Source organism: Gossypium arboreum, chromosome 1 (genome assembly GCF_025698485.1).
Source record: "Gossypium arboreum isolate Shixiya-1 chromosome 1, ASM2569848v2, whole genome shotgun sequence".
In the NCBI taxonomy this organism is placed as follows: domain Eukaryota; kingdom Viridiplantae; phylum Streptophyta; class Magnoliopsida; order Malvales; family Malvaceae; genus Gossypium; species Gossypium arboreum.
The window spans coordinates 30,735,610-30,807,698 of record NC_069070.1 but is presented as its reverse complement, the minus strand read 5'-3'; the positions used below and the strand labels follow the sequence as shown (position 1 = coordinate 30,807,698).

General features: G+C 33.4%; 3 protein-coding genes and 1 non-coding gene across 4 annotated transcripts in view; 3 read left to right on the top strand and 1 right to left on the bottom strand.

Moving 5' to 3' along the window:
* The first annotated feature begins 25,888 nt into the window (after positions 1-25,888).
* Positions 25,889-25,995, top strand: LOC128281739 (small nucleolar RNA R71). Its single transcript, XR_008272001.1, has one exon. It is a non-coding gene; the product is annotated as a small nucleolar RNA R71 (small nucleolar RNA).
* A 3,126-nt stretch (positions 25,996-29,121) lies between these two features.
* On the top strand, positions 29,122-29,499 carry LOC108472027 (uncharacterized). Its single transcript, XM_017773554.1, has one exon. It carries the CDS (start codon positions 29,122-29,124, stop codon positions 29,497-29,499), a length of 378 nt encoding a protein of 125 aa, XP_017629043.1.
* Positions 29,500-40,852: 11,353 nt separating this feature from the next.
* LOC108470872 (cytochrome P450 78A9-like) lies at positions 40,853-43,517 on the top strand. The gene is made up of 2 exons (XM_017772370.1): positions 40,853-42,000; positions 42,649-43,517. Exons 1-2 carry the CDS (start codon positions 41,035-41,037, stop codon positions 43,273-43,275), a joined length of 1,593 nt encoding a protein of 530 aa, XP_017627859.1. The 5' UTR covers positions 40,853-41,034; the 3' UTR covers positions 43,276-43,517.
* Positions 43,518-69,107: 25,590 nt separating this feature from the next.
* Positions 69,108-72,089, bottom strand: part of LOC108471135 (embryogenesis-associated protein EMB8-like) — a 4,033-nt gene continuing 1,051 nt past the window's right edge. The window contains exons 4-8 of the mRNA XM_017772727.2: positions 71,531-71,673; positions 71,345-71,442; positions 71,136-71,230; positions 70,423-70,476; positions 69,108-69,544 (exon numbers count right to left, since the gene is read on the bottom strand). Of these exons, the coding sequence (XP_017628216.1) occupies positions 69,329-69,544; positions 70,423-70,476; positions 71,136-71,230; positions 71,345-71,442; positions 71,531-71,673 (606 nt within the window). The 3' untranslated portion in view covers positions 69,108-69,328. The remainder of the gene's footprint in view (positions 69,545-70,422; positions 70,477-71,135; positions 71,231-71,344; positions 71,443-71,530; positions 71,674-72,089) is intronic.

The window sequence follows — 72,089 nt, the reverse complement described above, 5'->3', positions numbered from 1 at the left end:
TGCTAATTTGTAAAATGACCTAAATGTGTGTTTTTGGATTGATTTGAATGATTTGGTAAATAAAAGAGTTAAATTTGAATTTATATAGATCAAAAATTAAAGAAAACGGAATTAGATCGGGAAAAGTCGAAAGTTGCGAGTAGCCGATTCCGTCTATTCGAATCCGTACGAGGTAAGTCTATAAACAAATAAATGTATTTGATATGGTTTATTTATGCTTATACATTATTGAACAATAATGAATGGCTTTATGCTTTGAATATGAGACATCCGAGAAAGTATTGACAAAGTTCTGACGTCCAAAAAGCGCCGTACGAACCTTAGGAATAGTTAGGATACATATGTCATGACATAGGATCCAATATGTATTATCGTGTAAGACCACGTCTGGGACGTTGGCATCGTACTTGATTTCGTGTAAGACCCTATCTGGGACAGTGGCATCGATATTTGATTACATGTAAGACCACGTCTGGGGCGTTGGCATTGTATGAGCTTTTCGAGTTATCCACATATCCTTATGATTCTAAACGGTTCAACGGGCATTCCTAGATACGAATGATTATATGAAATGCGTATTTGAGTCAGGTATGTTTGACTTGTACACATGTTGAGAATAAAAGGTAAGTACATGTATCTTTGTGAACATATGATATAATTATGAGAAAATATGTTATGTGAGCAAATGGATTGGAAATATGTGAATTATATGTGAACTATGTGGTATATTTTAGTATCTTAGCCATGAAGTATATGTATTTTATGATGTTTATATGCTTAAGTTGATAAGTTTATTTGTATATGGCTTACTAAGCTTTTGAAAGCTTACTTTGTGTGTGTTTGCATTTTTTATAGATATCGTAGCTATCGGAAGCTCGGGGATCGTCGAGGATCGTCACCACACTATTGAACTATATTTTGGTACCTTTTGAAAATGTATATATTGAAGTACGGCATGTATAGGCTAGAGGTAGTTGAATATGTTTTGTGAAGTGTATATTTAGCCATGTGTTATGGCTTAATTTATGGTTGAACTTATGGTTTGATTTTGGTATATGATATGTGATGCAATAGTGGTATGTTTGATGTGTTCATGAATAGCCAAAGAAATTGGTCAAATTGGTAAGTTTTTGAATTGTGCTTATTTGGAGAAAAGATAAGATTATGGCATGAGATTGAAGATGGATATTAAGGTTATAAATCATATGTTTTAGTAGGTATTTGGCTTATGGAATGATATGATTTGATATGTGTTTCAAACATGAAATATGTAGATAATGAATTGGTATAAATGGTTGTGAAATGGATGAAACTTGATGTGCAATTTGTGCCTATTTGATTATTTTAAGGAGGACCCTTTATGGGTGGCAAGTTGGTCTTGTAAATGCCTATTTTTACCCACACGGGCAGGGACACGGGCGTGTGTCTCAACCGTGTTGCCCGAAGGCCATTTCAAAATAAGCCTGAGCAGACCACACGGTCGCACACACAGGCCTGCACTAGGCCGTGTGGCCAAGTTAGTTTTGACCACAGGCTAGACACACGGGTGTGTGACTGGCCGTGTGATCTAAGTCAGTAGCCTCCCTAATTTTCACACGGCCTGGTACATGGGCGTGTCTTGTGGCCATGTGGACAAGTCAGTATGTATGCCTTATTTTGACACGACCTAGACACATGGGCGTGTCTAAAGCCGTATGAGGCACACGGCCTGTTCACACGGGCATGTGACTTGTACAACTTTGTAAAATGTTTAAGTCTTGAAAAATTTTGAATGAGCTTGTTCCAGTCCCGAACGCTTTCTAAAGCATGATTATGGTCTTGATGACCTATATAAGGAACTCTATAATGATGTTTGACTATGTTTGTGGATGAAGTTATTGAATTTTTCCTAAAATGTTTCGATTTGTCCGGTAATACCTTTAACCTTAGTCCAGCGACGGATACGAGTTAGGGGTGTTACATCTTACAAGGTCCGTGTATTATTTATGATCAATACTTGGTACAATCTTAGACTAAATATTTTGATCCCAATAAACCTTACCCGAGTGTGATTCTTATATGGATTAGAATTTCGAGGTTTATGTATAAAAAGAGCATTTTGTGTACAAAAAGAGCATTCTAAAAGCAGTTGGAGGATTAGAAGGTAAAATGGCAAAGCTAGACTTTAACTTAGACAGTAAGACTAAAGGGTGTTTTGCTAGAATGGTCGCTTTCGTGGATCTCGATAAGTTATTAGTATCTCAAGTTTTTGTGAATAGAGATTTGCAACGAGCAGAATATGAAGTTTTGCCTACAATCTATTTTTCTTCTGGAAAATATGGTCACGCGAAGGAGATGTGCCCTTCATCGACGGTGATAACGAGTAAAGAGAAGGTTCAAAAAAATAATGATTTGTAACAGCCCATTTTCAGTGAAATCGGAATAGTGGTTTCGAGACCACAAATTCGAGCCAAAAAGAAAATTTATTTTTTATTGTTTGCGTAGTTTACAATATGCTAGGAATGTCATATGAAAATTCTGATAAGAAAATTTTATCAATTAGGTACTTAATTATGGAAAGGACCAAATTGCATAAAATGTAAAAGTTTGATTCTAGTAGCTAGAAGGATCAAATAGCTATGGAATTCAAAACTTGAGGTCCTTACAAGGTAATTAGACCATTAATCAAAATTTAGTAGATATTTTTTATGATTCATCGATGAAAAAATAAGAAAATAGCAAGGACTAAATTGGAAATAGAAATAATTAAAGAAGATAAATAATTAAAATAGAATTAAAATCATTTTATATCATCTTCTTCCCCAAATATTCCATGGAAACCCTAAGAAATAGAAAACAATCTTTCTTGGCTTAATTGGGTAAGTTTTCTTGACCCGTTTTTAGTAATTTTTATATTTTTGAAACCGGAATAGTCTAATCTATCTATTTAGGGGATTAATTTGAAAAGTTATTAAAGTATAGAAATTATGTCATGGATGAATATGCTGAAAATTAGAAATTTATGGTAGAAAGTGAAAGGTCGATGATAGATAAACAACTTTTACAAAGTGAATTTAGATGAAAACATGATTTAGGGACTAAATTGTAAAGTTGTCAAAATTGAAAAAAAAATTCTGAATTTTGTAGAGTACATGTGCTGTAAATTTTATATTGAAATTTTGGTTAGGCTTGGAATAAGGAGTATATTACATGAATTTCATTTTCCGAGCCTAGGGACAAAATTAGAATTTATGGAAAGTTTAGGAGCAAAATGGTAATTTTTCCTAGGATGTAAATTGAGTCCAAATGAATATGAAATGCAAGAAATTAATGGTTAAATTCATTTATATAGATTTGGATAACACAAATTTGAGGCTAGATCGAGGAAAAGAAAAAGTTTCGGATTAGTAGATTTATATACGCAAACAAGTGTCGAGGTAAGTTCGTGTAACTTAATTAAGCATTTAAATATGTTTAATTGAATGTTGTATTTGTATAGAATGTGATTTATATTTATGTGAATTAATTGGATGTTATAATATAAGAATTGAATAAATGATTGATATTGTTTGAAAAGAGTTAAGTTCCATTTGAATATTGGATTTTGATGGACAAATATGATTTCCCCTATTGAATGAGGTCCTGCATTTGTTGTTGATGGGATTTAGCTATGACAAGTAATCTTATTGACCTCATTACAGAAAGGATTCATCCTGGACTGGCAATCTTAATATAAGCTTTCTTAAGCATATGTTATAGATAGGATTTAGCCCGGACGGGTAATCCTAATTAAGCTCTTATGAGCATATGTTAGAAACAGGATTTAGCTTGGAAAAGTAATCCTGTTATATGATATGTGGCTCAGAGTGTGTTTCCTGATTTAAGTGCGTTAATGGGTACTCCTGAATATGAATTGACGGGTTATTGAATTGTACACCTTGAGTGTACTATTTGAGTATCCATCGGAATTTCAATGATTCAACGGACAAAATACTTGACAATATATGAGAATTATGGGATGAAATGAATAATGTCTTAAAGAATATAACATGATGAGCTCATCTATGTTTACTTGATGTATATGAGAATTTTGTAACTAACATGTTTGATTAAATGTATATGTTTTTAGGCAGTTTTGCCAAGTTGATGGAAATATGTTATTATATGCTTAATTTTCATAAATTATATTGGTAAGTTTAATTCTAGTTATACGAACTTACTAAGCATAATATGCTTACTAGGTTTACTTTTCTCTGTTTTATAGTGCTCGGAAGCTCGCGAAGGTTGGTGAACGGTTGGAGCATTATCACACTATCCGCTAACTTGTTTTGGTATAAATAGTAAAATCATTTTGGTATAATGGCATGTATAGGTAACTTGGCCATTGTTGGCTTACAAATGTTGTTTGTAATCTAGCCATTGGAATGGCTAGTAATGATTATGTTTTGGGATATCTATTAAGGTAATCCTATGGTAATATCCTGAGTACATATATTATGGTTTTATAGAGCTATGCTAAATGAATATAACTATTAAAGATAAAATCATACTAGGTATGCATGTAATGATATACTATGTTAGATGTTTGAATTGGCCTTATTATAATGCTTGGATTGGTTGGTATTTGGATATAAGTTTTGGTGCAGGATATTGGTAAAATTTTGGTTTAGAATTAAAGTTAGAAATGACATTATTTTGTCCACACGAGTAGACACACGGTACATGGGCGTGTGGTTAGGCCGTATGTTCCCTGCATCTTAAATTCGAGAAACAGAATGCTCAGAATTAAGCACAAGGGCAGAGACACGGGTGTGTGTCTCAGCTGTGTATGCTACACGGCCTAGAACACAGGCGTGTGTCTTGGCCATGTGAACCCTGCACATATTTTTTGAAAATTAAATTAATCATACGACCTACTCACATGAGCGTGTGGCTGGCCGTGTGGTACAAGTCAGATAGTTACACGGGATTAAACACGGCCTGTAGCAAAAGCATGTCTTAGGGTCACACGGACATGTCCCTAGACCACACGGGCATATGAGCCCTATACCTATGAAAATTTTATAAATTCTGAGAAAAATTCTTGGAGTTTTCGATCAAGTCCCGACTCGATTCTAATACTCGTTTTGGGCCTCGAGGGTCCATTTAATGGACATTATGAATAATTTCAGTAAATGAATAGTAATTAACATGAATTATTCGTACATGTTCTGAAAGTTTCGGTAATGCTCCGTAACCCTGTTCCAGCGATAATGCAAATCTCGAATAAGCCAAAAAGATATGCAAAATCATAGGGAAGAGGTTCAGGAAAGGCAAGTTTAGGGTCAAGTTTATGGTATTGAATAAGTATAGTCTGGATAAAGATGGTGTGTTTATGGAAATGGCAGTTTTCGAGGAAGTTAATGCAAAATTGAAGGGTTTTTCTAAGTCTAAATTGATGAATTTAGGGAAATAATCTTTAGAATTTAAGAAAAGAGACATTGGAGGATTAGTGGATTCAAATGAAAGTATAGACCACATTAAGTATAGACTTGTTGGGAGTGGTGGGGAAGGAATGAAATCGATGGGTCAGGTTTTGAGTGGGAGTGGGTCTAGTCCTCTTGATTATAGCGTTGGCCAAATTGTTAAGGCAGTTATTAGGCCTCAGATGGGGCCTATCAGTGAAAGTGTGCAACTTAGTGGAGGTGACATGGATCTAGGCTTAAGGGTCGTTGGAAACATAGCCAAGGATCTGTTGCAAGACCAGATCAAATCGGGTAGAAATAATGGTAAAGGAAATGGGCTTGGGATTGCAGGCTGGGAAATGCTTAACTCTCTTGCTGTACAATCTGCCGCATTAGATAATCACCCATATGCGTATAAAACAAACTTAGTATTGGTCCCATCTGATTTGGAAGATAGTGAGCATTTGGGTAATTGCTCTAATAACTCTTCTAGTTTTTCTTCTTTTGTAATTGAATCCCCTATGATTACTACACATATTAATCCTACCTTTGAAGAATCGGAGGGGACATTGAGGGTCTTAGATGAAACGCTTCTTGATCCAAGAAGGCATTTAGTTATCTTCTTCAAGGAAAATTCTAATCATAATGAAAGTGAAGGCTCGAGTAAGGGTGGACCTAATAGTACTGGAAAAATAGTGCTAAATTCCAAGATTTGTATTCCAGGTGATAAAATTGTTTCGAGTCAAAACAGTAGAAGGTTTAATCGTGCCATTCGTAACCGTAGAGATAGGTTCAAGTTAGTTGGTTCCACTCGTGCTCCTTTGTCAGACATTATGAATTCTATTGTTAAGTTGATTTCTACTGAACTGAGCATAGACTTTGGTAAAGGTCTTGTAGTTTCAGAAGGAATGCAAAAAACTAGAGTCTGGAAACTCTAAGCAATAAGGATGAATCTTTCTCTTTTCTATATTTTTATGGATTTGATTGTACTTACTTGGAATTGTTAGGGATGCATTATTTTGAAATTTCCCCTCATTTTTCGTGAATACTATAGAGAGCATCAGCCAGACATTATTAATTTACTGGAGACAAGAGTTAACTGATCCAAAGCAGATAAGGTTATTGCTAGATTATGTTTTCTATTTTCTCACTATGTGGGGGCTATCGAAAGTTTTGGAGGCATTTAGGTGGGTTGGAAGGATTCGATTTCTATTGAGATCCTTAGCAATCATTCTTAGTTCATTTTTATTCGAGCCCTTAGGGGCAGTAATTCTAAGCCTGTCTATATTGTTTTTGTTTATGAAAGCCTTGATAGGCATAAGATAAAGGTATTTTGGAAAGGTCTTAAATCTATTATCCCGTCTGAAAATACTCCATGGGTAGCTATTGTTAATTTTAATGCGTTATTATCATCTAGTGATAAGAAAGGTGGTCATATAGATGGAAAGGGTTGCCTGCTTTTTAATGAATTTCTAGAGTCATCAAAGTTGTAGGATTTGGGATTCAGAGGGTTTGCTTTCACATGGAAACACCATGGGCTTCTTGAAAGACTGAATAGGGTAATTGACAATGACACTTGGTTGAGATCTTTTCCAAACTGTTTTGTTACCCACCTTCTAAGGATAAAGTCAGACCATAGGTAATTACTTCTTTCTCTCAAGCCGAATGATATTGTTCCAAAGGGACTTCCTTTTAAATTTTTGGCCAGTTGGATAGAGTATCCTAGTTTCTCGAATTTTGTTAAGGAAAAGTGGTGCTTTCAAGGTAACATGGTTGAATCTCTAAATCATTTTACTTGCAACATTAAAGAATGGAATAATTTAGTTTTTGGTAGTATAGAAATTCGTAAAAGGAATTTGATGCAAAAATTAGCGGGTATTCAAAAAGTCTTAGAAGAATTCAATTTTTCTTATTTAAGTTCTTAAAATTATACGTTCGGGAGGATTTGGAAAATGTACTTTACCACGAAGAGTTACTTTGGAAGTAGAAAGCTAGATGTAACTAGATGCATTTTGGGATTAGAATACTAATTTTTTCCATTCCTGTATGATTCAAAGAAGGAAGCACAATAGAATTTCAAATGTAAAGAATGATAATGGTGATTGGTTGCTTGAGGACGAGGATCTCCAAAATGAGGCAGTAAAATTCTTGCAAAAGTTGTAAGGTGAGTTGCCGGATAACACCACTACTTTGCCACCTTGTTCTTTTCTTAAACTTGACGCTAAAGATGAGCTCTTTTTTGGAAGAATAGTTTTTAATGAAGATATTCAGAATGCTTTGTTTAATATGGATCTGTTAAAAGTGCCAGGAACTAATGGTTATTATGCTCTTTTTTTTCAAAGTCAGTAGGATCTGATTGGTGGTGCAATTTGTGAGTGAGTCAAGAAAATATTTGATGGCCAGTTTATTGATACGGTGCTTAATAACACCTTGATTTTCCTTATTCCTAAGGTTAAGAATCCTAAGAACTTTGCATGATTTCACCCTATTAGGTTGTGTTCTATCCTTTAAAAACTGGTAATGAAGATCATTGCGAACAGATTTAAGGTAGTTTATTTTCTAAAATCATTGGCCAAGAACAGACAGGTTTTATTGCTGGAAAAAATATCATCGATAATATCATAGTTTCCCATGAAGTTATTCATTCCATGATGAGTAAACATAAAAGATGGATGGCCATCAAGATAGATTTGGAGAAGGCCTATGGCAAGGTGCGATGGAATTTTTATAGATGCCTCATTTCAAGCGGCAAACATTCTAGTTTTCCTTTGAAAAGTTATCATGTCGGCTATCACAAGTTCAACTATGCAAATTCTGTAGAAGGGAGTGCCTACTCAGAAGTTCAGTCCACTTAGAGGCATCAAGCAGGGGTGTCCCTTGTCACCTTATATGTTTTTTTTGTGCATGGAATGGTTGAAACAGAGCATTCATTCATATATTAATTTAGATCAGTGGTCTCCCACTAATTTATCCCAGACTGGATTGAAGCTCTCTCATTTGATTTTCGCTGACAATCTGGTTATATTAGGGAAAGTTTACTTGAGTCAGACATAGTTAATGAAAGATATGTTGGATGATTTTTGCAGTTATTCTGGTTATTGGGTGAATGCTCATAAAACAAATATTTTCTTTTCCAAGGGGGTGGACGAAATTTTGACAAGGCATTTTTGTGATTTGTTTGGTTTTTGCAAAGTCCATAATCTTGGTATGTACTTGGGAGTTCCACTTTTCCATGAAAAGGTTACCATTAATTCCTTAAGGTTTGTGGTAGAAAAAGTTAAATTTTAATTGCAAAAGTTGGATGCGAAATAGCTATCTTTAGCTGGTAGAGTCGCTTTAGTTCAGTCGGTTCTTCTCTTTGTTTCTAGCTTCTTTATGCAGTCAATAATGATCCAGCAAGAAATATGTGATGAAATTGGAAGTATTGTTAGACATTTTATATGAGTATCAGTTTGAGGCAGCAAAAAGTTGTCCCTTGTTAGTTGGAACTTATTGTGCCAGCCAAAGGCTAGTAAAGGACTTGGGATTTAGCATCTAAAGGATCAGAAGACTTTCTGTTGAAGTTGGACATTAGCATCTTGGCTAATTCAGAGGCTTTGTGGGTTAGAGTCTTAAGATTAAAGTATAGAATGGAGGATGGTCTACCCCAAAGTATCACTCGTAGCAATTGCTTTTATCTCTAGAGGGCTCTAACCAAGGTATGGACTTTTCATAAAAATGTTTTTTGGTCAGTTGGCGATGGCAACAGCATCAAGTCTTAGAAGGATAGTTGGATACCAGAGATTAGGCCTTTGATTAATCTTATCCCAACCAGTGAAAATATTGATTCTGATTGTTCTCTTAAAGAGATGGTAACAGAAGAAGGAGAGTGGAATTTGGAGCTATTTCTAGTTTGGTTATCGGAAGAAATTATTGGACATATTATTAATATTTGGAACGACGGAAATGTGCAAGTGTACACAATCGCAACAAGTAATAAAGTGACAAGTAAATGTCGAGCTATCATACCCACAGGGACTGCGAAAAGGATTATTTATAAATGCAATTTAAAACATTTTGGTGAAGAATAATATTTTATTGAAGAGGGTGATTAAAAACTAAGATTTTAAACTAAGTAGCTAAAGAAATAAATCTCAAATGCACGATTTCAAAATATGATTTAATCAAGATGACATAATTGTGTTGATTTAATTACATTTCTTTAACTTAGAATTATTAAGACTATGCTTATGCTGTTACGAATAAATTCACGACAACTCGGTAATTTGCTAACTTATGAACATATTCACCTACACAAATCCATTCATCTCTTAACATATTCCTATGTTAATTCAAACGATTAAACAAATTTTAATAAGCAAACATGTTATGGCACATACATACTCATTAAATTGAACTAATCTCTTACATATCCCAATGTCAATTCAAATGATTAATAAAATCTAAAGAGCATATAAAAGACTACGTGAGGTAACAAGGTATTCCTACATTGAAACAGTTTAATCACAATAATCTTGCAAGTTATGAAAGGCAAGTGTATCGCCAGATACATTGCTAATTTAACCTTTAGCTACCTTAGAAGAATAAACATGAAAATTAAGTATTGCATCTATTAATTACAATTTCAATCCGTTTAAATAATTAATTCATTAGCTACTTCACAATTGTAATGCAAGAATAACATAGGCATGATTTTACTTAATCAAGCATTTTACCGAGGCCTATAACAGCATAAACACAATTTTAATAATTTAAGCAGATGAAATGTAATCAAACCAACACAAATTAAATTCAAGCTAAACTGATTAAATTAACCATTCCAAAAAAATAACTATTCATAGATATGTTCATCATAACAACAACAAAAATTAAAGAGATAGGGAACAAGAATCAAATCCGGTGTTTTTCTAAGGCTTTGAAAAAGTTGCTCCGTTCTTTGTTCTTTGTTGTCATCACCGATCAAGGCTTCTATGAACACTCAATTGCTACTCCAAAATGTCTGAAGAAGAACCCTTTTCCAAGGAGGGAAATCGGCACAAGAGCAAGGGACTTGAAATGGGAAAATGAGAGGAGAAAGTGAGAGAGGAGAAAAGAGATGTGAATGAATTGAGGTGTGTCTTGAATGATTAGCCAAGGGGGGGTTTTATAGCTGAATGTGGTAGATAAAATTTGCTAAAAATAGCAACCAAAGAGCCACCCCTTGGCCGGCCATCTATGTTCCAAAGTTGATGGCTTCAACTTTGCTAAATATGGCTTGGGGCAAATCCATAAAGCCACCAATTGTGGAGGGGCTTGAATGCAAATTTGACAAATCTTCAAAGGCTTCTTTGCAAGCTTAATTAATTAGCTAATAAGCTTATTTGGGTCAGCATATGGACGATTTTGGGCTGCCCAATCCTTGGCCAGTTCACTTCAATCGGTTCAGTTCAACTGGACCACTTTTTCCATAATTAATTAATAACAATTTATTTAGCCCAAATTAAATAAATTAAAATTAATTATATTATGAATTAATATACATAATTGGACTGTCTTAGGCTGGAAATTAATTCACCTCGATACTTCAAATTGCTTCTGGTTTTGGTGCTTCTAGCGTTGTTTGTTTGAGCCATTTTTCGCCTTTGTGCAAATCATTAAAATAACCAAAATTCATCAAAATAATTATAAAATTAAATAAATTCAACATGTTCATATTTTAAGTGCACTTTAATTATTTTATAAAAATTAATTATTTTTTGACAAGAATTTAACCGAGTTTGCATTAATTTAAGTTAAAAAGGGTATGAAAAAGTGTGTAAATTTTTGTGTTTCCACACCCCCAAACTTAATTCATTGCTCGTCCTGGGTAATGCACAAATTTTAAAAAGAATTTCTCGGAAACAGCTTTGAAAAATTCCTTCAGAACAACATTTTTCTCAAAGTTATGATTTTAATATACTTATGCTCAAAGACAAGAAATTTGATAGTTATGCTACTTAAGTATACATATCGTTCAAATAAATCTCAACAACTATTATGATAGAAAAAATTAGACTAAATGCTTCCTAATAAAGTCATGTTAAACCTTACCAATATAATTTTATTCCCTTTTATTCAAGATTAAGCTGCAACCATTAAGTTTAACTTATGTCTCCATATGTTGTACGTAGCAATTTCTCTCCACTAATGTAGGTAGCATTGGAACTTTTGAATCAATAGGTCTTTAACAAGGTTGTAATGTGGCTGGGCTTAAGGGTAGGTAAAAGATAGATACCCTAGACTCAGCTTGCATCGGACCTTCGAAATAATTACCTTCAATACATCAACTTTCCTCGCTTTGACATGCTCTTTTGTACATCTTATTTTAAGAACTCATGCTCTGTTCTTCTTCTTCTTTTTTTTTTAAAATTCAAGCATTTTGCTAAATGTGCTACAATTTTAGAGCATTCGATAATTCTTTTCAACTCTCCCAAACGTATTTTTAAAGAATACTTCGAATAGTACTGAGTCTAGTGTTTGGGACAATTTTAAGATAGTTAAGAGAGAAGTGATGGCTAAATTTGCAAGGGTTCAAATAAAATTAGGCCATATAGTCTCAAAGTTGGGTTTCAAAGGATAAAAATTTCATCGTGGTTGGCTTGAAAGGCTCAAATGGTCCAAACAAAAGTTGCCTAAATCATTTTCAATGTTCCATGCTTCCTAGGATTTCGCCTCGAGAAACTACTAAGTCAATTCTAAAAACTTAAACTTTCATGCACGCCTAACTTTCGTAAGGAACTAAAAATTTATAGTACGATTTGCATGCTTTATTAAAAATACATTCATATCATTATTAAGCTAACATAATAATTTATTGAAATAATAGAACTTTATTTATACTGAATTTTAGCATATTGAACAAAATTTCCAATTATTGAACAAAATATATCCTAATCATAATTAAAAGAAAATTTTATTCTAAATGGAAATAATTCAAATTCAATTTTTCGATCCCCCTACTTAAGATGAACAATGTCCTCATTGTTTAAAGTGAATAGATACTATACACCAGGTAGGATTCTAGAAAAGAGGAGGTGAGTCAAATTGACTGCTTAAGTACCAAGCTCTCTCTAGATCCAATCCTAGACATGTATATACCTATTGCCACATTTTATACTTTGCGACTTGTTCAAGTTTTATTTATGATTTTCCTCTCTTATTATGCGAAAATAAAAATTCCTAATTAAACCTATTCCTAAAATGACCTAAGAACAAAAATAAAATAAGGTCAAGATCCCCCCTTTTATTTATTTGCAGACCCTTCCAAATTTGACGCATCTTTTGCTCCATCATTATTACCTTTGCATGAATCGCTTTGCTCCTTCTTCGATAATGGACTCCATGGTTCATGTAACGCCCCAATTTTCGGGAATTCTGTGAATGTTGGCATAGGTTTAATTATGTTAGTGGGCCTCTAGAAGGCCCAAGCTTAAGATAGAACCCGGCAATTTTAGTTAATTTTTTTTTGTTCCATAAGAAAAAAGGGGTGAAATTATGAAATAGGACCTATGTGAAAATGTTTGAAAATGCTATAGGCTAAATTGAAGTGGCCAAATAAATAGGAGTGCAAAATAGGAGGATTTTCATGACAAACCTCCCATTTTACATGAAGTGGCCAGCCATCATGTTGTTGTAGACAATATGAGCACTTGATATCCATAATTCATGGTACAAATTGATAATGGGTTAGGTAAATGTTCCATGATAATAGATTAGGTAAATATTCCATGATAATTGGTTAGGTAAATGTTCCATGATAATGGTTTAGGTAAATGTTCCATGATGGGCATTTCATGTCTTTTGTATTAAAGAATTAAATGGATGAAATATGAAATTTTATTAAAAGAAAAAGGGGTGAAAAGAACAAAGTTTTGTCCATCTTTGTTCATCATAGCCTAAAGTTAGAGAAGAGAAAGGAGAGGAGAAAGCTCTTGAATGTTCGGTCACTTGGGGAAGAAAATTGAAGGTAAGCTCATGGTAGTTTGCTTTTATTTTGAGGTTCATGAGTTCTTCTTGATTCTACCTTAACTCTTGAAGCATATTTTGGTTTTTGGTTGTGTTGTGAGCATTTGGTCATGAATTAAAATGAAGGAAATGGTTGTTGTTTCATGTTCTTTTGATGAAAAATGGAAGATATGTGAAGTTGAGCCAAACAAATAAGCATGCATGTGCCTTAGATGCTAAAGGGAAAAATCGGCTAACATGTTGTGCTTTAAAATGATGAAATGGAGATTATGCTTAAGTAAAAATCATAGATATGTGATGATTGATTGGTGATATACATGTTTAAATAACATGCATGCAAGATAGGTGTATGAAAGAGTGATTTGGTAATAAATCTGCTTGGGACAGCAGCAGTAATGTGACTTTGGAAAATCACCATAAATTGTGGGAGATGAATTAGAAGCTGAATAAATTATGTAATTAAAGCTTAATGAGTCTAGTTTCAAATGAAATAAACTAGAACATATTTTGAATTCTGTACAATGAGAAATTTGATTTGTAATGAAGAGTGGTCAGATTAGTCAAACAGTGAAACATGGGAAACTTTAAGAAAAATCTGGTATTGATTGGCCATACCAAAAATTCTTAAAATTTTATGGATAGAAGATATATGAGACTATTTTCAGGGAAAATTAACAGAACTTGATTTGGAGTTTCGTAGCTCCAGTTATAAATGATTTAGTGACTATTGCTCAGGAAGACAGCTTGCAGTGAAATTATGATTATGTGGTAAACATTGACAAAAAATTGTTAATGAGTTGGTTATTGATTTCTTATAAGCTTACTATGATCTGTAGGTTTGGTTGGCCGAATATCGTAAGGGGTTAATACGTAGTTTGTATTTGAATAGTTAGATTAATGTGTTAGTAATCCAATTGTAGGCGGTTCGTGTGTGGATCTCGTCAGCATATCGTCGCAAACAGGTGTGTGACTAACACCCTCTTTCTTAGTCTGGATTGACAAAAGTCGAAAAGCCGAAATGCCGAAAACCAGTATTTTGTAGATTTGCGAGTGTGCGAATGCTCGTGAGGTAAATCGATTAATGTTTTTGGTAAGCTGCAAAATTTGACCGCAAAGTGCATGATTTACGTGCCTCGATATTTTTGGGCTTAATGGGCCAAAATTGGAATGATAGGCCAACGAGCCCAATTCGGTAAGAACCCTCGATGCGTGATTACGTTAGTACGTGAAAGGTAGGAATATGCATGAAAAACCCTAAAATAGATAAATTACTGAAATACCTTTAAAAGTGGAAAATTTACGCTTTACCCCTAGTAGATAAATTACCAAATACCCCTAGGGTTAAATTGACCTAAATGCATGTTTGATTTGTTGTTATTTATTGCATGCCATGTTGTTATTATCGATGCATGGGATTGGGATATTGATGGAGGAAGTACTGAAAGTGGCTTGTCCACATCTTTGGAGGCTTTGCCTCAATTCTATCGATAATCGAGCGAGCAAGGTCAAGAATCTGTGGAGTGTTAAATTTGGGTGGGTTGAGCTATTCCCCACATGGAGTGTATGGTGGTACGGTGGAGTGTAGTCGTTGGTGGGTTGAGTAGTCTCCCAAATGGGCTTGTATATGTTTCTTGATGTTGCATGTATTTTGAAATGGGCCTATGGGCCATCATTGTTATCTGAATAAGGGCTAAGGCCCAATTTATTGTAATCTGAAAAGGGCTCTGGTCCAGTACCACTGTTACCTGAATGGGCTTAGGCCCAATAGGCTTGAGCTGACTTGGGCTTTGAATGGGTTTTCCTTACACACTGAGTTTCCCCAAACTCACCCCTTTTATTTTCATCCACGTAGGTAATCCCCAACCATAGTGGGCTTGGGGCTGTGAAGGAATTCGGAGTGGCCACCCGTTCTGAAAGTTTGATTTTCTTCTGGTGAACTGGACATCCTTTTATTTATGTTTGAAGTTTTGGGTTTTTAAATGTAATAAGGCCGCTTAATTATTTTTGATGGTTTTAATATGTATTACTAAGATAGGTATTACTTATTTTAACTGTTGAAATTGGATAGCTTTAGGGCGCGTTTTCAAAAACAACAATTGATTTCAAAATAACACGACAACAAACAAAGCTTCCGCGATGAAAGTATTTTCCAAAATTAATCACTTTTCCTAAAAATGACTTAATCAAATCGGTTTCCTAGAAATATCCATGACGTTAAGGTGTGGCAATGGCGGTATGCATGTCTAGGATTGGATCCGAAGGGAGCTTGGTACTTAAGCAGTCCGATGGACTCACCACCTCTTTTCTGGTTTCCTACCTGGTGCACAGCTTCCATTCACTTTAACCTATAATGAAATTATCTTTTAAAACACTGAGTAAGTTTTTCAGGATCAACAATATAAAATATTTTGAACACTTCGATGTGGCATGTCGGATTCGGTCATAACGTCTGGGCCGGGTTTGGGGTGTTACAGTTCAAATATAAAATCTGGAAATTCAGGCACAAAAATAAATGGGTCATTATAAATTTTCTTAAGAGCATTTCTCATCGAGTCATCCTTTATTATTTAGTATCTCCAGTAAGCTTGTTGTTGCCATTGCATATGCTGCATTATGTCCATCAACTTTGACAGCTCATCTCGAAGATCTGGGCTAGGTGGTTGAGCTCTGAACATTGAGGTTTTGTCATTAGGTTCAACTTCTGGTTCCAGTGGTTCCACCTTATCAGGGACTTCAACCGATTGCATTAGTTCGATCTCTGTGGGATCCTCTTTCTCTTCTTCGGGATCCTCACTTTTTTCAATTCACTACTGTAGAACAGAATCTCTAGCTATTCGGTAAAGGTCACAATCTGTGATTGTGCCCTGGCTATAACCTGTCTTCTTTACGTTTGCAAGAATTTTAGCTTTCAAGCACAGAATTGTTATAGAAAAGGGAAAGTAGGTTGGGCCAGAACGTTTAACGACACAATTCCGCATCTCTCTCAGGATGATTTTTCCCATATCAATGGTCTTTCTAGTTAAGATCGAGTATAATAAGACCATTCGCTCTAATGAAATTATAGTCCCATGTGAGCTAGGCATAAGGCTGAAACGGATGAAATAGAACCATACCTTTGTGAGTGGTGTCAGATATTCTCTTCGACAAGTGTGAATTCCTCCTTTGACACAATCCACTTAGAACCTGGAACTGTAAGTTCCTCAAGAATCTCTTACAAATTTTCAGGCTTTATATTGCTCATCAAGGAAGACTAATCATCATTTTCAAAACCAGGCAATTCAAAGAACTCATTAATAACATTTGAAGTTATTGGTACCTTGATTCCATGAACTGGAACTTTCGTCAACTCGCTTGAGGTTAAATTCACATAGAACTCGCAAACTAGTTCCTCATCCACACTGTAATATCCCGAATTAGGGCCTAATCGGAGTAGTGGTTTCGGGACCACAAATTTGAGATAGAAATAATTATTTTATTATCATTTTAAGATCCATGGCATGATTTCATGATTGTGTGAAAATTTTATTTAGAAATTTTATCGATAGAAGGTCCAATTTGATATTTAGGACTAAATTGCAAAAGTTGTAAAATGTGTGTTCTAGTTCACAAAGGTACTAAGTACTTATGAGTAAAGGGTTTTTAAAGTGGAGGTCCTTGGATAGTAATTAGACCATTATACTAGTTTGGACAAAAATACCTAAAGGAAGGTAAAACACCATAGTTTTTAATTAAGGGTATTTTGGTCATTTAGTTATTAAAATGAATTAAAAACAAAATTAAAAGCTATTTTTTGTCCATCTTCAACCCCTTCACCGAATTTCACATGAGAAAGACATAACTAGGGTTTTTCAAGCTTCCAAGCTCGATTGTAAGTCCATTTTAGCCCCGTTTTTAATGTTCTTTACGTATTTAGAGTCCTGGTAACTTGATTAAGCTTATTCTAGCAATAATTTAACCTAGGGTTTATATTTGGAAAAATACCCATAGGTGAAATGTGTTTATTTTGATGCTTTATGGTAGAATATGAAGCTTGAAATTGTGTTAAACAACTTTTGCTAAGCGATTTTACGTGAAAACGAGTAAAACGACATAATCGGTAAAAATACCTAATATTCATAAGTATATGTTAGAGTGAGAATTTGATGTTGCCATAGAAGGGAAAAATGATCAGCATGTAATAAAACATAATAAAATAGGATGAAGCTTAATTTCCGAGCCTTGGGGAAAAAGTAAATATGTACAAGTTTAAGGGCAAAAATGTAATTTTGCCAAAGTTTGAGTCAAGGACTGTTTTAATAAATGTGAGTATTAAATAAGCTAAATTTTTTTATTTTAGATCAAGAGAAACAAGATTCGAGTCGTGATCGAGGGAAAAATAAAGTTTACGAGGAATAGCCTCGATTTCTAACATTTTGTACCGAGGTAAGTTCAGGTGTAAATGTAGTAACATAATTGTCATTTTAAGTAATTTAATGTTATTTATATGATATGATGATTATTATCATGAAATATTATGCTTTGTGGATTATTATTTAGTAATATGCAAAGTATGTGAGCTACTTGATAAATATGAAATGCTATCAAGTATCGGTTCTGACATTCCGTGGAAGACAGCAAAGATGTGTGGTTGAGGCAAACCGCGTTTGAACCTTGGGAATAGATTAGGATAAAAGTGACATGTCACTAGGATATTTGAGTTCCAAGCTTGTTGAGTTGAGTCCGAGTTCGTGAGATGTAACTAGGCATTCGAACTCGTTGAGTTGAGTCCGAGTTCACTTATGGATGCGAACAACCGAGCTTGTTGAGTTGAGTCTGAGTTCGCTTATGGGCAGGTTACATGGTAGCTTGGCTACATAATTTTCACAGGCTATTGAGTTTGTCTAGCTGCGGGTATGGCACTTATATGCATGCAATCCGTGTATCCAAATTATATATTCTGATGTGTTCAACGGGTGAATCTTAAGTGAATAAGGAGAATACTTAAGACGAAGGTGACATGTTGGTAAGTGTGGTGAATGAGAAATTTTGGACAGGTATGAGCTTAAACCCTTGGGTTGAGAACTTGGTATAATGAAATCGTGGTAAGATAGTAAATGCAAATGTAACATGAATGTCTTGGTGATATTTATACAAATGATGTTTTATGTTTGATTGCATGATTATGTTACTTGCTATTTACATGTGAACTTACTAAGAATTTATGCTTACTCCCTCCTTTCCATTCTTTATAGTTTTGACAAGCCAGCTCGGAAATTGAGAACGGTAGGAGGCTCGCTCACACTATTCGTGGACCATTTTGGCATAGTGGCTTGTATATTTTGAGTATGTCATGTATAGCATTATAATCATTTTGTGTATATGATCTTATGATATGACTATTGGGTGGTAAGGAAATGTTTGGTAATGATTAGCCATTGGAATGGCTAATCAAGATCATATTTGGTGTTATGTATACTTAATGTGCTATCTAATCCATGGAAATTCATAAAAAAGGTGAAATTTGCTATAAAACAGTATCATACAACAGCAAAGATGTGAGTTTGAAAAATCACTAAAAATAGTAGAGACAGAATTAGATGATGAATAAAACATGAAATTGAATCTTATTGAGTCTATTTTCATATGGAAGAAACAAAACAGGTAAATGAGTTGTATTTTATGAGAAATTTGAGTTTTGGTGGAACTAGGTCAAAGCAATTTCTGAATCCCCTATTTTTACTTTGGAAATTCACTAAAAATTGTAAAAAAATAATTAGGAGTCATAATTTATTTTTATAGATTCCTTATTGAGTCTACTTTTAAGAGAAACAAATGGCATAGTCATTTGAATTCTGTATAGAGATAAAAGTGATTTGTAGTGAACAGAGGTTAGAGCAGTCAAACACTGAAATAAGGGAAACTTTAACTAATAAACTATACTAATTAGCCCAACCAAAAATTCTAGAAAAAAAATTTATTAAATAGATATATGAGTATAGTTTTAGGGAAAATTTACAGATTTTAATTTTGAGTTTCGTAACTCGAGATATGATTTTTTAGAGACTATGACGCAGATGGGCAGTTTATTACGAAAGGTGAAATAAATTATTTGAAATTGTTTAAGTGATAATTTAAGTCTGTTAACGCCTCCTGCTCGACTCCGGTGACAGACTCAAATAAGGGGGTGTTACACACACTATGTCTTTTCTCACAAAAAAATTCCCAATTGAGGGTTTCAGCAACTTGACGAATACGTGCCATAAAATCTTTGTAGTTTCTCTCTTTCAACATAAAGCCTTTCTCTGGATGCATCTGTTGATTTTTGAAGATACTCTCGTATCTTGCTTTGGCTTCTTCACAATGGAACTTGTTTTGTGTTTCATCAATTTGGGCACAGGCACGAATTCTCTTGCGAGGCATGATTAACCTGAACAAAGGATGGAAAAAAATTATTTTCTCAAAAATTTAATTAAATAAAAATTATTAATGATCCAATAAATTGAAAATTAAATAATTCAATAAAATTAAAAATTTAGGAGAAAATTCGGTCTTACCACTTTTTTTTTTTTAGAACTCCTAAAAAATAAATAGTTAGAAAGCAAAAGGGGTCGAATGGAAGTAGGTTGGAGGATTTGGCTACGGATGGGTAAGAGGGTGGTGCCGTTCAGCTGTGTGAGGTAGTAGTGCGCAACAGGCGTTGGAAGTAAGCTGCAACGCGTGTAGGCTAGGCTGGATGTGCGAGCAACATGCAGATCCTTGTCGAGCAGACCTAGTGTGAGTGCGCGTGGGACCTGGGCCCAGGTAGCGATGCACGGGACGAAGGCCTGGTGTGGGCAGCAGCACGAAGCGAGCAATGCATCACGCGTTGAGGGCAAGTGTGCTAGAGGTAGGCCTGCGGCGTGCGATGGAGTTGGGGCTGCTAGCCAAATGGCTACTTTTCAGCTAGGAGGTTTCGGCACTTGAAGGTTTTTGGTGCTTTAGGATTTTGAGTGATGAATGATGAAGAAGGTGGTATTTATAATGAAGGGAATAGGACTTAAAGTAGAATTCTTAGAGAAATTTAATAGCTAAAAACTCTAAGTTCTAATTCTAATCCAAGTTAACAACAATTAATAATTATATATATACATATTGAATTATTAATGCTATTAATTTATTTAAAAATAAGATAAACTAATCGTAATTCTATGCTAAATTGATAAAATTAATATATAAATTATAATAGATATAATTATATATTGAAGATTATCATCTTAAAAAAACTTATCAAATAAAATATGATTAAGTTAAAACTAAACCTAACTCTAGATAAAGTTGATAATAATTAATATATATTATAATGGATATAATTATATATTAATAATTATCATCTTTTTATTAAACTAAAACATTTATTCTAAAAGCCTTTTGAAAATATTTACGAAAGAGGCATCTAATTTTTATTATTTACAAAAGGAACAACCAAATTTTAAAAATACTTCAATTAAGTCCCTAGACTTAATGAAAATTTGAAATTGAGTTGCAATTTAAAACTTGGATCAAAATTGACCTTTTTATTTGAAAAACCAAAAATTTAATTTTATTTAGGGAATAATTTCTCGAAAAATTAAGTTAAAATCAATTTCCACGAAAGATTGGAGGGGTCACAAACGGTCCCGCTTAAGTTCCAATCTCCTAAACAGAATTTATTTAAACATACTAATCCCGAAAATATACCCTAAATCATTTATTAAAAAGGAAAATAAGAAAATTTAAACATTTGATAAAATGAACGAAATTTGATTCCATTCAGTTTTATCTCCCCAGTAATGTTTTAGACGCTGAGCATTAACTTGAAAATTACCTCCATTACCTTGGTGTTCAAGGACTCCTTATGGATGGACGTGATGAATTGTAAATGGACCGAACCAATATGATTTTAATTTACCTAGAAAGAACCTTAATCTGGAATTAAATAACAAGACTTGTTGACCTGCTTCAAATTTTTGAACTCGAATGTACTTGTCATGCCATTTCTTAAGTCTCTCCTTGAGTAATTTGGCATTTTCGTATGAGAACATTCAAAATTCCTCTAGCTCATTGAGTTGGAGCATCCGTTTCTCTCTAGAAAGCTTAAGATCCAAGTTGAGTTGTCGAAGGGCCCAGTAAGTTTTCTACTCTAACTCCAAAGGCAGATGACAGGCTTTCCCAAAGACCAACCTGTAGGGTGACATCCTTAAAGGTGTCTTGTACGCTATTCTGTAAGCCCATAAAGCATCATCCAATCTTTTGGACCAATCTCATCGGTTCGGGCAAACTACCTTCTCAAGTATGCCTTTGATCTTGTTCGCCAATTCATCTTGTCCATTCATCTGCGGATGGTAAGCTATAGTGACCTTGTGTTTCACTCCATGTTTATCTAATAACCATTTCAACCACTAGTTCACAAAATGGGACCCTTTATTGCTGATAATAGCTCTTAAGGTTCCAAACCGTGTGAACACGTGTTTCTGCAAAAACTTAATTACAACCTTAGCGTCATTTGTCGGATAAGCTTCAGCTTCGACCCACTTAGACACATAGTCTACTGCTACTAATATGTACTTGTGACCAAAAGACGGCAGAAAAGGACCAACAAAATCAATACCCCATACATCAAACAATTCTACCTCAATGATATTTGTTCGAGGCATCTCATTTCAGTTGGTGACATTTCCAACCCTTTGACATCGATCACAACTCTTTACATAAACATATGCGTCCTTGAACAGTGTTGGCCAAAAGAATCCAGCCTACAATACTTTGGCCGTAGTACGTGTACCTCCGGAGTGTCCCCCACTTGGAGCTGAGTGACAATGGTATAGAATCTTTTGTATTTCATCTTCTACCACGCATCTCCTGATCATTTGATCTGCGCACTTTTTAAACAAGTATGGTTCTTCCTAGAAATAGTACTTCACATCGTGAAGAAACTTTTTTCTTTGATGATATGTCTTATCAATCGGCATCAAACCACAAGCTAAATAGTTAGCAATATCAGCAAACCAAGGGGCATTATGGCAATGATTTACCTTCAGTATGTGTTCATCCAGAAATGTCTCTCAAATTAGTAAAAGAGGAGAGTTCCCTTCTTGTGGCTCCAATCTGGATAAGTGATCTGCTACTTGATTTTCCACTCTCTTTCGATCTTGAATTTCTAAATCGAACTCTTAAAGTAGAAGTACCCATCGGATCAACCTCGGCTTAGCATCTTTCTTAGAAAGTAAGTACTTAATTGCTGAGTGGTCCGTATAGACAGTCACTTTGGTACCTACAAGATAAGATCGAAACTTGTCAAAAGCAAATACAATAGCAAGTAACTCTTTTTCTATTACCGTATAATTCAGTTGAGCTCCTGTCAGAGTTTGACTTGCGTAGTAGATGGGATGAAAAAATTTGTTCCTTCGCTGGCCCATGACAGCTCCTATCGCGAAGTCACTTGCGTCACACATCAATTCGGATGGCAAATCCCAGTCTGGTGTGACGACTATGGGTGTTTTAACTAACCAAATCTTCAAATCTTTGAAATCTTTTAAGCATTCCTCATCAAACTTGAACGTCGAGTCTTTCTCCAATAATTTGCATAAGGGTTTAGTAATTTTGAAAAAGTCCTTGATAAATCTTCGATAGAAATCGTCGTGGCCCAAAAAGCTCCTAACACCCTTTATAGATGTTGGAGGTGGGAGTTTCTCAATAATATTTATCTTTACTTTATCAACCTCTATTCCATGTCTTGTTATACGAAGCCCTAGAACAATCCCTTCTCGTACCATGAAATGGCAATTTTTTTAGTTAAGTACTAGTTTTATTTCTTTGCATCGCCTTAGTACCTTCGCTAGATTGGCTAAGCAATCGTCATAAATATCTCCAAATACTGAAAAATCATTCATAAAAACTTCCAAATACTTCTCAACCATATCAGTAAAAATAGACATCATACATCTTTGAAATGTAGCAGATGTATTACATAAACCAAATGGCATGAGTCTAAATGAAAATGTACTGTACGAGCAGGTGAATGTTGTCTTGTGTTGATCTTCTGGTACTACTGTAATCTGATTATACCCTGAGTATCCATTGAGAAAATAGTAGTAGTCTCGCCTCGTGAGTCTATCCAGCATCTAGTCCAAAAACGACAAAGGAAGGTGATCTTTCCTATCGTCTTGTTTAGCTTCTGGTAGTCGATTCAAATTCTCTATCCTGTAACCGTTCTAGTTGGTATCAACTTGTTATTCTTGTTTTCAATGACCATGACACCTCATTTCTTTGGCATGTACTAGACTGGACTTACCCATGAACTGTCTGAGATGGGGTAAATTATACCCGCATCTAACCACTTGATGATTTCTTTCTTTACTATGTCCTTCATGATGGGGTTTAGTCTTTGTTGTCCATCAATCGTCCCTTTTTTGCCATCTTCAAGGATAATCTTGTGCATGCATACAGATGAACTAATTCTGCAAATATCGGCTATGGTCCATCCAATAGCCTTTTTGAATTGTTTCAACACTAGGATGAGTTTCTCTTCTTGCTCACTAGTTAATTCTGCTGAAACAATCACAGGCAGAATAGAAGCATTACCTAAATAAACTTATTTTAAATGTGAAGGTAGTATCTTGAGTTCTAATTTAGGTGGTTCCTTGATTGACGCTTTTGGTTGGAAATAATCCCTATTCTCTAATTCCAAAGATTCAAAATGGGATTGTGGACTAAGTCCCTTTTGATTAGCTTCTAACAACGGTAAGTATTCATCCTCCTTTTATCATTCAGAGGATCTGATGTCAAAATATGTTCCAACAGATCCTCAACATAGTTGAGCTCCTTCTCTACTATTAAATCCTTTAAATTGAACAGTGCAGAACAATCATCAATTGTGTCAGGAAATCGCATGGACTTAAAACGTTAAATGTTACCTGATCATCCTGAACACGCATAATAAGCTTGCCCTTCTGTACATCAATAAGGGTCCTTCCGGTTGCTAAGAACGGTCTTCCTAAGATAATTGACACTTCTTTGTCTACTTTAAAGTCCAGGATAACAAAATCAACAGGGAAGATAAATTTATCCATATGTACCAATACATCCTCGATTTTTCCTTCTGGATATGCTAAAAATCGATCTGCTAATTGAAGTGTAATCGTAGTTGGTCTAACTTCACCTATCCCCAACTTCTTAAAACTTGACATAGGCATCAAGTTAATACTCGCACCTAAGTCACATAATACCTTACCACTATATGTTGCTCCAATGTTGCAGGGTATGGTAAAACATCCAGGATCCTTCAACTTTGGGGGTAATTTGTCTTGAAAATATGCACTGCATTCCTTCGTCAGAGCTACCGTCTCAAATTCTCCGAGTCTTTATTTTTTGGACAGGATATCCTTCATGAATTTGACGTAGTTTGGTATTTGTTCAAGTGCTTCAACCAACGGGATGTTGATATGAAGTTGCTTGAGTACATCTAGGAACTTCTTGAATTGAATCTCTTGCTTCTACTTTTGAAGTCTTTGAGGGTAGGGTGGTGGTGGTTTCTTTACTAGAACTGGTTGATTCTTCTTCTGTAGCAATTCTACATCTAACGGAGTTGTTAGTTGATCAGAATTAGCTGGTTCTGAAATTTCCTTGTCAGGTTTTACAAATTCTGGTTCTTGTGAAGCTGGAATTTCAACTCTCGGTTGAACTTCCTCTGAATCTTGAACATCAGCTTGCTCCTTTTCAGTTCGATGGTGTTAGGCTCTACTGTCTTTCCACTCCTCAATGTCAATGCTTTGCAATGCTCCTTCCCTGGATACCTTGGATTCTCCGTATCACTAGGTAAAGCACCTGGTGGTCGGTTCCTAAGTTCAGTAGCAAGTTGACCCACTTGATTCTCCAAATTCCTGTAAATTCTCTAAGCTGTTGGATGATTCAGCTTGAGTTGGTTTCTAAACTTGTTGGGGAAAACTAGCGGCTGGGTTGGTCTAGGTTGGGCGTAAGTGTTACTGGTTCCAGCCCCTTGGTTACTTCAGGAAAAATTGGGGTGATTATGCCACGATGGGTTATAAAAATTGGATTGCAGTCCTTGTATTCCTCAATTTTGGTTCTGGTTACCTATATAGTACATGCATTCTAGATTTGATGGACATTCTTCAAACAAATGTCCTTCCCCACAATAGACATAGGCTATTTTTTCAAATTAGTTAGGTGGCTGTGCTGCAAAACTATTAGACTCATTAGTAGTAAGATTTTTAAGAATTGAGGATATTGATGATACCTGAGATGGGAGTGAAGTAAGAGCATCTACTTCATGTATTTTGGTGACTCGTCTTCCTGACGTTGCTCGATTGGTTGGCCATTGGTAATTGTTGCTAGCAATCCTCTCAATGATTTCATTAGCCTCATTGTAAGACTTAGAAAAGAAAGCACCATTAGCAGAAGCGTCCACTACCATCCTCATGTGAGCATTAAGACCATTATAAAATGTCTCAAGTTGGATGCAATGTGGGATTCCATGACGAGGGCACTTTCATAGTAACTCTTTGTATCTTTCCCATGCTTCATATAATGATTCATCATCCATTTGTTGGAAAGCAGTGATCTCGTTCCTCAACTTGGCATTTTTGCTAGGCGAGAAATACTTCATAAGGAATCTTTTTGCTAACTCTTGCCATGTGGAAATTGAGTTCGGTGGCAATGAGTTCAACTAGGCTCGAGCTCTGTCCCTCAGTGAATATGGGAACAACTTCAGTTGTAATGCATCTTCGGGTATTCCGGCTAACTTGAAAGAATCGCTCACCTCCACAAATAGTCTTAAGTGTAGGTGAAGATCTTCGGTAGGCATTCCACTAAATTGGCCCACTGTCTGAAGCATCTGGAACATGACTGTCTTCAGCTCAAACTATTGTGCCTCAATTTTGGGTCTCCTAAAACCCAGATTAAGATCATTAAATACTGGCACGGCATACTGTCGTAAAGCTCTATCCCTATCATCAGCAATAAGGATAGGATTTTGAGCAGGGTTTGCTCCATTTCCTTGGATTGGATTTTCGAAATTCATTTCTTCGATCTTTCTCTGATTTGCTTGTCTTCTCTGCTGTCAGAAAGTTCTTTCTATCTCAAGGACTACAGGGAGTAGGTCAATATTCAGTCAATACTCATAAACACCTAAAATAATCACAGAAAAATTAATTAAATTAAAAATTAAACAGAAAAATAAACCAAAATGCAAAACTAACAAATTCACAAATAATGACTTTTTAAAACAGTCCCCAGTAATGGCATCAAAAACTTGGAACGACGAAAATGTGCAAGTGTACACAATCGTAACAAGTAATAAAGTGACAAGTAAATGTCAAGTTATCGTACCCACAGGGACTGTGAAAATGATTATTTATGAATGCAATTTAAAACACTTTGGTGAAGAATAATATTTTGTTGAAGAGGGTGATTAAAAACTAAGATTTTAAACTAAGTAGCTAAAGAAATAAATCTCAAACACACAATTTCAAAATATGATTTAACCAAGATGACATAATTTTGTTGATTTAATTACATTTCTTTAACTTAGAATAATTAAGCTCATGCTTATGCTGTTATGAATAAATTCACGGCAACTCTATAATTTGCTAACTTATGAACATATTCACCTACACAAATCCATTCATCTCTTAACATATCCCTATGTTAATTCAAATGATTAAACAGAATTTAATAAGCAAACATGTTATGGCACATACATACTCATTAAATTGAACTAATCTCTTGCATATCCCTATGTCAATTCAAATGATTAATAAAATCTAAAGAGCATATAAAAGACCCTGTGAGGTAATAAGGTATTCTTATCTTGAAACAGTTTAATCACAATAATCTTGCAAGTTATGCAAGGCAAGTGTATTGCCAGATACATTGCTAACTTAACCTTCAGCTACCTTAGAAGAATAAACATGCACTGATTAAGTATTGTGTCCATTAGTTACAATTTCAATCCATTTAAATAATTAATTCATTAGCTACCTCGCAATTGTAATGCAAGAATAACTAAGGTATGATTTTACTTAATCAAGCATTTTACCGAGGCCTATAACAACATAAACACAATTTTAAAAATTTAAGCGGATGAAATGCAATCAAACCAACACAAATTAAATTCAAGCTAAACTGATTAAATTAACCATTCCAACAACATAAATATTCATAGATATGTTCATCATAACAACAACAAAAATTAAAGGGATAGGGAATAAGAATCAAATCCGGTGTTTTTTCGAGGCTTTGATAAAGTTGCTTCGTTCTTCGTTCTTTTTTGTCCTCGTCGATCAAGGCTTCTATGAACACTCAATTGCTACTCCAAAATGGCTGAATAAGAACCCTTTTCCAAGGGGAGAAATTGGCACAAGAGCAAGAGACTTAAGATGGGAAAATGAGAGGAGAAAGTGAGAGAGGAGAGAAGAGATGTGAATGAATTAAGGTGTGTCTTGAATGATCAGCCAAGGGGGTTTTTATAGCTGAATGTGGCAGCTAAAATTTTCTAAAAATAGCAGCCAAAGAGCCACCCCTTGGCCGGCCATCTATGTGGCAAAGTTGATGGCTTCAACTTTGCTAAATATGGCTTGGGGCAAATCCATAAAGCCACCAATTGTGGAGGGGCTTGAAATCAACATTGACAAGTCTTCAAGAGTTTCTTTGTAAGTTTAATTAATCAGCTAATAAGCTGATTTGAGTCAGCGTTTGGACGGTTTTGGGCTGCCCAATCCTTGGCCAGTTCAGTTCAATCGGTTCGATTCAACTGGACCACATTTTGCATAATTAATTAATAATAATTTATTTAGGCTGGAAATTAATTCGCCTCGATACTTCAAATTGCTTCTCGATTTTGTGCTTCTGGTAGTGTTTGTCGAGCCATTTTTCGTCTTTTGTGCTTCTGGTAGTGTTTGTCGAGCCATTTTTCGCCTTTTGTGCAAATCTGTCGAAAATAACCAAAATTCATCAAAAATAATTATAAAATTAAATAAATTTCAACATGTTCATATTTTAAGTGCACTTTAATTATTTTATAAAAATTAATTATTTTTTTACAAGAATTTAACCGAATTCGCATGAATTTAAGTTTAAAAAGGTATGAAAAAGTGTAAATTTTTGTGTTTCCAATATTCCACCTCTGTTCTCTATAGCGGGTCCTGATAAAATTCTTAGGTGGACACTTCTTCAGATTGTTTCTCTATGCCTATCGCTGGATTAAGGAAGGTTCGTGGAATTCAAGGAAGGATGTTTGGAATTTGCCTTAGAAGTTTTAAGGTCCTCAAAGTGTTCGAGTTTTCATTTTGAAGGTCCTCAAACAATGTTACTTACTCAGTTGGAGCGATCAAGGCATAGAATTAATAGTGATACAAGATGTTCATTATGTGGACACGACATGGAGGATGTTATTCACACTAATAGAGATTGTAATGTAGCGAGAGATGTTTGGTCCTAAATCATTCCACCACAAAAGCAGACCTTTTTCTTTTCAAGTAATTTACAAGATAGGATTGCTTCGAATTTAAAAAAGTCATAATTTTATTTTGAGGAATGTCAATTAGTCGTGCTTTTTTGGTATTGTTGCTTGGCGTATTTGGAAGAATAGGAATCTAGTTTTCAGGGTTTGCCATGGAGTATTGAGAAAATTATGAAAAATGCATATAGTTGGGAAAAACAATACCTTACTACTCACACTGGGGATTTTGGGAGGTAGGGCTCAATGGTGGAAACAATAGAAGTAGAAAGGTGGATTAGATTAAGATCAGATGGAGCTGTTAAGTTTAACATAGGATGTGTTGTCATCGGAGGTGTAAGGATGGACCATAATGGAAATTGGATCTTTGATTTTAATCGTGGGTTGGGAAATTGTTCAGTTTTCGAAGCTGAGCTTTGGGGAATTCTCAATGGTGTGATGTTGATACAAGGAAGAATTCATGACAAAGTATTAGTGCAAACAGAAAACATGAAAATTATTGGGGATATCAAGGAGTCCTTGTTAAAGAATTCAAACTCTACAATAATTAGACACATAGCTCAGCTTCTGCAGCAGATGAAGAGTTGGTGTAACACTCCTAACCATTATCCATCACCGGATTAAGGTTACAGAGCATTACCATACAATCAAAAACATTTAAACTTAACTTCATTCAATGATATAAACAAATCATAAATCAAACATATACATACATACTATCCCTAAATCAAGCCCTCGAGGCCCTAAAAATATCTTAGAAATGATTCAGGACCAATTTGAAATCATTTAAAAAGTCTAGGAAAAAAGTCATAAAATTTTGGAAACAAGGGTCACAAGGTTGTGTGCCTCACACGGCTGAGACACATGCCCGTGTCTAAGGCTATGTAACCTTCGAACTAGGGTCACACGGCCGTGTCCCAACCTGTGTTCTTACCAATGTAACTCTCTAAGTAGGGTTACATGGCCATGTCACACGCTTGTGTTCCAGGCTGTGTAACTCTTTAAGTTTCCCCATACACCCGTGTGCCAGGCCTTGTAACTCACTAACTTGAATACAAAGGAACTCTCAGATGACACACGCTCATGTTGCTAGGCCATGTGCCACGTATGGCTGAGTCACACGTTCGTGTCTCAAGCCGCGTTGACCTAAAATTCACCTAGAATCAGACCATCTCAATACCATATTATGCTTAACTTCTCAAATCATTCATGCACACATTAAAGGAACCTAAATGTAACACCCCTTACCCATATCTGATGCCGGGACATGGTTCGATGTGTTACCTGACTTAACTCAACCAACTGTACAAAATCGGGCGGTAAAATTTTGATAAATTTTAAAACTTTTACTTTCATAAGCAATTAGTTCCTTGAATGGGCTTATGAGGCCCAAAACATACATTTGAGATGATTTAGACTTAACAGAGAATTTAAGAAAAACTTGGTGAAATTCATGCTTTAGGGTTCCACATGCCCGTGTGACTCAGGACACGCCCACATCCTCAGCCCTTGTGCGACACTGACTTTGGGCACGGCCATGACACACGCCCGTGTGGCCTACTCGTGGGCAATACTGACTTATAGACATGGCTATGGCACACGCCCGTGTGGCCTAACCATGGACAATACTGATTTAAAATTTTAAGTGCAAGGGGACACACAGCCATAACACACACCCATGGGGGTGAGCCGTGTGTCACACACGGTCTAAACAAACGCCCGTGCGTCTTACCCGTATGGACAAATTGGGCTATCTTCCAAGCCATTTTGTTACCCAATTCGCCCAACCTACACAAGATAATTTCAATATGCTAATTCCATCCCAAAAGACATCAATTCATCCATAGAAGGACCATCATATACATTTTCCAAAATGAATAATAGCCATTATCTAAGATTAATACAAAATGAAGGGCTTTTATCTTAAGCCAATATACGTAAACAATTCTCAATAATACAACTCCCTAGTCTAGCCCTATACATGCCATAATCAAAAATATAAATCCAACTATACTGAGTATTACGGCTGATAGTGTGACCGATATCTCTAACTCCAGGGGATCCTCGAGCAAAATGGCAGTATTGAAAAAAAAAAAAGGGGAGGAAAGAGAGTAAGCATAAATCTTAGTAAGTTACATATAAATATATATACAACAACAACTTCATCGTTTATTAATTATGGTCATAGCTCAAAGGTAAGTATAAACTGGACTTACTCATTACCATCAACTCAAATCAAATTTTCTAATCGAGCTCATTACTCATGCCTACCAAATAAGTACCTATGACACTTACAACATTATCATACTTTCCTTATTAAATATCTTTCTTAACTCTTAAAGCTGAACCTTTTGGAATACTACCGGATATTCTATAAGCGTCAAACATGGGTTAAGTTGCCACTGTCATGTCCCAGACATGGTCTTACGCTGGCTATCTCCATCGAGGCCGATGCCATGTCCTAGACATAGTCTTACTCTAGCTCTCGTGTATACGTGCTGATGAATGTCCCAGACATGTCTTACACTAGCACGAAACTTAGCCGATGCATGTCCCAGACACGTCTTACACTGGCTAACACTATCGAGGCCGATTCATGTCCCAGACATGTCTTACACTGGCATTCACCTCTACGCCGATGCTGTGTCCCAGACGTGGTCTTACACGGGCTATCATGATGCGGCTGATGCATGTCCCAAAAACATCTTACACTAGCCCTCGTCTCAATACCAATGCCATGTCCCAGACATGGTCTTATACTGGCTCTCACATAACCCCATGTCATGGCATGAATATCCGGTTTCTTTCCTAGGGTTCTTACTGGATCTTTCGACTTTCTCAATCATAAATTCGTATACTTAGTTCCAATTCTAGAAATTTATGCTATATCAAATCAATAACAATCAGACACATGCATTAATAATATAGTTGTATTATTTACATACAACTTACCTGGGTTTACAAAAAGTACTTGACTAGTCGACTTAATCGGATTGCTTGGCTTTGCCCCCGTCTAGGCTGGATTTTCGCAAATCTTGATCTATAATAACAAAATGCACTCATTCAGTAATTAAACACATTAGGCTATCTAAAATTTACATCTTTAGTAAAATGACCATTTTGCCCCTAGACTTTAGCAAAATTACCATTTTACCCCCATGCTCAAATTTTGATTTTTATCAAAATTCTTCGTATTTCAAGCCTAGATAAAATATTTTTACTACTAGAGAAACCCCAAATTCTCACTATTTCACACACTTATTACTTAATTTGCAACTTATGCAAAATAGTCCCTTTAGGTGTTTTCATGCTAACACCCTTCATAAAAGTTGTTTATAACACAACTAGGACTCGTATTCCTCCATAAAAACTCAGCATATACCACAAATACATCCATGGAAAAATTCTAAACTCTTGACCATTTTGTAAGATATCACCCTCATTTGAAAGCTCATGCTTCAAGGGCCTCAAAAGTGTAAAAATCTTGAAGAAAACTAATTAAAATCACTTACTTATGAGTGCTTTAAGTTGCTGTAGATTTTTGAGCTTTCAAACCTTAATATTTGATGATAATTTCGGTGAAGAAAGAAGATGGAGAAGAAGAAAATGATAGCTAGGCTTTTAGGCATTATTTTATCACCAAATCATAACATCATCTACCTAATACTTTGACTATTGGTTTAAAATCCATCACATGGCAAGCCAACACTATTAAAAAGGGTGTAATTTCCCTTTAAAATCCCTAGATTTTGATTTTCTAGCTATTTAACACATTTGGGTACTAAAATGTAACTTTTTCCCTTTTTGCGATTTAGTCCTTTTTCGCAATCGGGCTTGAAAATATTAAAATTAACTCACCAAATTTTTCATGCACTAATATAATCGTGCTATAACCTCATAAAAATAATTTTTCTATCTTCGAATTTGTGGTCTCGAGACCACTATTTCGACTAGGCCCTAAATCTGGTTGTTACACTAAACATCACTTAAACACATATCAAAGTACCATTTCAATGTTTTAACACAACTAACTAATATGCCATTCAAAGGCACCTCAATCAACAACTAAATATTACCTATCTAAACATGTCAATTATGCCATACTTCAATCATCAAATTCTAGTTCAACATTTACCTAAAACATGCCACAAATTTTACCATTAACACATCATTTCAAACATACCATAAGAACCATTCAAATATGCATAGTAGCATAACCAAGTTGACACAATTTGATAAAGCATCCAAAAGGTGCCAAACCAATATAGCATCCATAACTTATATAAGCCAATTCACCAACTAAACATTCAACAAAATGACATTACAATTCAACCTATACATTCCATTATAACCTTGGCCAAAACATTCAAAAACTACCGATATTTATGCTAGATAGTGTGATAAATCTCTGATGAGCTTCCAAACCAATCAAGCTTCCAATAATCTATAAAACATAGGAAAGAAACTATGTAAGTAATTAATGCTTAATAACTTTGTATAGATCAAAACATAACTTACCATTTCAATTTGCATAATTTAAAGCATAAGTACATTAAATTCCAAACCATAAGCTTGTTATAAGCCTATACATCACCATCAATTCACAAGTTAGCACATTTGTACATAAACTCATTTGAACTCACCATATGATAAGCCATTTTCCATATAAAATACATCATTTGATTCATGCATCTTTTTCATAAGCTTATGCATAATTCCATTTGAAAACTTATCATTTCAATTCCTTTCCTTACCCGTTGAACCATCTAAAATTTCATCAGATACTCGGGAAAACTCACACAAAGTGTCTTTACATAACCGTAACCTTTCCTTTACATCATTGCTCACACAAGCTATGAAATTGGCATGCTCACATGAGTTGTGGGTCAAAATGTAAGCTACACGATGTTGCTCACACGATCTGTGTAGTATCCGCAACAAATGCAAGACCTCGCCATCGGTAAAACATTCAAGACCAACACCTGAAACATGAAATCCCTAATGATATGTCATTTGTATCCTACGAATTCTTAAGGTTCAACCGGGGCTCGATAATAGTCATAGCACTGATTTTTTCATACGTTGATCAATTTACATTATAAATAACATAATAACATATGATTTGAAATAACATCAATACGATAATCATTTATACGAACTTACCTCAACAACTAGGGACATGAAGGTAAATCGGGCTAATCCGTAGCTTTTGCTTTTCGTCAATCTAGGCTCTTACATGGTTTATCTTGATCTAAATAGATAATTATATTTAATTAAGTACTTCAATTAACCTTAAACATTCAATTCAATCCACATTTTACCTCTAACATTTTAACTTTTTTACAATTTAGTCCTTAAGCTTATAACTTAAAATCTAATCATTTTAATCTCAATCTATGTTAACCAAATATGCAAGGGACCTTGAAACAACCCATGTTTATCATCATTTCACGTTAAAACCATAGAATTCATAACTTTAACAATTTAGTCCCTAATTTTCAAAATTAATAAAAAATCTCTTTGTAAAACTTTTTTATTTATCAACAAAGATTCATAATATAGCATTTAACATCAAAAACCATTTAAGAACATTGTTGGCATAACCCTCAACCTTTAACAATTTTACAAATTAACCCTCGGGGTAGCTAGATTAAGCTAAAACAACCTTAAAACATAAAAATCATTAAAAAAGGGCTCGAAATCACTTACATGTAATAAGCTAACTTGACCGAATATTCAAAGCATAAAAATGGCTTCCTCTTTCCTTTATTTCAGTAGAGAAAAATAATGTAGAAGATGATACCATTTTTTTTTTTACTTATTTTTAGTTTAAGTTAATTGATCAAATTACTATTTTAACCTTAGTTTTTAACTTTAAAAATCACTTAAACTATGTCCATATATGTCCACTGACTTTAGAATGGTACAATTACCATTTAATTCCATTCACTTTAAAGTTTCATAGCCATTTGACCCTTTTAACTAATAGAACTTAGCTTTTACACTTCTTACGATTTAGTCCTTTTTACTTAATTAATCAAGCAAACATCAAAATTTCTTAATGAAATTTTAATACGACCTTACTAAAATTCCATAGACATTAAAATAATAATAAAATAATAATTTACTCGCCGAATTTGTGGTTTCAAAATCACTATTCCAGTTTCACTGAAACGAGCTATTACAGTTGGTCTCTTTAATATATCCCTAGGGAAGAAAATAAGGAAGCTGATCGCATTGCCAAATTGTCGCTCAATAGTGGGGAAGGTTTACAAATATTTGCGCTCCTCCCTTTGAGTCTTTGTAGTGTATAGTAAAGTTTCTTATTTCATTCACCAAAAAAATGCATTGATAGAGAATAGAGTGGAAGAAAGATTGTATATTCACTGGGAAATAAGGATTCAAATATAACTTGTAAAGAAGAAATAAAAAATTTAGAAATAAAAAAATAAAACAGTAAAAAATTGAAAACAAAGAATAAATAAAAGTAATAAATAAATAGAAATTAGAAAAAAAAACAATGTGGAAGATGGAACTAGTAAACCAATGGATATGATGGATAGATGAATAAGTGTCCAATTAAACCATTTAATATAAATATCAACAAACTCAATTAATGGCTCTAATCAACCTTCCAAGAAATAATCCTTAGCAAATTGAAGGATGAAGAATGAATTCTCAAGACTTCTTATAGAAAATCGAGAAGAAAACTACTTCTAAAAATCACAATAAACAAATCTTACACAAAGAAATTAACTCCCATAGTTGAAAACTTTATTCATGAAAACCATTGTATCTCTAATGAACAATGAAAAGACCTTTATATAAGCTAGCTTAATTACATTCAAATGAAACTCTAAAGTATAATGGAACTCTAATTAATCTAAACAAGAAATAGTTTTAAAGTAAATTTTGCTTGTTTGACTAAGAAACATAAAACTCCTTGACAACTTAAAATACTTAAAGAATATCTAAAATTCGAAATAAATAAATAATAAAATGGTCATAACTTGAGCTCCCAAACTCGAAATTGAGTAATTCAAAGTGCATTGTGTAGTTAAGAAATAGATTTTGAATGCCATGCAGACATCTCAACCCAGAAAATGCCTGAATCTCATTTAAAAAGCCGTTACAAGTCGGTTGATTTTTCAAACTTGAAATTTGACAGATTCAGTGAATGAAATTTAATAAATTTCATCCTATTCGTACGTGCATATATCACGCATGTTTGAATTTGAAGAAAACATTATTAAAAAAATAAACCATAAACTCTAAACATGAATTATAAAATAAACATGAAAAATATAAAAAAGAAAATTCTTAAATCAACCCATGAAACAACAAATCAGACAAATTTTGTGAAAGATGTTCATCAAAGCCTAAAAACAAAAATCAATAACCATTTAGCAATATTATATATATATATATATATATATATATATATATATTCGATTCTTTTATGTCACTCTCCCATTTATAAATGCTAAAAAAAAAAGAAAAACAATCGAGATTGTGGCAATTATTAGATAAAATTAAGGTTTATTTGGGTTATGCTGGCATATGCTATTGAAGACTATTTTGAATGAAGCACTTTGGTTTTTAATATTCTCCACTTGAAAAAAAAAAATAACCTCCTCATACTTTCCATAAGTTACCTATGAAAACTGAAAACCCTTCTTTTGGAGATTTATATTGATATTCTATTTCTATATTATAATTCATATAAAGTTGTGCAACTTTGAAGGCCAGGATTATATATATTATTTGCATATGTCCGAGTTCTAAGGTTTTGATTGCTGCAATGTGGCTGATAGAAAGAGATATTTTTGAAGGTAAGAAATCATTGGAAGATGGCGCAGCTTGTTTCTTGTTTAATTAGGGTTCTAAAGGCTAGAGGGCGTGATATAGGCGCACTATTAAGCCAAAATGCGAAAGTTGAGGAACCACCTTTGCTTTGGTCTTGGCATGTCCTTCTTGAGTGCAAGACATGTAGATAAAAGCTTGTAATGACATCATGATTTCATTCAACTCTTCATATTTCAAATACTTAATTACATCAATTTGAAGTAATTTGGGTGGGATAGTTTTGGTTTGTGATGTGTGGCTGGAATTCTTTTGGGTTTAGGTTTTTAAAGTTTTTAATTGAAGTGTTTTTTAGAAGAATTGTTTTGTATTCAAGTTATTTAGATTTATCAATCAAATTTTTGGGATCAAGTTATTTCTGAGCTTTTTCATTTAAATTTGACATTTAGATTCAAATCATGTTGTGTTTATGATTTAGATGATTTCTAACTTTGAATTGAATATATTTATATTGTTAATTTTTTACGATGAAATCAAAATTAATTGGATTTGAACTTTAGTTAATTGGGTTACAATTTTGGTTAGGGACATAGTTAGAGATTGTGTGACTTGAATCTCATCACTTGTTAAAGAAATAAATATAGTAACAAAATAAGGGGATTTGTGTGACCCGAACCCTATCGCTTGTTGAATTAAATATATTGTACTCTATGTTGATGATATTCTAGTAATTGGCAATCAACTTCAAGGTGTTGAGCATATAATTGAGGCTCTCTCTAATCAATTTTCACTAAAGATTTAGGTTCGCTTCACCATTTTCTTGGTATTGAGGGTGTTCTGTTCTACTGATGGTTTCTTGCTTTCTCAACACAAATACACAAATGATTTATAACAAGAGGTTGACATGCACAACTGTAAAGGAGTTTCTATGCCTATGACTTCTACCGTTGTTATCGATCCATCTCCCAATGACTCACTTGTTGACAATTCTCTCTATCGGCGGATCATTGGTAAATTTCATTACCCGCCCTGATATTGCCTATGTTATAAGCAAGTTATCACAAGCTATACATCAACCGTTTATGTCCTATCGGATTGCTCTCAAACGACTTCTTCGTTATCTCTATGCTACCTCTTCTTATTGTCTTCAAATTGCCAAAGCACCCGATCTACGCCTATTTGCATATTCTGACTCTGATTGGGTTGGTGATCCTAATGGTCGCATACTTCAACAACCAAATATATAATCTATTTTGTCAACTCTCCTCTTTCATGGTCTTCGAAGAAGCAATGCTCGGTTTCTTGCTCATCAACAGAGGCTGAATATGGAGTTGTTGCCCCAACTGTGTGGGAGACCAACCGGCTTACCCACCTACTTCATGAACTTCGTGTTCCACTTACAGCAGTTCCTCAAGTTCTCTGTGACAATTTAAGCACATCTTACATTTGTGCCACTCTAGTGTTCCACAACCGCATGAAACACGTGGTCATTGACTTTCACTTTGTTGGTGAACAAGTTCAGAATAAAACACTTGAAGTTAAACATTTGCATGCAACTGATCAAGTTGCGGATCTTCGAACAAAACCGTTGCCTCGAGCTTCCTTCAATCACCATTTTCCAAGTTAGGCGTGGTTGACATCGACGCAAACTTGGGGGAGCGTAATGACAACCATTGACTTAGTCCATAACAACAATTATTTTGTTTTGATTTCTTCTTGTTATTCTTTTGAATTTCCTTCATTTTATTTCAATTTTTTTTCTTTTTGGTATTATCTTTGTGGTTTCATGAGCTATGTAACCTCTATAAATAGCTACCAAAATGTCAATAAACTTATCTACTCCTTTCTCACCATTGGCATACCTTGTCCATGAACGTCATTGTTGCAGATAACGGAACTTTCTCATTTGTAACATTTCATTTCTCATGTAAACCTATATATGATTTTGCATGTAAAAGGGAAATAGAGCTTTCTTTGCCAAATAAATTAACCCGAAAAGCAGAGTATGGAAATTAGAGAAACAGAAATATAGAACAATTTTAAGTTAATGAAAACTTCAGAAACCTAAGAAAAAAAAATAAGAGTTTCGATTTGGAAATATAAGAAATATGACAACCAAAATTTTCATTTAAAAAAAGTCATAAAGCTTATAAAATTAGAATAAAATAGACTCCATGGATATAACGTCCAAATGACAAAATTGGATTGGGTTTCAAACCACAAACTTTTTTTTTTTTAATAGAAAATTAGAGCGAGATAACATGATAGATAGGATATCACCAAATTAAATAATTAAACCTTAACCTGAAACAAATCTAACACAAGATTTGATTTGCTTTAAAACATCTAAGACTCCCAATAATCAGCATTAATTTTGACCACCTGGTACCAACACTGTCCTATGGGATTGAAAATGACAACAATGTCATTGAACAAAAATATTAATAATAAAAACACCAAATGACAAGAATGTCCCTTGATGTTAAGGGCCCATGATTGAGACCAAACAATAGGGGAAAAGGCTATTTATATAATAGAAATACACCCTTTCTTTTTATGACAGCCACCTTAAATAGACGCGTGGAGTGATGTAGAAATGGATGGGGGCATTGCGCATTGGAGTGAAGTGAGAGAGTGCATGGAACACGTGGTGTAATCGGAGCAAGGTGGTCGACGTGGAGTTGAGGTAGAGGCGAAACCGGGTTAGTGCCCAAATCCCATGCCAAAGATCTCGTGGGTTCATTTGAGAAGACACACGTACGATAGCATCGTCACCAGACATGTGTTGTTCATAATAATAATAATTTACTCGGCTGCTGTTTAAGATTTTTCCGCCATCATCAACTTGACAGATCTTTATGCGTGCTTCATAATTTTTTTTTGCTTTCAGGCTGGGTCACTCTCACTTTCATGTACATGTCCATTAACTTCCCCGTTCATTTGCAAATTGAAAAACCCTTTAAACTTTTTATTAGGTAAAAGTATATTTGAGTTACTTATAAAAGAGTCAATTTATATTTTAAATTTTATTTATTTTTATTATTAAAAATCGATCACTGTATATTAACATGAGGTAAACATGACATATCTCATGTAATTGTCTAGTTATTTTATTAAGAAGGTTAATTTTAAATAATAAAAATAGATGAAAATTTTAAATAAAAAAATTAATTTATTTTTTAATTTAATATGAAAACATTAATTCATTTATTTTTAAGGGGCTGGAATATACTATTGATCGGAAAGGATGGCAACTTTGCTAGGTGTCTATGATATGGACTCAGCTTGGCCTAGGTTGTTCTAAACGCCAGCTGAATTGCGAGTGGGGCATGGGTTCCTCGAATCTCTGTTTTCCGTTATTTATGCTAGTGGCGGCGGACATTCATGTTTCAATCCTTAACTTTTCCCTTTGTTTTTATTCATGTCCATTATAGAGTTATATTTATTTTCTCATAATCACGTTAGATTATGATTAGATTTTTAAACAAAGGAACAGCTTTCTTAAATTTACTTTTTATATTTATGAAATCTTGGTTCAGAAAATATCCACATCTTTACGGCTCTTTCTTTGTGAAGTTAATAACTTTTTTTTCTTAATTATAAAATTTTAATTTTTGGATAGTGGCTGCTAGACATGATTGTAGATTGAGGTTATTTGTTAAAACTCAAGAGTTAGTTAAATTTTTGGGGATTTAGTTAAAATTATTAGGCCCAAAAATAAATTTAAATAAAAATTAGACTTAGTTCAGATTTAAACATTCAATATTTGAGTCTAATACAAATTATTTTAATTTAATTTAAATCTATGATAATATATACTATAATAATATAAAGATTAAAAAGTGATAAGACGTCTATATATAAAACTTTAGTAAAAGATGATATATTAAATTAAAAAGTACACAAATATTTGTAAAAAAATAAAAATAACAAGTACTAAAATAAATTTAAGTTAACTATTTATAAATATAGAAAGAATCAGACAAAATTTTAAATTTATATTTTAAGTCGAGTAAAACTTAAATAAATATAAAATATAATAAAATCAAGCTTAAATCCATCCTAACATGACTCATGAATACCTTTAATAAATACTTCTCTCAACAATATTATTACAATATTATTACAAAATTTTAAAACTTGAACCTAAATTCTCTACCTAAAATTCAAAATTCAATATTATTACAATATTTCTAGTAATGAACCTAACACATTAGCTGAGTTATTTTATTACTCCGCAAAAACCTCTATATAAACAGACCTCCCATTTCTTAGTTTAACTCCAAAAACGGAAACCTTGATTCTTCATATTCTATACAAACAAACATTACCTCCCCCGCCCCAGTTTCCTCCTTCATGGAAACCAAAACTGATTGTTTCTGGGTTTTGTTTCTTGCCTCCAAATGCAAAACTTTCTCTTCCTCAAACACCATTTTGCTTCTTCTTTCCCTTTGCATGGCTTGGTTGGCCATGGCCCTCTGGTTCTGGTTCTACCCTGGAGGCCCTGCTTGGGGTAAGTACTATAGGCTGCGCCAAAAAAGAACCACAAAAACCATTATTCCAGGGCCACGAGGGTTCCCGGTTCTCGGAAGCATGGACCTCATGGTAAACCTGGCTTACCGCAAGCTTTGTTCTGCAGCCATATGTTTTAGTGCCAAGCGACTCATGGCCTTTAGCTTGGGTGATACACGGGTTATCATTACATGCAACCCTGATGTGGCCAAAGAGATACTCAACAGTTCTGTTTTTGCTGACCGTCCAATGAAACAATCAGCATACAGTCTAATGTTCAACAGAGCCATCGGTTTCGCTCCTTACGGTGTTTACTGGCGAACCCTAAGAAGAATTGCAGCGACGCATCTTTTTTCGCCTAAACAAATTATCTCCACCGCCTCACAGAGGCTTGATATTGCCTCCCAAATGGTGTCTATGATAGCAAGTCGCGGTGGGGAGTTCACTGTACGTGATATACTAAAGAAAGCGTCCCTTAACAACATGATGCGCTCGGTGTTTGGGTGTAATTATCAACTGAGTTCGTCAAATTGTGAAACCGAAGAACTGAGCCGGCTCGTTGAAGAAGGTTACGAGTTACTAGGGAAGCTCAATTGGTCTGATCATCTCCCATGGCTTGGTGGTTTGGACCTTCAAAAAATCCGGCATCGATGCTCGAGACTTGTTCCCAAAGTGAACAAGTTCGTGAAAGGAATCATTGAAGAACATAAGCTCAAAAGCGGGGAAAGAAACCATGATTTCGTGGACGTTTTACTTTCTCTAAGTGGAACGGATAGGCTCTCCGACAACGATATGATTGCCGTTCTTTGGGTAAGCAACAAGGCTTTGGAGTTATTGCCTCTTGGAAATTAATTAACTAAATTTATTTTTTAACTTATAGCACCATCTAAAAACAACTTTTTAGTCATCCCCATCCAAATAAATTTAATCCTTATATCTTCCAACTTTTAAATTAAAACTTCACATAATTATGTTGACTTTTATAATTTTTTTAAAAACTAATCATTTATTTTTCATTAAAGTAAATTTATTATTATGTAATAAAATTATAGTATTTAGTTTTTTTTATTGGTAGAGTGCCATTAATAATATTTTATATTCGTAAGCAAGCATCTTAATTTAAAACTTTAATTATTTACTCTTTTGTAAACATCATGCAAGAGAAAATGAAGCCTCATTTATATAACCTTAAAAATTATCTTAACATAATTTAATTTTTTATTTGCATTTTTTTCTCTTGCATGTTATTTTCTAAAAACCAACAACACAAAAGGAGGAATAATTATTATAGAAAAAATATCAAAATGAGTTGATGATTGGGGATCATTTTGTTGATTAGATTCCTCTAATATATACACACATTGTGTTAAGCTTTTCAGCCAAACGTACACATATTATTCGCTGTGCTTATAATTTAATACCTTTCTAATTGTCCTAATCATTGCTTTCATTACGCAGGAGATTATATTTAGAGGCACCGACACGGTGGCTGTTTTAATGGAGTGGATACTAGCAAGAATGGTACTCCACCCTGAAGTTCAATCAAAGGTACAGGGTGAGCTTGATGAAATCGTCGGAAAATCAGGGCCGTTGACGGAACCAGACGTTCAATCAATGGTTTACCTACAGGCTGTGGTGAAGGAAGTTCTGAGGTTGCACCCACCTGGTCCACTTCTATCATGGGCCCGTTTGTCAATCATTGACACAACCATTGATGGACATCACGTGCCAGCTGGGACCACTGCCATGGTTAATATGTGGGCCATAACAAGGGACCCAGATGTTTGGGTGGACCCACTCAAGTTCATGCCTGAGAGATTCGTGTCCAAGGACAGTGGTGACGTGGAAGTAGTGTCAGTGTTGGGGTCTGACCTCAGGCTGGCGCCATTCGGCTCAGGCCGTAGGGCTTGCCCTGGAAAGACTCTGGGTCTGGCAACCGTGACCTTTTGGGTGGCCTCTTTGTTGCATCAGTACGTGTGGGTGCAATCAGATGAGAACCCTGTCGTTGATCTCTCTGAAATGCTTAGGCTCTCATGCGAAATGGCTAACCCACTTAAGGTCAAAGTGCACCCGAGGCTCAGATAAAAAAGAACAGGACCAAATCAATAAGTGAAGAGATAATCATAATATGGTCGAGATAAAAATGTAAATTTAGCCAGCTCGTGGTCTCTAATCTCTATATATTAATCTTAATATTGCTCTTTTTTTTTCTTTTATCTTTGACCAATACATAGCTGTTATATGAATGATCTAGCAATAAGCAGATAGCAACAATGCTTAAATTGTAGTAACTATTTTGTTTAAATGGTAGACTTGAAATATATATATATTGCTTAGCATGCTTTAAATTTATTAAGTAACGACATACACGGAGAATATTAATATAAATATTGAAAAATTTATTAAGAAGGGTCTAGTGTAATGGTAAGACATATTGTATTTTTAAGGGATGATGTTGATTTTAATTTTGGAATTAACATTGTTGGAAGTAATAGCTACAAATTTTAGACATGAATAGTAAAATGAATATAATTTTTTTGAAATATTTAAGACATAATAAATGTGAGATAGTTTTGCTTATAAATCCCACATTGGATTAATATTGTTGGGTAAAAGTACGATGCAATCTCCTCTATTAGGAGTTAGATTACGTTTTGCCTTTTCTATGTAAAAATTATGCAAAGTAATATATGTATGTTAGGTTAAAAAGTAAATTGAACATTTCTTTTAAAAATTTCATCATTTTGTATTGTTAAAAATTAGTGTGGCTGACAGAATAACTGGACAGTGACATATGGTATGCCACGTGTATCTCATGTTGGCATACAGGGACCAATTTTCCTGTAAAAGAAAATTGGTCCTTTCTTTTAATATTTTCATTACTTTGTACTGCTAAAAACTGTCACGGTTAATAAAATAATCAGGCAATGACACGTGATATGTCACGTGTATTTCATGCTGAAATACATGAGCTAGTTTTAACAGTAAAAATAGATTAAATTTTTAATAGAAAAATTAATTTACTTTTTAATCTAACGTATAAAAAATAATTTATTCATTTTTTAATATAATGATCAAATTTCAGTATGACTTTTAATACATGGATCTCTATTATATTTTTACCATGATTTTTCCCGTGAAGTATGTTTGAAGATAATTTTGAAAATATAACATTTTAAAAAATAAATAGAATACATATCTGTATCTGAGCCTCTGTATTCAAATTCAAAGAGCATACAAGCAATGTTTCCATGGCAGTGGGCCAGGAAAATATGATGCGGACATGACAATTCAGTAAAAGGAAGTCTTCACGTTATTGCAGCAAATAGTTAGATTTAATTAGTAAAACAAAACAACAGGTCTGCAGTTTTTGTCGATGGGACTTTGATTTTTAAAACTCCAGGGAGAAGTGAAAGTGGACAACACTGTGCATTTCAAGAATCGACTTAATTATACATACGACGACGAAATGTGTATCCAAAAAGGACTAATTATACTATCCTTTGACAGCGGAAAGGCTGCGCCAATTATACAAATATCGAAAAGATAAAAATGGGGTAGGTGATGAAGCAGCAGCTAAAATGGCGGAACATCCATTGGTTGCTTATCTATCCGGTTCTCAGTATAATAAGGATAAGCTTAAGTTTCAGCTCTTCACGCAGATAAAAAATCGATACTCCATTGTTGTTAGACGGTATTCAACAGCTTTTACTCTTAGCTATAAACTTGTTAGCAGTAATGAAAATTTTGTCATTCACATCATTGTATTTGTATGGATGGAACATTTCCTTTGCTTTTCCATTATTAATAATAATAAAATTATATCAAAAGCCGACCTTTTTATTAATAAATTAAACAAAGTAAAAGGACAAATAAATGAACTAACTGTCAAAAGGAAAACACGAAATGAAAACCCTTAGTCATGGGATTTCGATTGGCGGATGCTCAAACAAAACATTAACAATACTGAGTAGAGAGTAATCAAAACAAGAAATGGGGTCTTCAAATAGCAAATCTCCACTGTCTTTCAAAGAGAATCAACAGTTTTATAGTGAGTCATGAAGACAACAGTATTATGTAGCCGCCGCTTCTACCAACGACGGAGCTTCTTCAACCCATAAGCCATCCTCATCTCGACTTAAACCCTCTTGCACCATTGCATATGTTGTTTTGTTTCGAAATGGCGTATTATTTTATTTTTAAACATAACTATTAAAAAAAAGTAAAAATATAGATTTTTATCATAAAATGAATTCTAAATGCTTTTTTATATAACTACTAAAAATATAAAATTACCATGTAATATTTGTATGTTTGTTGTATAAATAAAGTTGTGAATTCTATGTTAGGTTGATGCATTCTGGCTTGAATTTGATAATTGCTTTCATATTAGGGATTAAATTTTTTTGTTTAAATTGATCATTGATATTAATAATTGTTTCTATATTGAGATCTAATTCAATCAATTAAAATATATTTAATCATTCAACTTGGCTTTAGTTAAACAAAGTAGTCTCTCTAATGACACTGTTAAATTTTTAAAATTTAGCAAATCATTTGCTGACATATGTATAGAATATTAACAAGGTTTTGTGATATAATATATATTTTAAATAGATTTTAATTGAATGAATTTTTAATTAAGAAAATACAATTAGGGACTAACCTAGACCAAAAAAAATTAGACTCCAAAGTAATCAATTGCCATGTTCAAATCTAAAAAATTGCATTACCCCTTCTATATTTCTTTCAAAAAGTGATCAAGGGGTGGTAACTCATATAACAAGAGAAGATTTTGCACAGAGTTCTATTATTATTAAGATCAAATTAAGACAATGTGAACATGAATCTATCCAACATTCATGAAAATAGTAGTGATTCAAGATTATACCTCCGTAACGGAGCAATGCGGTTACTTGGGCAGAGTATGTCAATTGTAAGGCAATGGTGGATTTGGCAACAAATGTTCACACCTTGCTTCATTGTCATTTGTAACTTATATCCAAATAAGCCCTTATCCAATTAAGCCATTATTATATAATAAACTCTCTTATAACATATACCCTTTATAACAATTTTTCCTATAACAACAATAGTCATAACCTATAAAATAAACTCTTTACTAAATTAATTATCTATAACAACATGTTATCTCAAATTTTATTAAACTTAATTTTATTTCTAAGTGAAATAAAAATAATAAATTTTAGTTAAGATACCATTTTAATAAAATATTTAAAATTTACATAAAATTACATTCATCATATTTTATAAATAAAAATAAACTTTAATAAATGAAATAACGTTTGTAAATTTTATTAAAGATATTATTTAAATCTCACTAATTAATAATATTATTAATATTATAGTTTTTTTAATTTGAAAATTAGAAAACATTAAATATGATCTAAATTTCAAATGTTATTATAAATAAAAGTATTATTATAAGTGTATAATAGGCCCTATATAACATCCAAAATTTGGTAGGATACTAAAAATGGGTTAAACAAAAGCATGATATTGTCCCTTAAATTGTATTTTTAGAATTTCTAACATTTAATATTGTGTAAATTTGAATTTGATGTTTCTTTCTCGTATTTCCATTTACTATAAATCTTTAGTTTTGATCTACATCTCATATAAAGCTTTAACTATTAAATTGAAATTTAAATAATTAAGAAATTGTCACACTTCAAAAGCGGTAGATCCAAAAAGCTAGGTAAGGTATGTATGTAAATTGTTTGGCGCACTATGGTAGCATAATTCTCCACCCTGTCGACTTGATGGTGAGTCAGAGTATTACGCATACTAGAGCTAAAGTATCCACCTGTTAATGGTATCTAAGGATTTAGTTACAAAGAATCTTTAAGCAAAGAAAGATTACACCCAAGGAAGAGTTCACCTAGAGTACTGGCTGAGCATGAAGAGCCTATCAAGTGTATGAGAAAGTTGTAGTAGATTTGATTGTTTTTAAGACAACGCCATACGTGAGTCACCACTAAAGTATAGTACGCTAGGTTTGCACAAGCACTGTTCTAGTTGGTTTTTGTAACAGGATTAGTTGGGAGTTAATTGGATTGATTAGACCCTCTTTGTGACTGGTCAAAAAGTAATGAAGATCTTCTTCGTTGGATTCTCTTTACCTTCCCCCAGATTTTTGTAGGAAATTAGGATGATTTGGGTTAGGTAAGAATCATAACTTGTCAAAGTCCACAATAGGGGACATGGAGTTTATATCTAGTAAATGAGAAGACATTCTAGATGATTTTACTTTCTATTTTACATTCTAGTTCTTCTTTTAACCTAAATGTCCTCTTTTTCTTCGATAAGGTAGGGATAAGACATCGTTTAATAAATGGATGACTCAACCTTCAGGTAAGTCTTATAGCCTTGTATGTTATGAGTGTTGATGAATAATAGATGATGAAAGGTGTAAGAACAGTAAGGTGTGAGTTAAAGGCCCTGCATGAGGGGTTGCACGTAGTTGAAACGTTAGTAAACTATCTGTAAATGGGAATTCTATTATTTTGTAAATTGTTGCTGCTACTAGATTAAGAAAGAAAATCAAAACAGAAACTCCAGGTCGAAGTAAAAATAGGTGTCTAGTGAGTCTCTAAACCCGACTTTTACTCATAGTATTATAATGATTCCTTGTATGGTCGATGCGCATATATTCTTGAGAAGTTATTGTATGTATGCATGGTTGTGTATTCTCTTTGAAGCATTTGTATGTATGTTTTGAAGTGTACAATGCGCTGCATGAATATGACAATGTGTGGTAAGCATGCATGGGAATTTATGTGTTAGGAGGTATAATTCTATTAAGATTATGAGTGAAATCTATGTAGATGTGTCCATTATGTCATTTTGAGTTTTTAAAGACCAAGTGCAGTTGGCGATAAGGGGGTTCAGTTGGAGTGTCGAGAAAGTAATAGGATGACGGACCCTGCAATGGTGCTTTGATGTCGTCTGTCGGAATAGTAAACACAAAGGTTAGTGTGGCGAAATGTAGTTTTCCGGGATTGTAAACACGAGGTCCGTCGGGACAGTATAAATAAGAAAAGGCCAATGTGGCAGATATGTGAAAAGACCATTGCCATGACACATTCTAGGAATGGCAGATGAGTCGCATTTGTCTACTAAGGTTTTTGCGTGTCTCGAGGGCGATAATGGGCAAACCTTAGGTGATGTTGAGTTTAGGAAAATCCATATTGTCAAACACGATAGTTTGGTAAATTATGTATTGCTTAAGTGGCAAGTTGTTAGTCCACCTCAGTGGTGAGAATTGAATATTCCTTTAAGGCATTTTTTGAAGGTGTTATCGACAAAGTACTCGACTGATGAATCCACTATGGTAACTCACTAGGCCGAAAAGAGAGCTCAACATATAAGTAATTATGGATGATGTAAATGCTGCCAAATCTAGAAGTTTTTCCCTTTTTGTATCTGAAGTTATCTAAACTTCCATTGGGTGATCTAAAATATTACCTTCATTGAACCAAATTCATTGTTTTGATTGACATGAATATATGGCATGATTGGTATTCTGCCAGCTACCAGAGCCATTAAATGAATCCCCCGAGAGTAATGTCTGTAGGTGTATCATTATGAGAACTGCATCCAATTTCTATCTTCAAGCAATTGCAAAATAGGATCCGTTATAAGGTGGGAAGTCAGTAATCCCTTACTTAAATTTGCAAAAATTGTTTATAAGTCATGAAAATTATTTTCAAAGTGTAGGACAAAATAAATTGTTAAACAACCTTGAATTAAATTATCTTTTAACGAGTTTTTGAAGTCTGAAGGACTTCTACTGATACTTAGGTGGACAAGTATCGATAGATTTCAAGATGAAAATGACTATGAAAAGGTTATAGAAATCTACCTATAGAAGTTCTACTGATACAACTCTAGGTTCCATCGATACAACTCGGACTTCTACCGATAGAACGCACTCCAGTAAGCAAAGTAGTTTTGGCCTGGGACTTTTATCGATACCCTGGTTAGATCTACCAATATCCTCAGAGTTCTGCCGCTACCTTGAGGACTTATGTAACACCCTTCACTTGTATTCAACGCCGGAATAGGGTTACGGAGCATTACCAAACTTATCACACATTAAAACATACATATCTCATATATTTAATCAATTCAAATACAATTCAATTACAACCAATCATATTGTCCCTAATACGAGCCTACGAGACCTTAAACATGCATTGGAAGTGCTTTAGGACTAAACTGATAACTTTGGAAACTCTTAGAACACTTAGAAAGTTTTTCTTAAAAACAGAGAACACACGCCCGTGTGGCCCGACCGTGTGTCTCACATGGCTAAAGACACGCCCGTGTCACAAGCCGTGTGGACATTTGAAATGAAAGCACATGGCCGTGTCCCAGCCCGTGTCCAACCCCGTATAACTCTCTGACTTGGGTCACACGGCCAACACACACGCCCGTGTGCCCTAAAAATGGCCACACATGCCCGTGTGTCAGGCCGTATGCTAGGTCGTGCCAAACCTGTAGGGTATACTGGCTTATGCCACACGGGCAAGTCACACGCCCTTGTGTGAGGCTACGTGGAGCATACTGACTTGGTTTCTATTTCAACATCAAGAGATATATGGCCGTGTACATGACTATGTGTCACACACGGCTGAGACACAAGCTCATATCTCTGTCCAATGGACAAAAATAAGCTATTTACCAAGCCATTTTGCCACCCAAAATTGTGCACACCTACACCAGACAAAATGGCACTAAAACAAGGCATAAATAGGCATTAAGTCAACCTCAACCAAACATCCTTTATACCATTTCAATTCCAACAATATACAAGACACTATATTCCAATATACCATCCAATTCACACCGAATTTCACTTACTCAAACATAAAAAATGGCCAAACTCAAATATGCATTAATACCACAATCCACACCTCAACCATTTGATACTCATAATACCTATTACTGTAACAGCCCAATTTCGCTGAAATCGAAACAGTGGTCTCGGGACCACAAATTTGAGTCGAAAATAAATTTTATTTTTATTTTATTACATGGTCCTTAATATGATAGAAATGTCATGTGAAAATTTTGATAAGAAAATTTTACCGATTATGTGTTTAATTACGGGAAGGACCAAATTGCATAAAATGAAAAAGTTGAATTCTAGTAGTTAGAAGGATTAAATAGCTATGGAATTCAAAAATTGAGGTCTTTATATGGTAATTAGACCATTAATTAAAGTTAGTAGATATTTTTGGATGATTCATCCATGGAAAATGAGAAAAAGGCTAAGGACTAAATTGGAAATCAAAATTATTAAAAGATGATAAATTATTAAATAGAAATAAAAATCATTTTTATTATCTTCTTCTCCAAAATATTCAATGGAAACCCTAAGAGAGAGAGAAAAAACTTTCTTGGCCAAATTGGGTAAGTTTTCTTGTCCCGTTTTTAGTAATTTTGATGTTTTTAGAACCAGGATAGCTTAATCTATCTATTTGGGGGGTCAATTTGAAAAGTTACCAAAGTATGAAATTTGGGTCATGGATGTATATGATGAAAATTAGAAATTTATGGTAGAAAATAAAAGGTTGTTGATAGATAAAGAACTTTTAGAAAATGATTTTTGATGAAAACTTAAATTTAGGGATTAAAATGTAAAGTTGTGAAATTAAAGAAAAAAGCTGAATTTTTATGAATTCATGTGCTGTAAATTTTGTTGTGGGATTTTGGTTAGGATTGGAATAAAGAATAAATTGCACAAATTTCATTTTCTGAGCCTAGGGACAAAATGAGAATTTATGGAAAAGTTAGGGCAAAATTGTAATTTTTCCTAGGATGTAAATTAAGTCCACTTGAATATGAAATGAGATAAATTGATGTAAAATTTACTCGTATAGATCTGGATAGACCAAATTCAGAGCTAGAACGAAGAAAGAGGAAAATGTCGGATTAGTAGATTTTACGTACACGAACATTGTCTAGGTAAGTTCGTGTAACTAAATAGTATATTTATATGCTTGAATTTGATTTTGTGTATGTAATTTATATAAATATCACACACACACACACATATATATATGACATTGAAAACATAACTGAAAAAGTCCGATCAATGATAAGGCCCGATAAATGATAAATGATAAAAATGTTACTTTTATGTTTGAAATGAATATGGAATGTGTTTACTTGAATTGTATGAATGTTATGGTTGTATGAAATAATCACATGCTCGATAATGCTTGAAAAATGTTTAAATCCCGATTGAATAAATGGAAAATCGATGGATATGTATTTCCCGAAATGAATGAGGTCCTGCATTTGTTGCTGACGAGATTTAGCTTAGATGAGTAATCCTATTGACCTCATTATAGAAAGGATTTAGCCCGGACGGGTAATCCTAATAATAGTCCTCTCGAGCATATGTTATGGATTGGATTTAGCCTAGACAGGTAATCTAGATCAAGCTCCTTAGAGCATATGTCATAAAAAGGATATAGCCTGGACTGGTAATCCTTTGTATACATGTGTGGCTCGAAAGTGTACTCTCTAATATAGTGCCTTATGGGTACCACTGGACATGAATTGACGATCCTGATTCATAGACCTCGAGTGTACTGCCTGTGTATCCATCGATATTCCGAATAAATTCAACGGGTAACAATTCCAGACATGGGAAGATATGAATAATAAAATGAGTTATTACACGTATTTGTCAGAAATACAAGAAAATGATGATACATGACAAGTGATATATGAAAGTATGAGATGATGATAATTGTACATGGAAATTATTTGATGAGAATGTTCATCCTTGATTATATATTTGTACACCTCGAGTGTACTACTACTCGTGTGACATTATGTTTCAAATGATATGAGTAAAGTTCTAACATGAAATAATCTGAACTCGAGATGAACTATTATGAAATTATACTTGTAATATAAGAGATGATTTATACATGTTAAATGAATACATGTTGTGGAAAGTATATGTGCATGGAAACTTGATTTTTTTTGAGCCCATATATATTTTGATGTTATTATGGAATATATGACTAATAAGGGCAATGAGGATGTGTGTAGGGCTTAAGGTCAAATTGATTGAATATACCTTACATCGTTACCTCGAAATAGAATGAATGGTAAGTTAAGTATCATATTATATGAACTTACTAAGCATTTTATGCTTACTTAGTTTTATTTCCCTGTTTTAGAGTAAATCGAGAGCTCCTTGGATTGAAAGCTTAGGGGAGATCACTCACACTATCCATCGGCCCATGTCGGTACTATATGGTAAAGCAATTATGGTTACAATGGCATGTATAGGTTATATCGGTCATATTGGTATGTAAATGTAAATGATTATTGTAATCTAGCTATTGGAATGACTAGTGATGATTACGTTTTGGTATATGTATTTATGTATTAAGTTTATTCTATGGAGATAACATAAGTGTTTAATATTGATTGATTGGGAAAGGTTAAATGAGTATGCTTATAAAAGATAATATTAAAAGCATGAATGCATGTAACAATATATCATGTTAGATGTTATAAATTGCTTGAATTCAATGCTTGGATTGGTTGGTAATTGGATGTAAATTCAATGCTTGGATTGGTTGGTAATTGGATGTAAGTTGGTGCAGGAATTTGGTAAAAAATTTGGGTGAAAAATGAAGCTAGAAGTGGCTTTATTTTGTCCACACGGGTAGACACATGGGTGTGTGTCTATGCCGTGTGTGACAAACGGCCTGGTACATAGGCGTGTGGTTAGGCCGTGTGTTCCCTGCATCTTAAATTTGAGAAAACAAAATGCTCAAAATTAAGTACACGGGCAGAGACACAGGTGTGTGTCTTAGCCGTGTGTGCTACATGGCCTAGAACATGGGCGTGTGTCTTGGCCGTGTGAAATCTACACCTAATTTTCAAATTGAATTAAGTAACCACACGGCCTAGCACACGAACGTGTGGCATGGCCGTGTGCACAAGTCAGAGAGTTACACGGGGTCGAATATGACCTGTAGCACGGGCGTGTCCAAAGGTCACATGGGCATGTCCCTCGGACCACACAGGCATATGAGTCCTGTAACTTAGAAAATTTTTGATTTCACGAAAAATTCTTAGAGGTCCCGGTTAAGTCTCCACTCAATTCTAATGCTCCTATTGGACCTCGAGGGTCCATTTAAGGGACGTTATGAATGATTTCGAAATTTGAATAGTAACTTGCATGATTTATCTGTAAATGTTTCTGAAAGTTTTGGTAATGCTCTGTAACACTGTTTTGACGACGGATACGGGTTAAAGGTGTTAAAATTACCATCAAGCAACACACAACCATCAACCAAGAACATAATAAAAACCATATGCACAAATATATATACAATCTAACCAACCAAGTTAATCCAACTTTCATGGCTATATACAACACCAAAACATTTAACATTTACAAGCCATTTCAAATGACCAAAATCATTATAAACTCATAACCAAAGTAACCATAATCCTATACATGCCATGTAACCAAAACATAAACTCAAAAGTACCAAAGTGATAGTAGGATAGTGTGACGTAATCTCCGACGATCCCTGAATCCAAGCTAGCTTTGAAGTCACTATAAAACATGGTAAAATAAAACAAAGTAAGCTTTATCGAAATAAACTCAAACTAATCATAAATGCACAATTCAACAATTTGAACATATTAACATGTAACTCATGTTAACTAACAAACCTTTCATATTTTCAACCTTAAGATTTTACATGTCTTCCACAAATTTCTTTGATTTAAAGCCTATACGGTTCATGTACATACTTGTACCCTCTCGTATTAATCTCATACTCAAACACGTCTTTCATTTACCTATTTAACCATTCAAAATACTATCGGATACATGAGAAACTTGCACCAAAGTGCCACATACATAGCCAATGCTATCTCAATCCCATATCACATATATACTCACTCTCGAGCTATCAACGGGCCTGCTCACACAAGCTATGGGTCAAGACGTAGCTACACGGTGCTGCTCAAACAAGCTGTCAGGTAATCACAACACATGCTAGTATACTCAGTCACCGATAGGACATACAGGACTAGCACCCGGATCACAATATCACAACAACCCCTAATGACATGTCATTCGTATCCTAATCTATTCCTAAGGTTCAATCGGGATTTCCAATGCCAAATCATTGTCGACACATTTTCAAACATGTCCGTAGTCTTATATTCATAGTTTAGGCAATATCAAAGTATTTAAAATACATTTATAATGAAACTTAATACATACGAACTTACCTCGAATGTAAAAACGATGACACGAGTCAACTACTCCGAAACCTTGTTCTTCCCTCGATCTAAGTTCGTATTTCTCCTTTCTTGATCTAAATGTAATCAAAATTAAATTATTTAATTATCTTTCTATTCAATTTGGTCCAAAATTCACATTAAGACACTTTTACACATTAGCCCCAATGTTTCACACTTTTACTATTTAGTCCTTATTTCATAAAAACACAAATTCATGCAATTTAACCACAATCCATGCTATCCGAATTTCAATTAGGTCTGTAGAATCCCATATTTTCCATTTATTTCACATTTTAACCACAAAATTTCCATATTTCATAATTTAATCCCTAAATTACATTTTCACTAAAAATCACTTAACAAAACTTATATAACTATCATCAAACACTCATAATCTATCATTAAACATCAAAATACTCATGTATTCATCAATGGAAATATCTAAAATCTTTAAAAAAATTTCAAAATAGTCCCTGGACTAGCTAGACTTAGTTGCAACGATATCAAAAACATAGAAATCCTTAAAAACGGGACAAAAATTACTCATCAATTTAAGTTTGAAGTTGCCGAACCCTAAAAGCTTCCAAAAATGGTTATTTATTATTTTTGAAATCTGTTGAAGAAGGAATATGATGATGATAATTTGTTTTACTTATTTTAATTATCATTAATATACAAATTACTAAATTAACCTTGTTATAAAACCATTTAAAACATTCATTTTACGCCCATAAATGTCCACTCACAATTGAAATGGTCTAATTATCACTTAAGGACTCTTACTTTAAGGTTCTATAGCTATTAGATACCTTTAACTAATAGAATACAAGTTTTACATTTTACGCGATTTAGTCATTTTTATCGAAATTAGCATTCAAATGATAAAATTTCTTAACGAAATTTTCACACAATTATATTATCATGTTTTAGACATTAAAATAATAATAAAATAAATATTTTAACTTCGGATTTGTGGTCCTAAAATTATTTTTCCAATTTGACTAAAAATGGGTTGTTACAACTTATACCGCAACAACTCAAAAACAGTAGCTAAAGTTCATCCTCTCCTACATTTCTATCAAAACTCTGATAGCTTCTATCGATACGAGTTAAAACCACTAGAGTTCTTTCGATACCTTGAGGACTTCTACTAAAACAAGTTAAGATAGTAGCCAAAGTTCAACATCCCCTACACTTTTATCAATATTCTAATTGGTTCTATTGATTCCAAATGAAACCCTCAGGGTTCTACTGATACAAAGGAACTTATGTAGATAGAATAAGCCCAACAATCATATTTTGGAAAGCCCTTTACCGATACAAGATTCTTTCTACCAGTACAACAAAGCTGCATACTACATTTAATGTTGGTTTTTATAGCTACGGCGACTCTAATTTGTTTCTAACGGCTACAAACATCCACAAGGTTTTTAGAGGACTTAAATACATGGTCAAGGCTCCCCTTTGAAGTCAAAAAAAGACAAGAAACAAGTGCCTAACTTCCAAGAACTTAATTTTCCAATATTTCTCAATCTTTTACTAAATATTTCTTGTACATACTTGTGGGTTAAGTTTTCTATATTTTTTCAACTGTTGTAACTTTATGTAAGAGTGCTTAATTATTTATTATCTACCTTTTAGAGGTATCATTTTATTCATCATATTTTTCTCTCATTTGTGAGGTGTTACGTAAGGTTTTGGGTAGAAAACCCTAAAGGGAAGTGGTCCTATCTTACCTTTGAAAAGATAGAGATTTGTAAGGTTAAACCTTATTCTTAAAGGTTCAAATCTAGTGGATTTGGGAAATATTTAGTTGAGGAAAGCTAAAGTAATGGATGTAGGCAATTGAGGCCGAGCCACTATAATTTCTTGAGTCGTTTGATTTTTTCCATTTCCCAAAAACCTCTTAAAACAACAATTCACCCCCTTTTAGTGTATCTCAACAATTAGTATCAGAGCTAGAAATCTATAGACGATTTTACCAGCAAGAGAAAATATCTTCAAGTTATCCAAGATGGAAGCCACAAATCAAGAAGTTTGCTTCATGGCATTGGAGCAAAATTCCACCATATTGAGAGAATGACATCCCACCACGAGGCCTCCCTTATTCAATTGCACTAAATACTCATATTGGAGAATAAGAATGAAGCTATTCATCTAAGCTAACGACTATGAAGTTTGAAGGATAATTACAAATAGGTTATCCATTCCAATAAAGAGGGTCGAAGGTGTTATTATCGCAAAGGAAGAGAATGAATGAGATGATAATGATATCAAGAAGGTGCAATTAAATGCAAAAGTTATGCACACTCTATTTTGTGCTCTTAGACCAAATTAGTACAATAGAGTCTCATTGTGTGACAATGCAAAAGAGATATAGGACAAGCTTGAAGTTACCCATGAAGGGAAAAGTAGAGTTAAGGAGTCCAAGATAAGTCTTCTCACCCTTGATTATGAGTTGTTTAAGGCAAAACCAGAAGAAAGAATCAATGAGATGTCTGATCTCTTCACTCACATTATCAATGGTCTCAAAGCCCATAGGAAAATCTATCCAACAAGAAGATTGTGAAAAAGATGTTGAATAGTCTCCTAACCTCTTGGGAAGCTAAAGTGACAGCAATAGAAGAATCAAAGGATCTCAACTTACTCTACCTTAATGAGCTCATCGATTACTTGTTGACATATAAAATGAAGATCAACCACAATGCACAAGAAATCAAAGAAGCTCCAAAGAAAGTGGGAGTTGCCTTCAAATCAACAACTTGTAAAAAAGATGAAAACTCTAGTAATGATGATGATGAGGATGAGGAGGCGACTGTGTTTGCAAAAAAGTTCAAAAAGTTCATGAAGTTCAACAAAGTCAAAAGAGTCCCAAAAAGAGACATCATTAAGGGTGAACCAAGAAAGAAGGAAAATAACCTAATCATTTACTATGAGTGCAAAAATCTGGGTCACATTAAATTTTATTGCCCACAATTGAAGAAGAAAAGAGCATTGAAACAAAAGAAGAAAGCCATTATGGCAACTTGGAGCGATAGTGATTCATCAAATAATGATGAGGACAATAAAGTTGGCAACCTATGTCTTATTGCTATTGAAGAACCAAAGGTAATACAAAATTCTATTGAATTAAATAAATATACATTTGAAGAATTACAAGATGCCTATAGATTTTGAGGCTATGAACTCCAAATATAAGAAAATGATTTCAAAATTAAATGAGGAAAATAAGTCTCTAATCATAGCTAAAGAGGAAATAGAAAAGAAATTTAATGATAGGTAAGCTCAAATTGATGATTTGATTTTAAAGAATAAGAACTTGCATAATTCCTTTTCTATGTTTCATATGGGGCAACAAAAACTAAATGATATGATTGAATCTCAAAGAGCCTTGTTTAACAAGAGTGGCTTAGGTTTTGTACATTTACAAAAGGAAAGCAAATTTAAAAATTTCTTTAAGAAACCAAGCTATATTTATGATGCCTCACTCTCATGCACAAATTGTCACAAAAAAGGTTATGATAGACAAGTATCTCCTTTAAGGAAGCTTACATCTAGGAGCAAACTCATTAAAAGTGTATGGATTCCAAAAGAATTAAACATATTTCAAAATAAGGATGCTTTAAATAAGTGGATTCCTAAGGGGACAAAAATTGTTAAGACTAATGCTAATGGAACTAAGAAAGTTTGGGTACCAAAATCCAAAGTTTAACTTTGTGTTTGTAGGAGGAAGAACATCACTTCAAGGCAAGCAACTCTAAGAAGAACTTATGGTACCTTGATAGTGGATGCTCTAAACACATGATTAGTGACAAAATCCATTTCATGGAACTAATGCCAAAGAATAAAGTAGAAGTTACATTTGGTGATAACTCCAAAGGGCTTATTGAAGGTATTGGTTCTATAGGTATAAATTCTTCCACTCTCATTAAAAATGTGTTTTATGTCAATGGTCTTAAGCATAACCTTCTTAGCATTAGTCAACTTTGTGACAAGGGATTCAAATTAATATTTGAGTCTAATAGGTACAAAGTTGTAGATATTGTAAATATTATGATTCTTTTTGTAGGACATAGGGTAGGTAATATTTTTATGGTGCATCTTGATGACATATCTTCCTCTAATTTTTGCTTTATGGCTACTAATGAAAATGTATGTTGGCTATGGAATTGAAGATTGGGACATGCGAGCATGAGTGTTATTTCAAAGCTTATTAAAAATGAACTTGTTGGCATGCCTAACTTTTCTATTGACTTTGATAAAGTATGGGATGCATGTGCTAAAGGTAAGCATTTTTTAAATCTAAAAATATAGTTTCTACATCTAGAGTAGTCCAACTTATTTATATTGACCTTTTTGGACTCATTAGAACTATGTGTTTAGGAGGTAAACAATATTAATTTGTTAATATTGATGACGATTCTAGATATACATGAGTTTTTTTTTCAAAAGATGAAACTTTAGAAAAAAAATTACTTTTTGTAAAATGATTCAAAACTAAGTGAAATACTCAATTTCAAGTGTAAGAAGTGATCATGGAAAAGAATTTGAAAACCTTAGATTTAATAATTTTTGTAATAAACATGGTATTAGTCACAATTTTTTGGTACCTAGAACCCCTCAACAAAATGAAGTTGTTGAGTAAAAAATAAGACCTTAGAAGAAATGGCTAGAACCATGTTATATGAAAATATTTTGCCAAGATATTTTTGGGCGGAAGCCATAAACACTTTTTGTTATATTATAAATAGAGCTATGGTAAGACCTATTTTGACGAAAACTCCTTATGAACTTTTTAAAGGAAAAAAGCCTAACATAAGCCACTTTCATTCTTTTGGTTGCAAATATTTTGTTTTGAATAATGGAAAATAAAATTTAGGAATATTTGATGCCAAAAATTGATTAAAGTATTTTTCTTGCTTATTCCACAAATTCTAAAGCTTATATAATATTTAACAAGAGAACCCTTGTTGGAGAAGAATCTATACATATTATTTTTTTTATAAATCTAACTCTCCTTCTAGAAAGGAATCTATTGATTTTGATAATGTAGAAATATATAAAGTTGAGCAAAATCAAGCATCACACGCAGATTAAGGCGTAAGTGAGTTGGTTCAAGAACTTAAAATTGATGAACTTTAAGAACCAACTCACGTTGAAAGAGAATCTAGCCACCCAAGAGAGCTTTCATATGTTAAGGATGGACACATCATTGGTGATCCATCTAAAAAGGTAATTACTAGATCTTCAATTAGAAATACTTGTAATTATGCTACTTTCATTTCTTTCATAGAACCTAACATTGATGATGCCTTAAATGATGAATTTTGGATAATGATTATGCAAGAAGAATTAAATCAATTTGAAAGAAATCAAGTACGAAGTTTAGCTGATGGACCTAGTGGTCATCCAACTATAGGAACTAAATAGGTCTTTAGAAATAAACTTGATGAAAATGGTAACATTTGGAAACAAGGCTAGATTAGTTACCAAGCGATATAGCCAAGAGGACTATATAGACTATTATGAAACTTATGGACCGGTAGCTAGGTTAAAAGCCATTAGGTTGTTATCAGCTTTTGCATGTTTAAACAATTTCAAACTTTTTCAAATGGATGTCAAAAGTGCATTTTTAAATGGTTTCATAAATGAAGAAGTTTATATTGAATAACCTCCCAGTTTTGAAAATCCAGATTTTCCAAATCATGTTTTCAAATTGTCCAATGCTCTATATGGTTTGAAGCAAGCTCCTAGAGCTTGGTATTAAAGACTTTCCAAATTTTTAATTGAAAATGGCTTTAGAAAAGGCAAAAGACACCACCTTGTTCATAAAAACTAAATACAAAGTCATTTTAGTAGTACAAATATATGTTGATGATATTATATTTGGTGCTACTAATGAACTTCTTTGTCAAGAATTTTCTAAGATTATGCAAGGTGAATTTGAAATGAGCATGATGGGTGAGCTCAACTTCTTTTTGGGGCTCCAAATCAAGCAAAATAAAATGACATCTTCATCAATCAAGCCAAATACATCAAGAAAATGCTTAAGAAGTTCAAAACAGAGGGTTTGAAGCCTCAATCAACACCAATGAGCACTATAACAAAGCTTGATAAAGATGAATGAGGTAAATATGTTGACACTAAACTTTATAGGTCTATGATAGGGTAATTGCTTTATCTTATTGAAAGTATACCGTATATAATGTTTAGTGCTTATTTATGCTCTAGATTTCAATAATCTCTTAAGGAGTCACATTTACAAGCCATTAAGAGAATTTTAGGTACCTTAAGGACACTCCAAACCTAGGACTTTGGTATCCCAAAGATTTATCATTTAGTTTGCATGCTTACTTTGATGCAGATTTTGGAGAATGCAAGTTAGATAGAAAAAGCACTTCTGGAACATGTCAATTCTTAGGAAACATGCTTGTTTCATGGTTCTTTTAGAAACAAAATAGTGTAGCTTTGTCTACAACCGAAGCGGAATATGTTGCTGTAGGTAGTTGTTGTGCTCAAATTATTTGGATGAAGTAACAATTAGTTGACTATGGAATTGATATGGATCACATTCCTATAAGGTGTGATAACACTAGTGCTATTTGCTTAACCAAAAATCTCATCCAACACTCTAGAACAAAGCGCATAAAAATAAGACACCATTTCATTAGAGACCATTTGAAAAGAGGTAACATAGTACTATAGTTTGTAGATATTTTGCATCAACTAGCCGATATTTTTACGAAGCCTTTAGATGAGGAAAGATTTTGGATAATTGGGGGAGAGTTAGGATTAATAAACATGACTTCATAAACTTCTTGTATAATCTTCTTGACATTCTTGGACACTTGTTTTGTTTTATGCATGCTTTGTGTACATTACTTGATTATACTTGTAAACTTGTAAATTCCTTATTTGAAATATTGTTAATATGTGATATAATTAAATTAGACATTTTTTTTTATCATAGATCAAAATTTGAGTATGTTAGTAAATATATTTTTCACCTTTTGATTGCACTCAAGCATATTTTTACTTGATTTTCCTATAGATATTTGTTTAAACATATTATTATGTTATTTTATCTATGTTATCTATTTGTTTTTGTACATCTTTCCTTGTAATTTTTCATTTTCTGACTAGTTGTTTAAGTAGTAAATAGGATGTATTCATAGAATTGTGCCAAAATGGTATTTTTGGGTTTGTATTCATGAAATATCGGTAGAAGTAAACATCTACCGAAACTTGTAGACTTCTACCGGTAGAAGAGGACAAGTATTGCTAGATGTGGGCATATATATGCCCTAGTAGCCCTTTTTAAAAAAAAACAATAGAAAACCTTTTTTTTTTAAAAGTCTCATCTTCTTCCTTAACCCCACCCTCCCCCATTTTCGGTCCCCACTTTTCCAACCCCACTTTCCACTATTTTTCTTCACTGTTTTACTTAATCTTGTCTCCTACGTGCCTCTCACTTTATTTTCAATAAGTTTTCTACCAAAAGTTCCCACATTTTCATCATTTCTCACATTTTAAAGATAAACCCTATTTTTTTAAAAAAAATTTAAATTTTTACATATATTAGTTTTAAAAGAACATAGTTAGGGCTTAGTCCTTTTAGGTATATTTTTATAGATATTGTATGCTGTTCTTTTTAGGTTTTTATTAAAATAAATAAATTAATCACATGCATCAATTTTTTTTTAAAAAATTTTGCATCTGCTGCAATTAGGGATATCACTTGTTCGTATTACTTTTTTTTTCTGCAAGTGCACTTCTTAAACCGACCCCTTAAACCTTAATCTACCCATCTTTAGATAACATGCCACCCCATACATCTCGTAAGCGTCGCACACCTAAACGCGTTGGAGGTGAGTCCTCTTCCGCTCCTTTTAGATCACCTTTTGGTAATTGAATGTTTTGAGGACAATGATGCCCTCCTATTTTGCAACCCATGATATTCAAATCTCCCGTCCCATTGATCTAAAATTTTGAGCAAATACACTTCAATTAAAATACCTTGACTAACTTCGCGATTGGGGTTGGCTCGAATGTCTCCAACTTAGGGGTCCCTACCATGACAACCTTGTTTGGGCATTTTACTCCAACGTCAAACTTAGACACGACCCGAACACCCACCTAGTTCAATCCATTACTTCTTCCGTCATGGGCCAAGAGGTTACTATCTCAGTCAAAACCCTCTCTTCTTAACTTTCTATCACCAATGAAGGTGATGAACACCATACCGGCTCATACGATATTTCCTTAACTAGGCCCAGTGATTATATAGGCAACGACATGGACATTCATGATCGTATCCTTTATCTTATTTTCACATAGATCGTTTCCCCAACCAATAAACATTCCGGCTTTCGCCACACCGATTATTGTATGTGGTATTGCTTTAAAACCAACCATCCCCACAATTTAGCCTTCATAATTTTTCTTAACCTTCTTGAAATTGTTAGGTTACTGATGTCTAGAAACAAAACCTTACGTTATGGTACTTTCCTTTCTCATATTTTTCGTACACTTAGAATTAACGTAAGTGTAGACCCAAGTCATGCTATAAACTCCTTTATCAATATCGATATCTCGGCAGTCACTACAATCAATTAGACGAGCGCATCAATAAGTTGGCCTCTCATTTTCCCCCGCCATCGGATGATTAAGACCTCACTTCTTGGTTGATTTTTATATGTTTTTTGGTTGGATTATATCACTCTTTTGAGTTGCTTGGTTGTCTTTCTTTGGATATTTCGGATATTAATATTGGTTGTATATTTGGTTGCTTTAGGATGTTTTTGTTTTTTTTTTATCTTTATTGCATTTGGATGCTTTTGTTTAAAATGTACTTCCATTGTTTATTTTTCTTTTGTTTGCCTTTAGTTGCTTCATTTTTGCTTAACGTCTTCAAATGTTTAAGTTAGTTTTTCAAGCAAACATTCTTTTTGATATTACAAAAAGGGGAGAGAATAATGCAAAATTACTTCACAACAAATTCTTTCAACTTAATCTTAAAGCCAAATTCTTAAGTTGGAAAGTTAAATGAAATGATGTCTAAAATATTTTTTTAAAAAGGGAGCTTACTTTGAAAATAATGTTTAAGATAGGGGGAGTTAGCAAATTTTTAAAATGTTTTTTTTATATAAAAAAGGCGGAAATTGTTAGCTCTAGTTTTTCAATTGTTAGCTCTAGTTTTTGAAGTATTTTGATATAACAAAAAGAATATTAAAAATCCCCTACTTAAATTTGCAAAAATTATTTATAAGTCCTTAAAATTATTTTCAAAGTGTTGGACAAAATAAATTGTTAAAAAGCCTTGAATTAACTTATCTTTTAACGAGTTTTTGAAGTCTGAATGACTTCTACCAATACTTAGGTGGACAAGTATCGGTAGAACTCAAGGTGAAAATCACCTCGGAAAGGCTACAGAATTCTACTGATGCAACCCGAACTTCTATCAGTAGAACGTACTCCAGTAAGCAAGGTACTTTTGGCCTAGGACTTCTATAGCCACCCTGGTCAGATCTACCGATATCCTTAGAGTTCTACCGCTAGCTTGAGGACTTCTACCGCAATAAGTCAAAACAGTAGCTAAGGTTCATCCTTTCCAACATTTCTACTAAAACTCTGATGGCTTCTACCGATACGAGTTGAAACCACCAGAGTTCTACTGATACCTTGAGGACTTGTATCAAAACAAGTCAAGATAGTAGCCAAAGTTCAACATCCCCTACACTTCTATCGATACTCTGATTGGTTCTACCAATACTGAATGAAACTTTCAGAGTTTTACTGATACAAGGGAACTTATACTGATAAAATGAGCCCAACGGTCATATTTTGGAAAGCCTTCTACCAATACAAGATTCCTTCTACTGGTACAACGAAGCTACATACTGCATTTAATACTATTTTTTATGGCTACAACGACTCTAATTTGTTTCTAATGACTGCAAACGTCCATAAGGTTGATAGAGGACTTAAATACAGGGTCAAGGCTCCCCATTGAAGTCAACAAAAGATAAGAAACAAGTGCCTAACTTAACAAGAACTCAATTTGTCAATCTTTTTCAATTTTTTACTAAATATTTCTTGTACACACTTGTGGATTAAATTTTCTATATTCTTTCAAGTGTAACTTTGTGTGAGAGTGCTTAATTTTTTATTATCTACCTTTTAGAGGTATCATCTTATTCATCATATTTTTCTCTCATTTATGAGGTGTTACTTAAGGTTTTGAGTAGAAAACCTTAAGGGGAGGTGGTTCTATCTTACCTTTGAAAAGATAGGGATTTGTAAGGTTAAACATTGTTTTTAAAGGTTCAAATCTAGTGGATTTGGAAAATCCTTAGTTGAGGAAAGATAAGATAGTGGATGTAGGCAATTGAGGCCGAACCACTATAATTTCTTAAGTCGTTTGATTTTTGTCATTTCTCAAAAACCTTTTAAAACACCAATTCATCCCTTCTTGGTGTATTTCAATCTCAACATCAAGGAAAAGAAATTAAGATAATAAACATGTAATCATAATTAATTACGAACTAAATGAATGATAAATTAGCATTGAAATATATATTTTAATATAGATAAATGGTTATGTTGTATACATTCTAAATTATATATTAATTAGTTTGTATTCACATGCGATGCTTGTGTATATTAAATTTATAATATTTTTATGATAGTATTTTTTTAAAATTAATGAATTTCTTCAAAAATTATTAATAAATTGAAAAGGTGATGTAATTACAAAATATTTTTAAAATATATAATTAATTTAGATTTAATTTTAAAAATATTTAATATTAAAATTATACAAAAATTCATCATGATTTGAATATTAATATTAATATATTATAATTTAAATAATATTATTAATTATTTATTACATGTTATTTATTTATATATTATAAAATTAATTTGTTTTAATGCATAATTTGTTAATATTCAATTTTTTGTAATTTTCTATTTATATTTGCTCTACTTTAATCAATCAATGTAATTAAATTTTATTATATTTAAAAATATAATTTTAATTTGATAAATATTATTAATATGTGTCTTTTTAGAAAAAAAACTATATTTTAAACTCAACAATTTAATATTCATTAATTTTAATATTATAACATTAATGTTTCATTTGATTACTAATGTAATAACATGAGGAAAATACTTATTTACTACATACGTATTACAATAGTTAGATACAAAATAAAGAATAGTTAGTATAATTTTAAACATGAAATTAGGAAAAATGAGTAAAAACTCTTTGTAAAAAATAAGACCTATTCAAAATAAGCAAAAAGTTTCCTGTCTTTGCTAAAAATAAGTTATGGAATGGCTAAATATTATCAATTAAATTAGCTTATTGTTCAGTCATATATTAAAACATGCATAAAAATAATACACCTACTAAATGTAGCATTAAAAGTTAATTCAATTAAGTAAAATATCAAATAAAGAGATAGTTTTTAAAACCAACTTTATATTTAACATGTAAAAAATTATAAAAAAATAGAAGGCATTGAATAACTTAAAAAAATAAAAGAAGAGTAAATGAGTAATTTATCTAAATTATAAATAAATACTTCAAATAAAAATGTTTATGTAAAAAAATAGTAATATAAACATGATTATTTATTATTATTATTATTATTATTATTTTGTAATTTTATATTGCGATGGTATATATATATATATATATATAGAAAGGATTATATGAAATTAAGATGTCACATCATCTGTATCACTTTTAATATTTTAATGCGATGTTAACTTTTTCTCTTAAGTGTCAACATTTTCAGTTAGATTTGATTTTTTTCCAAGAGAAAATATTAGAATTTAGTAAAAAAATTAAAATAACATTAAACATTTAAAAGAAATACAAATGATGTAGCATTCCAATTTTATAATCCTAAAGTGAAAGAAACAATGCGCTGTAATAATTATATAACTAATTAACCGCCTATTATTAAATCAATACAAGAGATACTTTTGCACCATAATAGCTTAGTTGGGTATAAGTCGAAGATTAAAGATTTAGTTTTAATAGTTTAATAGCAGTAAACTTGTTATAAGTAGTTTTGCAGCTGCTCATGGATTGAAAGACAATAATGGTACTTTTGTGTATTGCCCGACATTGATTGTGATATTCATTGTTCTCAAACACCCCAAGTGAAGTCTCCTCCACCCTTCAAACATCCCTGCTTAAAAATAGCTTTAAACGTATGTATGTGTGTTCAGTTTTTGTTCAACCAATGTCTCCATTTCCCTAATTATTTTTTAAAAAAAAGTGATATCTAACTCATTCAAAAACAAAAAGATACATATGTTGAGGGAAAAAAGGAAAGCAAAATTGAGATCTAGGATGTTTATGGTGAAAGTGGAGAGGTAGAGGAGAAAATGAAAAAGAAGAACAATATCCTTCCATAAAATTAGAGAGGGGTGTTTATAAGTGAGACTGGTTTTCTTTTAATCAAGAGTTTTGATATATGCACAACACAAATCTCATCTTAAGAGACGCAATAGCCTTTTAGGTGGGCGATGATGGGATGGAGATGGATTAGATGAGATCCTATGTATGAGATATGCAAGGGAAGATTCAACACCTGTTAGGGCGAAGTTAAGAAATTTATTTAGGAAGATCAATATAAATTTACAAAATTTTGGGAGCTAATGTTAAAATATTATGTTAAAAATACTTGAAATAAATTATTTATTTTTTAGAGGGGTGAAAAATATCAAAATTTCCATTTAACTAAAGGCTTAAAATGCTTAAATTGAATGTTTTACTTTTGGAAAGCCAAAAATAAGAATTTTAACATTTGGTCTAGGGGGTCAAGGCCCTTTCGTGCCTCTGACTACACATTGCTTGGCAAAGTAGTTTAAAAGAGTTCTAGGTGTGTTCACAAAACCTAATCTTGTTGAACTGTTGCTTTAACGAAAGTGAAATGTTGGAGATTAGTATATAATGAGATTGTGATGGTGAAGCCTAAATAGGGGAGGTACTACAATGCAATTCTTAGGTAAGGGAGATGTTCATAGTGACACATGCAAGTGTCTGAGGTTGGGCCACACCCAAATTCATGAAAATCTTTGATCGATTCCTTGTTATCGTGTCTTCAATCATTTTGGTGCAATATCTGACACTATATTTTTGCCCATTTTAGGGCTAAGTAATGCTTTGCTTATATGGCTCATAATTTGCCGTCTTTATGAACACGAACGTTTTGTCCTTCTAAACAAGCCCCACCAATGTTCTCCTTGTCCTAGAGAATTATAGTTTGAATTTATCATGACATAAAATATTATTCAATTATATAGCTTTTTACAATTTCTATATAATTATACAATTTTATAAAATATTATTCAATTATATAAATTATTGTAACATTTGTAATGTTTTGTGCATTATACAATTTATACAAAATTTTATATTTTGTGATGTTTTGTATAACACTAATCACAAAAATAATAATAATAATAATAATCCAATTAATTAAATTATTACAGTTTTTATAATGTTTTGTTAAGGTATCTAATTTTACAAAATTATTACAACTTTTATACAAATTATTATATTTTTAATTACACAAAACATTATTCAATTACACAAATCTCTTAATAGTTTGTGTAAATTTAAGGATAATATAATTTTGATCCTGAACTTGGGAATTAGGTCCACTTTTGTTGAATTTTTTTTTATTCACTTCAGTACTTAAATTTGACAAATAAATTTATTTTGGTCCCTAAACTTGAAAAATATAAGAGTTTGATAATGTGGCGCTCCAAGATTGTACCACATCATCACTTGAAAATTAAAAAATTTATATAAATTTTCTGGCAATGACATGGTACAATATTAGATTGTCACATACAGTATTCTAATAATTAAGTCAGTGGTTGAACTGGTCAAACCACTAGTTCCCGATCCAATTGGTTTGATCAATTTAATTTCTAGACCAACAACAATTAATAATTAATAATTAATTAAAAATTTGTAAGAATAAAAGAAAAGTATTACACTATTTCAACCTATTCAATTACTGATTTTTATCCCAATTTTTTTAATATTTTTTTTATCAATTTTGAGTAGTTTCTAGTTCAATTGGTTCAACCCATTTATTTGGACTAGTACACTGATCAATTCTAGACCCAATTGGTCAAATAGACCGATCCAATCATGTTTCAAGAATATTGGTCACATCATCAACTCTTGACAAAATACAAATTCAGGAACCAAAATGAATCTAATTGCTAAATTTAGGTACCAAAGTGAACAAAGAAAACATATAGGTACTAAAATGGAATTAATTACCAAGTTCAAAATCCAAAAATTATATTATAACTAAAACTATTTCTTAAAAAAAAAAATTACAACTTTTGCAATTTTATGTGCAACATTGAAGGTCATGAAAAGCTCATTTTAATACTTTTAATTTTACCCTCATCCCTGATTGATTCATGATGGCCCCTTTAGTTTTTTTTTTTTTTTTTGCCAAAGATGGCCCCTTTAGTTTAGGCAAGCTAGTTTTACCTAGAACTTAAGTAGAGTCAACTCACCTAGTTGACTCATTCCAAAAGGATGATCTGTGTGTACTGAAGTTAACTTCATTGTTTATTGATCTCCAAAAAAATTACATTGTACAAATCAACCTTCATCACCATGTCTGTATACAAGTTCCTCTGGATACAACAGTGTAGTATGAAAATAAAGAATCGGGAATACTACATTGAGCTTATTGTTACAATCAAATTGATTATACCACAAATAATATGGCCAGCCGAGAATGGGTGATTCGTAATAGTTTGCCTGCTACACTTCTATACGATGCAACTCCCCCGAACTACGCTGCACAGCTTCCGAGTCAGCCGAAAATTTGCCAGTTTTGGATGCACCTCGTTCCAAATACTCGAGAAAGTCCATCACCACAGGATCAGTCCAAGGAGCTCCCAATGGAGCCTCGGCACCCGCAACCCACCCTAAATGGCCACCTTTGGGTGTCACTATCAACATGCAATTTAGATTTTCCTGAGCAAGCATGATCTTTCATTAGAAACAGCACTTTAAAACAAAGAGGATATGTAAATTGATCTTCACAAACTGGACTGTAAGAAATTTGAAAAGAATGACAATACAGAGCAACAACCAAGATAGAAATCATTCAGAAGGAGCTATACAAATTAACATTTTTCTGTATCCTGACACTCTTGATGGCAGAGCCACCAACATGATAGTTGAAGCCATAAAGTAGTCCCACCACCTACTATGCATAGCCTCTCTTATGATTTATTATAGGAGTTTTTGATAAGTCAAATTCGCCAGATCATTAGTTAAGAACAAACACACTGACTTCTAGTAATTATACAATGAAATAGACACGACAAAATTTTACTGGCGGAAACTTGAAATTCTTGTAGTGATGGATGATTCATTGCCAAAATAATATTTGGGATATTTCGGCTAGAAGTTTCAGGAACAAATGAGAGTTCCTTATTTCCCGAAATTAAAACAAAACTGTGATGATACTTCAGAACCCATGCATATAATATCCAACAGTAAAGAATATTAGAGGAGAGAAATGGAACGACTAGACGAAAACCTTGATGAATAGCATGTGTTAAAATGGGGTGCGATGAGTTGATTTGGTGTTTTGTTAAAAGGAAAACAATCTTCAGAATAATTAGTCTAGGAAGGCAAGCTTCATAAAAGAAGGTAGATGACAGCTGGTAGAAAAAAGGTTTGGAATGGATTTGGGGAGTCCTTCTATCAACCACATTTGGTGAGAGCCACACATCCTATAAAAAGGGAGGTTTGTATCTGTGTGCTCCAGTCGTATTCAAGGATTTACAATTATCCTTCTTCTTGTTTTTTTAAAAGCTCAATAAATTAGAGAGCTATAAACATACCTCGATATCTTCTCGAGGAATTGCCCTAGATGGTGCAATTGGATCATTTTCAGCCTGCAATAACACATTCAAACATAAGGGGAACGTAGTAATGGGAATTTCCTTCTGAAACATACCATCGGAACCCAAAGAAAAATGTAACTCTAAACTAAAAGATAAGCTATGCAACAAGGAAACATTGAAGCTAGTCATGCACCTCCATGCTTAAAACAACTGTTACAGACATGATTCAGGTAACATGCACCAAAGACAATTAAGATAGATGAAGAATCTAAATAATATATATTAGAGCCATGAAATTCAGCTCTAATGATTCAGTTGAGCTGCTTACATCCTCATACCTTCCTCAAACAGCAAGCTCCAGACATGAGAACATGAATGGATGAGTGAAGGCATCTAATCCTCAAAATTATGCAAAAAACTTAAAATTATACAATTTGATAAATCATTGTCAGGAAACCTATTAGGAATAAATTGAAAGAAACCACCCCAATCCCCAGTGTTTGTATGGAATCCACTAGCAGACTTCAATTGATTGCTATAAAAGAATAATCTATATTAGCAAAAAAGTGAGATGGACTAACAATAACAAGAAGTAAACAACACTAGGCAAACAATTTGTCAGTGCCAAGACTCAAAAGAGTAATATGTTACATATCCTAGTAGCTAAGGAACTCAGGAAACTTGTTTCCAGAATCACACAAATATATCACCTGGATGCAGAGCAATGGTCTTTGAACATGTTTTATCGAGTCACAACTGCTTGAATTAGAGTAATAGTCATCCACCGACTTGAAACCAAATGAAACTGAAAGGTGAGAAAGAAAGATTTATAAGAAAATAACGTTTTGTTATAGACACTAAAGCCCTTCCACCCACCCCCACACCTCTTTTCAAAATGGCAATTACAGTAAGAGCATACCCCGTGTTAATCCTTCATCAAAGTCCCTTACAGATTTTGCATTGGCAGCTAAGGGGATATTAAATTCACCCCCCATATCTTCAAATAGGAGAGCATGCCTGAACACAAGAGATTTTAGTGGAACTCTGGAAACTGGGATATGAAGTTGATAAAATAGTCAAATATGAGCATCATATAGGGAATTACTTCTTGAATATTTTACAGAGGGCTCTAGCAAGAGCTCTGTCATAAACATTGTTAAAGCCCTTGTGGAAGTCCTCATCAGCAATGACCAAATTGAAAGGATTACACAATGACACCGCACCAGAAAGGGGGCAAGCATGAGATTCCTGCAAGTGGAATGCAATCAAGGGCAGACGAAATGGTAACATTGTTGTTATAAATGGAGAAATTGGAAGCAGAATAGACCCGAAAATTTATCAAACATAAAAAAGCACAAAAATTCCTCCTACAAATCAGTGAACTTAGAACAGGTCAGCAGCAAAATTCATATGAAAAGTTAGCTATCAAGGCAATTACTAGCATCAACGTCTCTAAATATCACATATTGGGCTAAATTAAAAGTTATCAGTCCCCATAATCTTTACTCTAGTTTAAAAGTTGGAATTTCCCATTGGATTCCCCACTCAAAGTTATAATGAAGTGCTCAATCAAGAATTACCAAGACCTCTTCCCTTCTTGTCGTCAAAGAACAACATGAAGTTTCTCACAAAAAATAAACTAATATTCCTACCAATGACATCAA

What these genes read in the sequence shown, in the direction of transcription:
- LOC108470872 (XM_017772370.1), top strand. Translation starts at nt 41,035, where the DNA reads ATGGAAACCAAAACTGATTGTTTCTGGGTTTTGTTTCTTGCCTCCAAA. An exon ending in ATATGATTGCCGTTCTTTGG is followed by an intron (nt 42,001 to 42,648) that starts GTAAGCAACAAG and finishes TTCATTACGCAG; the next exon opens with GAGATTATATTTAGAGGCAC.
- LOC108472027 (XM_017773554.1), top strand. Translation starts at nt 29,122, where the DNA reads ATGGTGGAAACAATAGAAGTAGAAAGGTGGATTAGATTAAGATCAGAT.